This window comes from Chenopodium album, chromosome 4, assembly GCF_948465745.1.
Source record: "Chenopodium album chromosome 4, dcCheAlbu1.1, whole genome shotgun sequence".
In the NCBI taxonomy this organism is placed as follows: Eukaryota; Viridiplantae; Streptophyta; class Magnoliopsida; order Caryophyllales; family Amaranthaceae; genus Chenopodium; species Chenopodium album.
The window spans coordinates 73,024,210-73,096,298 of NC_137837.1; the positions used below are offsets into that span (position 1 = coordinate 73,024,210).

At 35.4% G+C, this 72,089-nt stretch overlaps 2 protein-coding genes across 2 annotated transcripts; one reads left to right on the forward strand and one right to left on the reverse strand.

Moving 5' to 3' along the window:
• Positions 1-29,534: 29,534 nt before the first annotated feature.
• LOC145628124 (putative nucleoredoxin 1-2) lies at positions 29,535-31,232 on the reverse strand. Its single transcript, XM_081680441.1, has one exon. It carries the CDS (start codon positions 31,230-31,232, stop codon positions 29,535-29,537), a length of 1,698 nt encoding a protein of 565 aa, XP_081536567.1.
• Positions 31,233-58,240: 27,008 nt separating this feature from the next.
• LOC145628125 (putative disease resistance protein At4g27220) lies at positions 58,241-61,952 on the forward strand. Its single transcript, XM_081680442.1, has one exon. It carries the CDS (start codon positions 58,412-58,414, stop codon positions 61,889-61,891), a length of 3,480 nt encoding a protein of 1,159 aa, XP_081536568.1. The 5' UTR covers positions 58,241-58,411; the 3' UTR covers positions 61,892-61,952.
• Positions 61,953-72,089: the final 10,137 nt, after the last annotated feature.

Genomic DNA, 72,089 nt, shown 5'->3' on the forward strand with positions numbered 1-72,089 from the left:
AATATTAGACTTTATTGACTCAAATTAATTAATTACTTAATTAGTTAATTAATTAGGCGAAGTTCTTTAAGTCATTAATTTATTTATTCTCAACACAAATCAACAAACGGTTAAGAGAAACATAGAACATATATGCACAACAAATAATGCACAATTAGTAAAGTAGGCACAATATGATGCAATGCGTTCGCAACCTAACCATGGCTCTAGTTCTCTAAAGTTCGGGATATGGTTTAGTCAATAGAGGGTCCATGGTTAATTGTCCGGATGCACCGCGCGGAAGCCTAACCGTGAAGGGTTGGCGCGAGTGGATGGGACACCGCGAGTTTTAGAAAATACTCGCTTCCATGGTTTGGTGAATTCAACAATCTCGGATGTACCCTTTGTTGCACGGAGCGTTCAATCGGGTAGATGGAGCATGAATTCCCAGAGGGTTATGTCCATATGTAGAACACATATGGGTTTCAGAAAAGTGAGAAAAAATTCAATCAGGAAGTAGGATCGAGCAAACAATACGAAAAACCGGTCGAAATTAGAACGCATATTTCTGGCTCGGTATTGGGGGAAATTGGCGCCAGCAAACAGAGACTGGCGCCAGATTTTAACTGTAGCGCCTGGCGCCAATGCTGGCATCTGGCGCTACGGCTAAAAGTCTGGCGCCAAGCTCTGGCCCCTGACGCTACTTCCCACATGCCTCAGCAGCTTTCTGTGCTCGATAAAATCTTCCAGTTTCGCGCGGTGTTATTTCAGTCCTAGTTGTGAAAGATATTTCTCAAATTTCCTATGTGTAAAATCCTATGTCTTTGACTCATTACGGATGGTCTTTCCAATGAGATCCTTTTTATGCATATGACAATAATGTTAATCAAAATTACTCACATGAAATACTTAGAACTTTTCGAGTCTCATCCACTCATTCTAAATCATTGCCGAAACAAATTCAGGAATTAAAATAGAAATCCTCCCCAGCGGAGTCGCCAAAAACTGTAGGGAATAATTTCAAGCCTTAATCCCACTAGCTCGAACCCCACTGTGATCATACACTAAAGTACGGTGGCGTCCTAAAGGGAAGAAGATAGAGCAAAAGAGTCGCCAACAAGTTTTTAAGGAACTTGTAAACCGTTCATAGGATGAAGGTTACACCCCTTAACGATCCAAGAGATTGTCAACTCCATAAGGTCTAGAACCAAATAAGGGTTCGGGGATGAAGGTACAAATCCAACCTAAAAGAGATTGAATCTGCCCTAATAATAGGCCTCTACTTTATTCTGATCGTATTCATGTGCGCTTTCTGATTAACATACAATCAATAGGATTAACCCTAAACCTGTTTATCTATGTTGGTTGAATATTAATGCACAAACAAACTATTATTGGCGATCACTTGAATTATAATCACATTAACTCTAAACAAGATTATTAATTATCTTATTAAGCGTGATTACAAGTACCAAATTCCCTTTAAGCATGCATAAAATGTGTGATCAAGCAATAAAGAATAAATAATGTATCAAGCAACATAATCAATAATAATCATGAATAATAATAATAATAATAATCATCATAATAATAATAGTAATCATGAATAAAATTAATCATTATCAAAATAATAATAATAATATTCATAAATTATCATAAATTATAACAATTATAATCATAATCATGTTCATGTTAATATTAAAGCATAATAAACATAGCAATACCCTAGGCATGATGCTAACAAGATTAATAACAAACCCTAACATGTCACTAAGCAATAAAAATCAAATCTTTAACCCTAACATGGTACTAACATGAATAAATATTAGGAAGAAAATAGGAAGCATCATAACAATCATATTAAGCATATTAAAAAAATACCCTAGACATGATACTAGGAATATCATAATAACAATCTAAACCTGATTTGTACATCATAACATCAATAAAAACCATTAAAGTACTTACTTTGATGCCTCGTACCTCTTTCTAATAACAAAATACACACGTTAGTAACTTCAAGGAAAATAATAAACAAAGCAATTAAATTAAATAATTGAAAGAGAGATTTGGGACCAAACCCTCAGAAATTAAACCTTCACGTCTAGGGCGAAGACAACTTCGAATATGGCTAGGTGTTTCTAGATCTTGTGAATGCGGAATTTTGTATGAAAAACAAAGTAAGAATCGAATCAAAGATGAATGAATTAGAGAATGCTAATTAAAACTTGTGAATGAGGAGAATTGTAAATGATGAATGATGAATGATGAACGATCAACGATGAACGATGATCGTTGAATGATGAACGATCAACGATCAACGATGAACGATCAACGATCAACGATCAACGATCAACGATCAACGATCAACGATGAACCCAAACGGAGTTTTTTTAATACGATATTTATAGAGAAAATCAGCCAAAAAAGATAATTTAACAAAACAGAGTCTGACGCTCAGGAAACAGAGTTGGCGCCAACCCTGGCTAGCTGGCGCCAGGCACCAATGGCTAGCGCCAAGCGCCAATAGCTAGCGCCTGGCGCCAAGGCCTGGGGTTGGACGCCAGTCTTGATTTTAACGCGTTTTCGAAAATCCGATAAGTTTACTGTACTGGAGGATAAAATAATATAATTTCTTCGAAAATGCTATTTGATCTTGATTAAAACTCTGAAAAGTCAACAAAGTCAACTTATCAATGCTAATTGAATTAGGAATGAAAAGAACCTTTTAGAAGATTCTAGAAGACTAAAACCATTCCTAATTGCATTAGGAACGATAAATCATATTAGGCCCTCCCCTAGATCATTGGGCCGCATACAAAGCTCAAACCAGGCCCAGTTTAGTAAATTGGCCATAACTTCCTCAATATTCATCGGAATTGGGCTTATAATATATCGTTGGAAAGGTCTTTGCAAGCCCCATCCAACTACACTATTATTGGACCCATATCATGGACCAACCAAACCGGATTGGCTGTTTTCTTTAAAATGAAGTTTTCAAAAACAGAGAGAAGAGAAAATAAAAACTTTCCGCAACACTAGACCTTTCCACACTTTCGTTTCCTTCGATTATGATTCAACGTGAAAGGTACTCATCACTGGGTTTGGTTTTGGAGAGACACAAATGGTTGTCTACAGTGATCATACACTAAAGTATGGTGGCGTCCAAAGGGAAAGAAAAGAGAGCAAAAGAGTCGCCAACAAGTTTTAGGAACTTGTAAACCAATAACGAGGTGAAGGTTTCACCCCTTAAACGATCCAGGAGATCGTCAACTCCATAAGGTCTTGAACCAAATAGGGTTCGGGGATAAGGGTACGAATCCAATCTACAAAAGAAAGGACCCGCCCTATAAAATAGGTCTTTACTTTATTCTACTCGTATTCATGTGCGCTTTTTTACTAACATGCAAGCATTATATTAACCCTAAACCTATTTATCTATGTTGGTTGAATATTAATGCACAAATAAATCTATTATTGGCGATCACTTGAATTAAAATCATATTAGCCTAAACCAAAATATTAATTATCTTATCAAGCGTGATTTCAAGTACAAATTCCCTTTAAACAAGCATAAAAGGCGTGATCAAGCAATAACAATAATATATAATATCAAGCAACATAATAATAAATAATAATTATATTAAGGCATAATAAAGCTTAAAATAATAGCAAGATCCTAGGCATGATACTAACAAGATTAATAACAAACCCTAGCATGTCACTAAACATTAAAGATCAAAGCTTTTAACCTAACATGGTACTAACATGATATTAGAAAGAATAAAAGGCACCCTAAACATGATACTAGAAAGCATTAAAAACATCCTAACATGATACTAGGAATATTAAACAATAATAAACATGCTTTCTACATTGTGAATAAAATAGGGAGTAAGCTAATCTACTTACTTTGAAGCCTCGTACCTCTTTCTAATAACAAAATACACAAGTTAGTAAACTTCAATAAAAATATAAAAATAAAGAATTAAATTAGAATTAAATTAAATAAAGTTTAAACTAGATTTGGACCAAACCCTCAGAAAATATTAAACCTTGCACGTCTAGGGCGAAGGCAACTTCGAACTTGGCTAGATGATTCTAAATCTTGTGTATGCGAAACTGTGTTTAATAAAAGTTGGTTTAGAAAGAGAGAGAGAAAGAAATCAAGTATTGCTTAAGAGAGAATAGAGAGAATTGATTGATGATTGTTAATTGTAGATTGATGATGAGAGTTGATGAATAAAAACGGAGGTCGGGGACCCTATTTATAAGGAAAATAGTCCGGAAAAGCATAGAATTTGATAAGGAATAAAACTACACGTTGTTGCCAGGAATACACTTTGTCGCGAGGCGACAGGGTCTGTCGCCAGGCGACAGACTTGTCGTTTGGCGACAGCCTGGCTTGCACGCGCTTTCCATGCGGAATCCGATCTTTAACCAGATTGATCCACGGAATCCGTACAGAAGATAAAACGTATCCTTAAAAATAATAATATAATAATAAAAAATAATAATATTTTATTCCAAATAAAAATCTATCTCAAAATAAGTATTAAATCTAATAATATTATATTAGAATTTAAAAGAACCTTCTAGAAACTTCTAGAAAGTTATAATTAATCCTAATAATTTTAGGAATAATAATTAACATTGGGCCCTCTTCTAGATCATTGGGCCGTATGTAAATAATGAACCGGGCCCAATTTAGTATTTTGGCCATAACTTCCTCAATATTCATCGGAACTGGGCTTATAATATATCGTTGGAAAGGTCTTTTCAAGCCCCATACAACTACACTATTATTGGACCCTTATTATGGACCAAACTAAACTGGATTGGCTACTTTAAATAAAATAGAGTTATTTTCAAAAACAGAGAGAAGAGAATTTTTAATAAAACTAAACCGCAACACTTGACTTTTCCACACTTTCACCTCATTCGATTATGGTTCGACGTGAAAGGCATTCATCATTAGGTTTGGTTTTGGGGAGACACAAATGGGTGTCTACAGTTTCTTTTCTCGATTTAACACTTTTTGCGTTCACGTGCAGACATTGCGGAGGAGATGCATATGAAGTTGCCCGGCCAGTCTCTTAATGGTGCGGACAGAAAGGCCATGAAAGAAGCCATGGCCAGGGTCGTTCCCGCTGCGCAGCGAGACAAGCTACGAGGGATCCACGAGGGCTTCGTCGGTCCTATGATAAATTGCAGCGCTGAGGTAACTTATCACAACTTGGCTGATTTTATACTTAGAATGTTTTCTCTATTGTTGTACTAACTTCGTTTGATTCTATACGCAGCTGTTTCTTCGCCTTAACGCCTTCCTCAAATGGAAGGAGAAGGAGAACGAGCGCTTGAATAAAGCTTGGGCTGAGGTTCAGAAGGCTCAAGATGTCGTCACTGGGACGGCCGCGCTCCAGAGGGTCCACCTGGAGACTCAAATAACCGCGCTGACCGACAAGGTGGTGCGGCAAACTGAGGACCTGGTCAAACTAGGCAAAGCTCTCGAACGGGAGACTTTGGCCAGGGAGGCCATGCGTGAAGAAAGGGATACGACCGTCCTAGAGGGGCAACAATGGAAAGCAGGCTTTGAAGCCTCTGAGAAGCTTAAGGGGGACTAAGCCATAGCGCAAGCGAACCTTCAGACGGCCTTAGGGGAGGCGGACAATCTCAGGCTCGAGGTGGAGACATTGAAGAAGTCCGTTTCGGACTTATCTGAAAAGCTTAAAGCACCTCGGCCGCCCAGCACCGAAGACATTTTCCGCATCGAGCAGACTGCTGAGGAGCGGCTGAAGGCCCATTTTTTCAAAGCCTTCGAATTGATGGTAGACGAGGGTGAACCCGCCAATTACCAAGAGCGCTTCGCCAAGTGCCGTGAGTACGTCTGCCTCAGGGAAGAGGCTAAGAAGGCCGGCCAGCCTTCTCCTGAAATCGTGGTGACTTCTCCAGAGTCCGGAGAGGACGAAGAGGAAGTTAAAGAAGAGGACGGAGAAGAAGACGGACGATGGCGGGGAGGAGCCGAAGGAAGAGACGTCTGCCGCGGAGGAGCCTGCCAAAATCGATGATTCGGCTACTTAGAGCTCAGGTCCTCCCACCGTAGTTGCCAAGCCTTAGCTTTCCTGTTTTCCAGCCTTAGTTTATTTCTTTTGTTTTTTGTTGAACAAGTTTAGTTTCGTATTTGTGCCGCCTATTTTGAGCGGTCTTGTAAGATATTTTGCCGCATACTGAGCGGTCTTATTTTAATGTTAATTTCACCGCCTTTTGAGCGGTTTTTATATCTGTTTCATACTTAGCAAATTTTTGCAATTTTTCATACTGAAGAAAAACAATGAGTTATGCCCTGGTCTCCCAACCATTCCTTGAGCTGGCGCGTTTCAAACTGAGGTCCATTGTCGAACACCATTGACTGAGGTACTCCATAACGAGTGATTATACTTTTCCATATGAAGGCTGACACATCCGTCTACTTAATGCCCCAGACGGCCTCGGCTTCGACCCATTTGGTGAAATAGTCCACGGCCACCAATACATATCGTCTTTGGCCGGACGCTGGTGTGTACGGATCCAAGATGTCCATGCCCCATTTTGCAAAGGGGAGCAGACTACTTATGGCCGACAGACTGTTAACTGGCCGATGGATTAAGGTCGCGAACTTTTGGCACTTGTCACATTTCCTTACCATCTGCATGGCATCTAAATTCAAGCTCGACCAATAGTACCCTAGATGGGTGGTCTTTTCAGCCAAGGCTCGTCCTCTAATATGGGAACCACAATGCCCCTAATGGAGATCGTCCAACACATCATGCCCTCTCTTTGGGGTTATACACTTATGGTAGGGCTTCACAAAGGCCTTTTTGAACAACTCCCCATTCTTCATCTCAAACCAGGCTGCTCTCTTTTTCATTAGCCAGCTCTCTTTAGGATTGTCTGGGAAAATTCCATCCTTTAGGTAGGAAATAATTCCATCCATCCAAGTTGAGCTTCTATCTATGATCTGAATATGCTCCGCATCAATACTCCACTTCTCTTTCACTTCCGAAAACACCGATCTGGGGGTGTCACATGATGCCGAGGACGCTAACTTGGAGAGCGCGTCCGCTTGATGATTTTTCGAACGGAATACCTGCCGCAAAGAGAAATATTCTAGGCTCTCGACCTCTTCCGTTACCATATGCATCTATTTCATCATGGCCGGCTCCCTAGCTTCGAAGCCACCATTAACCTGGCTTAATATTAGCTGGGAGTCCGAGCAAGCTTCAACTTTAGTTGCCCCGGCCGCCTTACACATTCTCAGGTCGGCCAACAGAGCTTCATACTCAGCTTCATTATTTGAGGTTTGGAATTGGAACCTCATTGCATATTCAAACTTATCTCCCTCAGGAGACTGACATATAATACCAGCTCCACACCCGGTCGCTGTTGCACTACTATCCACGTACACTTTCCAGATATGGTCTCCGGCCGGCTGTAAATCAGGCCGAGTCATCTCAGCCAAGAATCTGCAAAGGCTTGCCCCTTGATTGTTTTTCTTGGAACGAACGCAATGTCAAAGCCTCTAAGTTCCAGAGCCCACTTGCGCATGCGACCACTAGCTTCTAGAGTTGTAAACGGCTTCTTTAGAGGTTGGTCCGTGTAGACCACAATGGACTGTGCCAAGAAATACGGTCGCAGCTTCTTGGATGCCATATACAATGCTAGGCCAAATTTTTCAACAGGGGGGTACTTAAGCTCGGCGTTGTGAAGTACATGACTAATAAAATAGACTAGGGTCTGGTGGCCGTCCCTTTCAGCAAGTAGAACGACACTTAAAGAGTTTTCGAAGATGGCAAGATACATGTACAGCTTCTCATTCTTGAGTAGACTGATGAGCCGAGGTAATGTATGCAAATGACTTTTTAGCTGTACGAATGCTTCCTCGGCCTCTTTTGTCCACTCGAACATAGCTTTTTTCTTGATGGTTTGAAAGAAATAACGGCACTTATCCCCGGACCTTGACAGAAATCTACTAAGCGCTGCTAAACAGCCGGTCAGTCTTTGCACCTCTTTGATTGTTCTTGGTGACTTCATGTCCAAGATGGCTTGAATTTTTTTAGGGTTGGCCTCAATTCCACGTTGATTAATAAAAAATCCGAGAAATTTACCAGACTCAACGCCAAAGACACACTTCTTCGGGTTTAACATCATCTTCTGCTGCCCGAGTTCGGTAAAAGTTTCTCGTATATCCTTCAAATGATCGGCAGGCTCTTTTGACTTGACAATCATGTCATCAATGTACGCCTCCATATTCCGGCCGAGCTGATCTCTAAAGACTGTATTAACAAGTCGCTGAAAAGTAGCAGGGGCATTCTTGAGGCCGAATGACATAACTTTGTAACAGTACAACCCTCGCTCAGTCACGAACGCTGTTTTTTCTTGATCTTCTTCCCATAAATGAATTTGGTGGAATCCGGCGTATGCGTCCATGAAGCTCATTAGGCCATGCCCGGCCGTTGAATCAACGAGTCGGTCAATTTTTGGCAAGGGAAAGCTATCCTTAGGGTATGCCTTGTTCAAATCTGTATAGTCCACACACATTCTCCAAGTTCCATTCGGCTTCTTCACAAGAACTACATTTGCTACGACCTAGTCAGAGTAATAGCATTGCCGAATGAAACTGGCATCCAGCAGCTTTTTCACCTCTGCTGCGGCCGCCTGATTCCTTTCCTCTCCATGATTTCTTTTATTCTAGCGGACAGGTTTTATCGTTGGATTCACGGCCAGCTTATGCACGGCCAAGTTAGGACTTATTCCTGGCATCTCACCAAATACATTTTTGAATTTTCTCAGCAGCTGAACTAACTCATCCCCAAGCATACCCAAAGCTGTAGTGCCTACACTGACCGTCCGACCTGGCTGATCGTGGTCAAGCACTATATCTTGGTAACTGTCGGCCGGCTGGGGCCTTAACTCTTCTGGCCGGCCAACAACCATTAGCTGCTATGCTTGTTCTGTCATGGCCGCCTTATACTTCTGGCCGACCTGGTATGCTGGGAGTGAGGTTCCTTCTTCTTTTGGCTCGGACGATTTTGGTCCGCGTGTGGTAGGCTTAACAGCCAACTGATTACATTCCTTAGCCATTTTCTAACTTCCTTGAATTGCTCCAATTTTACCATCCGTCCTCTCAAATTTTAGCAGGATTAGATGAGGTACAATGACTGCCTTAGCTGCATTCAGCGTGGGACAGCCGAGTATAACATTATATCCAGTCAGCTCTTTAACCACCAGAAAGCGAACAACCATATCTCTGCCTTCCCCTTTTTCCCCGAAGCGGAGGGGCAAATCTATCCGCCCAACTGGGTGGATGACGTTCCCCCCAAATCCTACCAACGGGTAAGTGATGTATTATAAAGCATCCTCTGGGAAGCTTAGATTCCTATGGGCGGTCAGGCTAATAATGTCGGCCGAGCTACCCATATCAATCAATATTCGTCCGACCTTCAAGTTGGCTATTTTCATGATGAACACCATAGGATCTTTGTGCAGGGCTTTGACTTCCCCTCGGTCAGCCTCACTGATGGTTACTTTGGGAAAGGGTTCGGCCTTAACTACATCCGTTTACATCACCTTTCCCAAGTTCCAGGCGTCCTGCTTGATTCCCTTCATGGCGGGGCCGCCTGAAGCAAAGCCCCCTGATATCACGGCCACACATCCTGAATCAGTGCTATTCTCATCATCTTTTTTGTCATTCTTCTTATCATTTTTCTATTTCTTCTCGGATGTGTCCATCAGTGTGTACATGAACTTGGACTTCAATACATAAGAATTCAACATGCCCTTCTCGGCCAACTTGTCCAGCAGCCTCTTCAAGTTGTTACTATCGTTCGTGTCATGACCCACATCTTTGTGGTAGTGACAGTACTTGTTCTTGTACTGGTCCGAACCTCTCAAAGGCCGAGGCTTCTCAAAATAAAACTTATCCTTAATCTCCATCAGAATAGAATAGCAATCCTTGTTGAATTTATACTATGGCTCGTACGTCTTGACTTTCTTTTACTTAGCCTGCAAGCCGTCAGCCACCCAGACTTTTTTCTTTTTTGTTTCCTTCTTTCTTTCGGCCGACCGAGTCTTGCTGAGAAGGTTGTTTCTTCTCAGCCCCCATGGTCGGCGCCTCTGATTTTGTAAGCGAACAAAAGTCCGCTGCCTCAATATAGGCTTTGGCTTCCCGCAAAACACCTGCGTATGACCGAATCTTTTTTCTTACTAAATCAAACTTAAAACCATTATGCCTTAATCCCTGAGAAATTCAGAGTATGCCATTTTGTCCGAAAGATTATGAATCTGGGCTTTTTCTTGGTTAAATCTTTGGACGTACGAGCGTAGTCCTTCATTTTTCCCTTGTACAATTGTTGCCAAGTTGAGACTTGTTTTTCTGGGTGGAATGTTGTAAGAGAAATTCCCTAGGAATAGCAAGCTAAGGGTGGTAAAACAATTAATGCACGCGACCAGAAGGCTATTGAACCAATCTTGCTCCACACCTTTTAAGGTGGCTGGGAAGCATTTTCACCATGTAGCATCATCTACACTTTGCAAGTACATCAGATTTCTGTATGAAGTGATATGCTCCTCCGGATTGCCCGTACCATCATAGGTACCCACGAGTACACTCTTAACCTTTGCTGGTTGAGGAGATGTCAAAATATCTTGCGAAACGGAGGCGTCTTATCTTCAAGAGTCAGCAAGCGCATCTGCCAGTCAATTGGCCGGGGCTGCACGGACGGTCCAGCCAGGTAGGGAGCCTGACCGTACGTCTGACCATATGGCCTATATTGTCCGAAGACTTGGGGACTTGGCTACATCAAGCCATTGAAACCCTGAGGGGGCTGATATTGGAGCAGTTGAACTGGAATAGAGGTTGGAGTACGGATTGCTTGACTCTTGCTGGAGATAGCCATGTTGGTATGCTGGGAGATAGAGCGGTTAGAGAACTCATCCGGCATGGTTGGGGTAAAGGCCGTGTCAGAGTAGGCGGCACCCTCCCATTGTTTGTGCTGAATATAGTCCCTTGCGTCCCTAAAGCGTCGAGACGGCTCAGGCTCCTCTCTATGAGGCTATCGGCCCCTCCCCCCAGCCGACTGGGTTTTCACCAACAGAATGGACAAGTTCGTCCGTGGCATCCTAGGAGACCTTCCATGCGGCCGGCGGAAGGGAGTGTTCCCAGCATCTGTTGCATTGGTTCTGTTATGCGTCTTCTTTGGAGCACCCTCTCCCTCTTTCCTGAGCGGCTGCTTAGAGGCAGAGGCGTGATTGCTCTCAAAATCCTTGCGAAGCTTGTTGAGTTCGGCCAGCAGAGTAGCTGCAGTAACTGGGGGTTGCTCGGCCTCATGGAATGAGGCGGTCAGCGGAACGCTGGAGTGCATTGTAGTGACTATATCTTTTACATGTCCGTCCTCGCCTGAACGAGGGCCGGTATTAGGTGTCTGACCATCTATTGCCATAGCGTACGAGTATCCCCACGCACGGTGCCAAATGTTTCGGGGTATTTTTGGAATTCCTCAGATACTGGTGACGCTCTCCAGGCAACGAGACTCGGACACCTGCAAAATGAACGAATATTCCTTTATCGGAATATTCGCCTCCGACGATCAAGTTAGAGATCGGAAACGAAAAAGCTAGAGAGAGAAAGTAGAGAGAAGTTAGAGCTATTTATTGCTCTATTTAATGTTATATCACAATCCACCCCTCCCATCATAAATGATTGGGGTATTTATAGGGGTGGGAGTTTGTGCCCCTTTAGGGTTTGTACCCTAAAATTCCGTGACATGATTGGCTGCGCAATCAGAGAATGCCACGTGTTGCATGGGGGCGCCGTTTTGCGGCTTTCACTAAAATCTCTCGGGATTTAGGCCCTGATGTACTAAGGGCCTTTTTCCTTGCTGATTTCAGGTGCTCTTTAGGGCATCTGACACGCGTCATCTTCCCATAGGGACACGTGTCTCCCTTTAACTGGGTCACGTGTCACTACGGGATTGGACCACGTTTATGGGGTTATTTTTACCCTAAACAAGATTGAATCTTGGTTTTCTGAAATCTTTGAGGATTTGTGCTAAAGTCATAATGAGACATAGACATAGTTTCTAGTTTGTGAAATCAGAGCTAAAATCCAGAACTGAATCTAGAACTGACTTCAGCGCTGTATTTCAGAACTGAACTAGCTATTTTTTTCAGAATGTACTACTGTTAAGTTTTCTCATGTTCGAAAACAAGGCAATACAGGTGCTCACAATTTGGCCAAGCTCAGCAAATCATTCACTGAAATGTGGGTTTGGCTAAAAGAAGCCCCTATGGAGATCATGAGCTTTGTAATTTCTGATTTGGCTGCTTTGACTTAATAAAGAATTTTCCAGTTTGTATCAAAAAATTAATACAATTATTCTAGATACCTCTCTCTCCTTAGGCTATTTTATTTATACTACTTGAGATACAAGCATTTGGCCTAATGCCTTGATTGTTACCATTTACTACTGTTTGTCCTCTAGCTAAATTTATATTGTGTAATGTACTAATTTATACTTTGTATTTTTTTTAAGTTTTTTAAAAGGCAATGTAGGTGCAACAAGAGAATAGGCCGGGACACTTGAGCATCAAAACAAGCGACTATATCGTCTATAAGGCCATCATCTATCTATTTTTTTTTTTAGTCTTAATTATATTAGTGATGTATTTATTTAGGGACAAGCTACAACGTTTTATTATTATTATTATTATTATTATTATTATTATTATTATTATTATTATTATTATTATTATTAATTGTGTTGATGTTTCTTTTATAAAGTTGGTAATTAACTACGTACTCTTACTATTGTGTTGATTATTATTATTATTATTTTTAATCTAGTTATATAGAATATTTGTCTATTTTAATTTTAATGTTATTAATTTAATTTATGATAAATTTAAATAACTGTAAATGTGTGTATGATGATAATAATTTTATAAAAGGAAAAAAAAAGCTTAAAAAAAAAATTCTAGACACTTTTTAATGTCTACATATTTTGCATATTTTCATATTTCAAGAGTTTCCCGCTATACCATAGGCCGACACGAATAAACGCAAGATAACAAAAAGCGTCGCTAAATTTGATTATGTGGACATGTAAAAGCGTCGCTAAAAAGCTACACAAATTTGGGATAATGCGCGAAATAAGTATTTTCCGACACTTCGTATATTATTGAGACACATAAAAGCGTCGATATTCTCGACGCTTTTCTGTGCCCCTCAAATTCTCGACTCACGTATTCTCGACACTTTTTAGCAGCGTCAAGAAATATTTTTGCGACGCTTTTTAGCGTCGAAAAAAGTCCTAAAAAGCATCTTAAATACACGCTTTTTGTAGTAGTACACGTGATACAGTGATAGTAGACAAGATGTCAAGAGTTCAAATATTGCAACTAACAATTTCAATTTTTTTTTATTACTTTTTAGGAATAATTGTCATGAACTACACTCTTAACAAGGATATTTGTGAACAACTACTCACTTAAAATTTTTATCAAAAACCTAACTTTATGTTTTAAAACTTAGAGTAACACTACCCATTAAATTTTCGGGCAACAAACTTCGGCGAATGGGCCCAACTTGTTCAAATTTTATTTTTTTTTATTTTTTTCTGAATATCCCTAATTGAAAAAGTGAAAATAAGATAGGTATGCAATTCACACGTATTTCTTCTCTTTTATTCCATTAATTATGAATTTTGATATTAGGGTGTAACGATTAGCAAAATTAGGGTTCTTAGAAATTGGGGATAATTTGAATTGGTTGAATTTGTTGCTTTTAATTCAAATTGGTTATCCTTGGGTTACGAATTAACACTAGTAGAATAAATGTGATGGGAAGCGGTTATAGGCAAGCGGTTTACAAAATCCGCTTCCCATTAGATTAATAAAAAAAAAAAAAAAAAAAGGGAAGTGTAATGGCAAGCGGTTTTGGCGCGAACCGCTTGCCTTTTAACTAATGGCCAGCGGTTTGGCCTTGAACCGCTTACCATTAGTTACATTGGCAAGCAGTTCAAGGCCAAACCGCTGGCCATTTTTTAAAAAAAAAAAAACGGGATACCCTTTCTTCTCCTCCTTGCGAATTGAAATTTCAACCCATTCACTTAGCTTCTTCGTTCTCACTTCACTCCTCCTCTCTGTCTCCCGCCTTCACTCCTCCTCTCTGTCTCCCTCGTCCTCACCTCTCTTCTCACTTCTTCAGATTCCGGCCACCACGACCACCACTCCATTCATATTCAATTTTTTTTTATTTGGCTATTAATTGAAGCTGCGTTTGGGGCGTCGTGGGTCGTGGGTCGAGGCTGCTGCTGGTGGTGGGTCGAGGCTGCTGGTGGCTGGTGGTGGGTCGAGGCTGCTGCTGGTGGTTGCTCGAGGCTGTCGGTGTTTGGTGGTGGTGCATGTTCGAGGGTGTTGTTCAACCGAGCCCAAGCACGCATTCTTCAATCTTTGTCTTTCTCACTCTCAAATTAGGGTGAGTTCTTGCTAAATTTTAGTTTCATATGTATTAATTAGTATTAATTGTTTGGTATTCCAAAATTTCAAGTTAGGGTTTCAAGTAGTTAATCCAAGTTTCATATGTAGCTTTGAATGAAATTGTTTGAATTTGAGTAACTTTGAATGAAATTTATGAATAGAATATATATTAGTTAACATTTTAGTTTGTTAAATGTGGTTAGTAAATTGCAATGTATGAATATATATATATATATATATATATATATATATATATATATATATATATATATAAGTAAACTTAGTTTGATTTTGTATGTATGTTAATTTAATTATTAGCCCTAATTAAATTAATGAACTTGGTTATTGTTGAATGTCAAATAAATGCAAATAATAATTGAATGCTTGCATCATCATTTGCCTAGATACCCGTTCGAGTCTTTCTCAATAGGAGAAAGTCTTGAATAGTCCCCAGTTGGGACTGTTCTTGGACGTTTAATCTCACTTAGGTAGTGAATGTATGTCTCTTTTTCGATTTTAAGGAATATCCGGGCTTCTCATTTTCTCACCATGTTCTCTGGGTACATATGTAGGTAAGTTATTACCTACATCGTGTACTTGGAGAACTGGGGGGAAATGCTGCCGGATTTTCCTTAAAATTGAAAAGTTGACATACATTCACTAGTGAGATTAGACGTTCAAGGATGGGTTAGGTTGGAGTGATAAGGACCTTTTGGGAGCATTCATTTTTACGATTTATGGATGATATATATGCTATGTACTTTGATTACATAATATATGTTACATTTATCATTGTTTGAAATGTATTGGTATGTTTAAAGGCAATTTAAATCGTCAATGGATCGCGGTTGGATGTATGGTAGACGTGATACATTGGAATTTTTTAATGGGGTTCAAGAGTTTTGCAAGAGTGCTTCACAGTATCAGCTTAGAACGGGTGTCAATTACCTTTATTGTCCTTGTGTCAATTGTAATAATGTCATAAGGGTCAATAGTGTGGATACCATCATGGCTCATGTACAATGTCATGGGTTTAGGCCTCAATATCATGTTTGGGTTTGGCATGGGGAGAAGGGATCGTATAGGGAGAATGTTGTTGGCAATGAGACGCATGTTGAAAGTGCCGAGATTCATGTTGAAGAAGAAAATGGGAGTGATGATGGTGGTGAAGGGGATGACACCGAGAATGGTGGTGGTGATGATCACTTGGATGAGATGATGCGTGATGTTGAAGGTGAATTTGGTGACCGACCTGATGTATTTGAGTCATTATCAGAGGCTGCCAAAAAGCCTTTGTATCCCGAGTCCAAAAAATACACAAAACTCTCAGTCGTGTTTACACTATTTAACATTAAGTCTAAGCATAACTGGAGTGACACTAGTTTCACTTCTTTGTTGACTGCGTTATGTGATATGTTGCCAGATGGGAATGAACTTCCTAATTCCTATTATTATGCAAAGAAACTAATGTGTCCATTTGGTTTGGAGTATAAAAAGATACATGCATGTCCTAATGACTGTGTTCTGTATCGAAATGAATATGAAGAGTTTGAGGAGTGTCCATGTTGCGGTAAGTTGCGTTACAAGCGATCAAGCTGCAATGCTGGTAGTAAAGGACCTCCTGCCAAGGTGTTGTGGTATCTTCCTATTATTCCAAGGTTAAAGCGTCTATTTTCAATTCCAAAAGACGCCAAGAACCTGAGATGGCATGCTGAGGGAAGAAAGAAAAATGGTTTGTTGAAGCATCCTGCTGACTCTCCACAATGGAAGAACATCGATATGAAGTTTAGGGCATTTGGTGGTGAAGTTAGAAATTTAAGGCTTGGGTTGTGCACAGACGGTATGAATCCATTTGGCACTCTTAGTACTAAACACAGCACATGGCCGGTACTTTTAGTGATTTACAACTTGCCTCCGTGGTTGTGTATGAAACGGAAATATATAATGCTTTCACTTTTGATAACGGGGCCAAGGCAACCTGGAAACGACATTGATGTTTACCTTGAGCCCCTTATTGATGATTTGAGAAAGTTGTGGGACGAAGGTGTTACCGTTTATGATGCCCATAAGAACGAGATGTTTCTTTTGCGTGCTGCCCTTATGTGGACCATCAATGATTTTCCTGCATATGGCAATCTGTTCGGGTATAAGAACAAAGGGCATAAAGCATGTCCCATTTGTATTGATGACACACCGAACGTGTACCTTGACCACTATGGCAAAGATGTGTACGTGAGGACCCGAAGATTTCTTAGGCGCGATCATCCGTATCATAAGCAGAAAAAGGCCTTCGATGGGAAAGTCGAGGAGGGGGTTGCGCCTAGGCCATTGAGTGGAAAGGAGGTTTATGAGAGAGTGAAGGGTATTCCATGTGTTTTTGGTAAAACAACGAAACCAATTGACCCACACGCTCTCTTTAAAAAGGAATTAATCTTTTGGAAGCTTGAGTACCGGAAAGAACATGATGTTAGACATTGTCTCGATGTGATGCATATAGAGAAGAATGTTTGTGATGCAATTCTGGGGACAATTATGAACATTCCTGGAAAAACAAAGGATGGCAAGAATGCGCGGTTAGATTTGCAAGAGTGGGGTGTTCGTCCAGAGTTGTGGGTTCAAGATAAGGTAGGGATGGCGAAGGTTAGGGAAAAGGGAAACAAAGATGGTGGTCAAAACCGTAAGGGGAAGCGCAAGGACAAGGCCACGGGTATCGCAAAGAAGAAAGGTGATGGAAAAGGAAAAAACCAAAAGGTGTATTTACCTCCAGCTTACTACACATTATCAAAGGAAGAAAAAAGGAGGTTTTGTGCTTGTTTGTATGACATTAAGTTTCCTTCTGGGTTCTCGTCAAACATGAAAAGGTTTGTTTCCTTAAATGTAGAATTGAAGTTGACAAGTATGAAACCCCATGATTGTCACATGATGATGCAAGTTTTCCTACCGATTGCACTTCGTGGAATTTTACCAAAGCACGTGAGAGAAGTTATAACAAGCCTCTGTGGGTTTTTCAATACTATCTGCAGCAAAGTTCTTGATCCCTTTACACTTGATGCTCTCCAGGCAACTGTTGTGGTAACTTCGTGCAAATTTGAGATGTTTTTCCCACCTTCACTTTTTGACATAATGGTGCATTTGATTCTGCATTTGGTTCGTGAGATTAAGTTGTGCGGTCCAGTATTTATGAGGTGGTGCTACCCTTTTGAACGACACATGGGTACATTGCAAGATAAAGTAAGAAATCCAGCCCATCCGGAAGGCAGTATGATACAAGGAATTGTGTCCGAGGAAATTGGGAATTTCGTGGCAGAGTATGTTGCCGTTGCCGAACCTATTGGGCTTCCTACATCCCGACATGAAGGGAGACTTGATGGTCATGGCACAATCGGGTCAAAAAGGATTTGGGCTGCTCGAGATCAAATCATGCAAGCTCACTTATTTGTGCTTCATCATATTGCGGAGGTTCACCCATATTTAGAAGAGCGCATGAATAGTTTGCGTGTTGAATATCCATCAAAAGGGGAAAGAGCACTAATGCAGTTGCATAATAAGATGTTTGTGAAGTGGTTCCATGATCGTGTGATGCGTCAATTGGATGAGACTTTGTCTGATACAATAAAGTGGCTAGCTTATGGTCCAAAGGAAGATGTTCATTCATTTGAGGGATATGATATAAATGGGTACACATTTTGGACTGAAAGTCGAGATCAGAAATCCTCATCGACTCAAAATAGTGGTGTCACTCTTGTGGCTTCATCAAGAGAGTTTGCAAGTGCGAAGGATACATCACCAGTTGACGCATTTTTATCATACTATGGACGAATTCAGGAAATATGGGAACTAGATTACCGTGACTTCAAGGTTGGTCTATTCAAGTGTAAATGGGTCGATAATAATAGGCGCAACGTGAGAAATGATGGCTTCACTCTTGTAGATCTTGGCCACTTGCGGGATAGTCTTGAACCATTCATCCTTGCATATCAAGCTAAGCAAGTGTTCTATGTAACTGACTCGTCCGATCCAAGATGGTCCATCGTTCTGTCTGGCAAAAGGAGAATTTTAGGGGTTGGAGAGGTTGAGGACGAGGAAGAATATGATGCATTTGATGATTCTCCCCCTTTCACTGCTCCTACACTTAATGTAGCAACTGATGTAGATGATGATGCTACTTATATTCGATCTGACCACAATGAGGGAATACACGAATGAGGTACTTTTATTAATGCATGTTTTATTTACTAAATATCTTATGCTCCAACAACTTTGTTTATTTCGGGAAGTGTTTTATTTTTTTTGTATTTTCAACGTATAAGCATGTAATATGAACTAAATATATGAATTGTTTAGAGGATTATATATATGTGAATTTGTTATGAAACCAAAGAAGTTGAGTAAGTGTTTGTCTTTCATCGTGCCTTAGAATTGATTGCCATTACTGATGACTAACAACATGCTTTGCTTGTTTACTGTAGGTGTGCGCATATCATGGATCCTGATGAGAACCTTAATTCTGATGAGATATGGATGATGATGATGGTGACGAGTTGTATGATGTTAATAAGGAGACGGATATGGGGGAACCGGAAGACCAAGCTTATGACCAGTACCAACATAAGCTTGATGAATTTGAGCGTATAGCTGAAACTGCCCCACCTATTGATGATAATGTGGTTACCGAATTTGTAGGTGATTCACATTGTGAAACTCAAATGCAAAGGCAAGTGAAAAAAACCGGTGGCGGAGGAGGGGTAAAGCCACCGGTGAACAGAAGGAGTAGGGGTGCAACTAAAGCTTTCAAGAAACCCGGCGTTCCTATGGTGCTTGAGTTTGATGAGTTAGGTCAACCTACTGGCCAATGGCGCGACAAATTTTCTAGTCAAGTTGGCATTGTAACTCGTAAAATACCAATCACACTTGAGTTTGCCGAGATACCTCACGGGTTGCTTCAAACATTTTGGGACGATACTATGGTAAGTATTTTTTTCAATCAAACTTTTATTTTAAATTCATATATGTCAAAAAAAAATTGCAAAAACAACCCCCAGCCTAACCCGAGGGCTGCAGCCAGCAGCCTGGGTGCTGCAGCTGGCCGGGGCAGCAGCCTGGGTGCTGCAGCTGGCCTGGGCAGTAGCTTGGGTGCTACAACTGCCTGGGTGCTGCAGCTTCCTGGGCTGCTGCAGCTGCCTGGGTGCTGAAGCTGGCCTGGGCAGCAGCCTGGGTGCTGCAGCTGCCTCGGCTGCTGCCTTGCCCGATTCTCGGGTTTTATTTTTTTCCATTTTTTTTTTCATTTTTTTTTCTCTTGCCTAACGTGGATGTTTGCGCCAATTACAGAGTATGTTCCATATTCCTGATGAGCCGGCCAAGAGAAAAGTCTTTGAAGCTTTTGTACAGGGGAGATTCAAAAACTTCAAGAGTTACTTGAGGACGAGATGGATCCATAAGAGAAGAAAGAGAAGACCAAAGAAAAATGTGCCTGCAGATGGAGAAGAAGAGAAACCTGATAAGAAACCGTGGGATTTATACCCACAAATAACGGTGGATGATTGGGAGAAGTTTGTGGAAAAATCTTCCACTAGGGCCGCACTTGTATGTTTTTATTTATCAATAGAGTCGACTACTCATATTTAGTTTCTTACAATGACTGATGCTAACATATATTTCTGAATGTGTAGGAAAAAAGCGAACAAGCTAGAATCAATGCCGGAAAGAAATAGTATAACCATCATATGGGTTGTAAGACCTTTGCGGAGTCAAGACCAAAGTGGGTCAAAGCGGGTCTATACCCCAAATCCATAATGTCATCAACTGATAAACCACTTTCTTCCACGGTCACAACTTTGGTTAATCGTGCAATCGACTGGTGGTGTGCTATGCATGGGATGGACAAGGAAACAGGCAAGTATGTCATGCAACCGGATAAGAAAGTAGTAGCAGATGCACTTGTAAGCAAATTTTTCTACTTATTAATTATATTTCCTTGTCAAGTACATTGTACTAAGATCTGATAAATTTTTGTGTTGTTAAAGCTCGAGCATACTTCGGAAGTGATTGAAGGCAAGCTGACTCCAAGCATCGAACATGATCCTTTCACCTTAGCTTTGGGAAAACCATACCACCCTGGGCGAGTAATTAGTTTTGGCGGGAAACAACTAGGGTGGGAGAAGGTGATGGGTTCAGAATACACCAAATCAGCAAAAAGCAAATCAAGTGTTAATTCGCCACATCGGATTGATGAGAAGGAAAAGGAATCAATTAAGGCGAAGATACGCGCGAAGCTGCAAGAACAGATGCGAAGTCAATTCAATGCCATTCTGAAGCACATGAACTTGCCGCCTTTGCCATTTCCCACGAGTACCCCAGTAGACTCATGTAGTCACCCAGGAGGCCCCGTGGACGATCCAGTAGTTGAGAGAGAGGTAATTTTAGTACAAGGTCGAATTACGTCATATAAAGTTCATCTAATGAGGTCGTTTTCATGTTTAATTATTTTACTTTTGCAGGATCCAAGTCCCGGGGATGCAGAGTCACTGAAGAGAGCAAATCTGATGCCTGAACCTTTCCCAGATGTTAAGGTGAACTTCACTACGTAATCAGCTTTTCTTATGTTAGGCTTTCGTTTATTATTTCTTAACTTATGTCCTAACTCCTAACAAAATATGTAGGAAGAGACGCCTTGTGAGCTTCTTCACCCCAGGGAAACAACTGGTGGACAGTTGCAGTTGGTGGGGTATGGTAGTGCACAACCTTTTGACAAGGTGCATTTTAAGTCTAATACTAGCACCCATTACATCTCGGTCGGGATCGATTCTATAGTTGCTGGGTTTGAGGACTTACCACTACCGGTGCCTAGAGAGGAATATGATTTTTTTTAAGCTGCGTGACGCGACCGGGAGCTTTGTGCAATGGCCACGTGATCGGTTGAGGTTGGTAGGAGGGGTAAGTAAACAATACTTGTATGTAACTACTTGTATGTAACTAGATTAACATGTGCTTTGTGCAATGACCATGTTTTTTTATGCTACTAGATTACTATGGAAATTCATTCCGCTAAAAGGAAGAAGGCGGAGAAGCAAAAATCCAAGGAAGAAGGTCCTCCGAAGATGGAACAAGGACAAGTGTCGAAGAAGAGTTCGAGAGCTTCATGTACTCCACTAGTAGAAGCCAAAGTCCTTAGGTCGCTTTCGAAAGCTTGTACTTTTCTTCACAACCGTGTTAGTGAGTTGCCTACGGGTACACATATTCAAGTGAACTTGCCTAAGGCATTGTTCCACTATGATGAGGATTCGATCGCATACATTTCTAGAGAGGATGTGACGGAATTTCTAACCGGTTCCATGCTTAACATTTCCATCATTCAAACATTCATGAGGTAAATTAACGAGACTATTTCTAAACATATTGTATTTTTGATATTTTTCGTACCAAAACAATGCAACTAGTAATTACTTGCACACATTACTTTCTTGAAGGTCACTACAGGAGCTCCTTGCTAGTAAACCCGATGGTGAAGCAGCAGTTGGGTGGTTATGCCCCGAGCAGACCTCCGTAACCAAATGCTTGCATAACCCTCGTGATGTGATAGATTACCTTGAGCGGGGTATTAGAGAATCAATGCGTGCGGGAAACAAGTTCTTATTAGCCCCTTGTTTTGAGGAGTAAGTTTAAATATGTCACTCTTAATTTGTTTGTTAAGTATAGATGTTGACGCATAACAATTGATGGATTGATATTTGCTTTAATATACATGTAGTCTACATTGGAGCCTTATGGTGATTTGTGTTTCCAATAACACAATCTACTACTTTGACTCGGCTCGTATATGGCCACCAAGGAAGTTGCTAGTGAATAACCTATTGAGTAGGTACATACCGCTTTATATATTTTGTTTTGTATCATCACCTAAGTGATTGAGTGGCTATGTTCCTAAATCGTTTGTTTTTTATTTTTTTGAAGTGTTATGAAGAAGTTGAATTGTCGTTCGGTTGCGGGTCCCACGTGGAAATATGCGAAGGTAAAGCCTTGATATATTGATTTATTTAATAAAATTGCCTTGAGTTTTATCATAGCATGACTATTTTAACTTTGTGTCATTTTAGTGTGCGCAACAAGACAATGGCGTTGACTGTGCCCTATACGTGATGAGGTTTATGCATGACATAGTCAATAGGTGCACTGAAGCCCAACACATTGAGGAGGTACTTGTTTTTACTTTTTTGCGATTCGATTTCGGGTAAAAGTAAGTCGTCCTAAAACTAAGTATAATGATAATTTGCTATGATTCCAAACATTAGACACCTAAGACAATTTGTAATTGACATGTTATGATAAAGAAATAGCTCATTAGATAAGAAATGTAGAAATCGGGCAACGTAGTAGTGAAATAGGCGATTTCGGGTAAAAGCCGTCCTAAAACTTAGTATAATGGTAATTTGCAATGATTTCAAACATTAGACACGTAAGACTAGTTATAATTGACATGTTATGATAAAGAAATTGCTCATTAGATAAGAAATGTAGAAATCGGGTAAAGTAGTAGTGAAATAGGCGATTTTGGGTAAAAGCCGTCCTAAAACTTAGTAGAATGCTAATTTCCTATGATTTCAAACATTAGACACCTAATACTAGTTATAATTGACATGTTATGATAAAGAAATTTCTCATTAGATAAGAAATGTAGAAATCGGGCAAAGTAGTAGTGAAATAGGCGATTTTGGGTAAAAGTCGTCCTAAAACTTAGTAGAATGCTAATTTCCTATGATTTCAAACATTAGACACCTAAGACTAGTTATAATTGACATGTTATGATAAAGAAATTGCTCATTAGATAAGAAATGAAGAAACCGGGCAAAGTAGTAGTGAAATAGGCGATTTCGGGTAAAAGCTGTCCTAAAACTTAGTATAATGGTAATTTGCAATGATTTCAAACATTAGACACGTAAGACTAGTTATAATTGACATGTTATGATAATGAAATTGATCATTAGGTAAGAAATGTAGAAATTGGGAAAGTGAGCACCCGAGGCAACTACAGCACCCGAGGCAACAACCTCGGGTTATGCCAGGAAGCTGCAAGCAGCCAGCCACCAAACTGCAACAGCTGCCAGGCAGCTGCAGCAGCCACCAGGCAGCTGCCAAGGCAGCTCCTGCAGCCACCAGGAAGCTGCCAAGGCAGCTGCAGCAGCCACCAGGCATCTGCCAAGGCAGCTGAGCAGCCACCAGGCAGCTGCAGCAGTCACCAGGCAGCTCTTGCAGCCACCAGGAAGCTGCCAAGGCAGCTGCAGCAGCCACCAGGCAGCTGCAGCTGCCTCCTCCTGCAGCAGCCCAGGCAGCATCTGTTCAAGAAACCGAGCTGTTCATGCAATTTTGTGTAATTTTTAGGTACTTGCATTGTTAGTGTATTATGGGCAATGTTTGTGAAAAAAAATTCCAAACGGAAAAAAATGTAAAAAAAATGGGCAAGTAGAAGTGGAATAGGCGATTTTGGGTAATGGTCGTCCTAAAACTGAGTAAAATGATCTTTTGCTATGATTTAAAACATTAGACACCTAAGACTAGTTTTCATTGATATGTTATGATAGATAAATAGCTCATTAGATAAGAAATGTAGAAAACGGGCAAAGTAGTAGTGAAATAGGCGAATTTTGGTAAAAGCCGTCCTAAAAATTAGAAGAATGATAATTTGCTATGATTTCAAACATTAGACACCTAAGACTAGTTATAATTGACATGTTATGATAAAGAAATTGCTCATTAGATAAGAAATATAGAAAACGGGCAAAGTAGTAGTGAAATAGGCGATTTTTGGTAAAAGTCGTCCTAAAAATTAGAAGAATGCTAATTTGCTATGATTTCAAACATTAGACACCTAAGACTAGTTATAATTGACATGTTATGATAAAGAAATTGCACATTAGATAAGAAATGTAGAAATCGGGCAAGTTAGAAGTCAAATAGGCGATTTTTGGTAAAAGCCGTCCTAAAACTTAGAAGAATGCTAATTTGCTATGATTTCAAACATTAGACACCTAAGACTAGTTGTAATTGAAATGTTATTATAGATAAATAGCTCATTAGATAAGAAATGTAGAAAACGGGCAAATTGGTAAAAGCCGTCCTAAAACTTAGTTCGTTGAATGCTAAATCGGGCAAGTTAGAATGATGTTTGAAATATTTAACATATATATATTATTATTTTTTAATTATTAGTTTGAATTTTATGTAATATATGAATGATGTTTAATGTTTGGTATTTTTTTCTTTTCAAAGGTTTGTAAGATTCAAAGGGAAGGCCCTTTGACAAAGGAAGAAGTTGATGAAATTCGCGACATGTGGGCTTTTTTTGTGACATTTGATGGCATCTAGGTAGAATATATAATATATATGTGTTAGTTAGATAATGAATTTGATTGAGTTTTTATTTTTAGTATGTAGTAAATCCATATGTACATTATATTACTTATTTGTAATTAGTACTATACATTATTTATGAGTTTTATATATGTTATTATTATTATGCATTTTATTGTTATTGAATTATTATTATTCAAAAATTATTAATATTTTTAATTAATTATTATTAATTATTAATATTAATTAATAATATTAATTAATAATAATAATAATTTTTAAAAAACTGGATTAATGTGCATATCAAAACAGGTCACTAATAATATTATTATTATTATTATTAATTATTATATATATTATTAAAATAAAAAATAAAAAATAAAAAAAAATACAAATGGGAAGCGGTTTGGCGCCAAAACCGCTTGCCATTTGCACTGCACATAATCTAATGTGAAGTGCAAATGGCAAGCGGTTTTGGCGCCAAACCGCTTGCCATTCCCCCCAAATGGGAAGCGGTTCTGAACCGCTTGCCATTTACATGGCAATTGGGAAGCCCCCTAAATCCATGCGGTTCAAAACCGCTTCCCATTTGGGGTTTTGAACCGCTTCCCATAATGTTTTTTCTACTAGTGTAAATTACTAGAGTACAAATCCCCTCTCCAAGTTCTCTATCAAAAGGAACCATCTTATTCTCATATACGTGTTTTTGGGTGTTTGTGTTATCCCTTAATTCCGTCCACCACAATCAACAAGCTTCAACCTCGTTCCACACCATGTGTTTTCTTGGGGTATCCACCAAATCATAGAGGTAACAAATGTTATGACTTATCTTCTAATAGGATCATAATTAGCCGGCATGTTGTGTTTGATGAAACGATTTTTCCTTTTGCTAAATTACACACACCCACTTCACATACATATGATTTTTTGGATGATGGTTTACACTCTTATGTGATTCATCACATGGGCGTGCCTGAGCAGCCCATTTCTCCTCTTTCGTCCCAACATGGGGCTGCCTCAGCTAGCCCACACTCTATTTCTCCTCTTTCGGCCCAACATGGGTCTGCCTCAGCTAGCCCACACTCCTCTCCACCTCACCGGGCTAGCTCACACTCCTCTACACCTACACGGACTGGGCCGCGTCCACCTGCTTCTCCCAGCATCCCAGTTTCGTCACCCTCTCTTCCCAACAATGTTGCTGTTGGGCATAATAGGCCACAGCTGGACTGTGGGCCTGCGCAGTCAGCCACGGCCCAGCTGCAACCTACCCAACCAGCTAGCCCATCTGCTTCCTCTTCCCAACCAACTCCAATTCCCACCCCTCACCCAACTATTGTCACTCGTAATAGAAATGGTATCACCAAGCCCAACCCGAAATATCACAATTTCAATACCATGCTGTCCACGGTTACGAAATCACCTCTTCCTCGTAACCCAATTTCTGCTTTGCGTGACCCGAATTGGAAAATGGCAATGGATGATGATTATAATTCTCTTATTAAAAATAAGACGTGGGATTGTGCCCCGTCCGCCTAATGTGAATGTTATTCATTCTATGTGGATTTTTACTCATAAAGTGAAATCTAACAGTGATTTTGAGAGGCATAAAGCCCGTCTTGTAGGTGATGGGAAAACACAACAGGTGGGCATTGATTGTGGGGAGACTTTCAGTCCGGTGGTGAAACCGGCTACTATTCGCACTGTTCTTAGCTTGGCTTTGTCTAAATCTTGGCCAATTCATCAACTTGATGTTAAGAATGCCTTTCTACATGGTGAGCTTAATGAGACAGTCTATATGCATCAACCTCTTGGTTTCTGTGATAAGACACACCCTGATTATGTTTGTTTATTGCGGAAGTCATTATATGGTCTTAAGCAGGCACCCCGGGCATGGTACAAGAGGTTTGCAGATTTTGTTGCCTCTATTGGTTTTACTAATAGCAAAAGTGACAATTCTCTATTTATTTATCGACAGGGGTCAAATACGGATTATTTATTATTATATGTTGATGACATAATTCTTACAGCTTCTTCTCATGCTCTGCGTTGTTCTATTATGTCTCTTCTTAGCTCGAAGTTTGCTATGAAGGACTTGGGTCCTCTTAATTATTTCCTTGGCATTGCCGTGACAAGACATAAGGGTGGATTATTTTTGTCACAACGCAAGTATGCGGAGGAGATTATTGAGCGAGCCAGTATGTCTTCATGTAAGTCCTCGGCTACACCCGTTGAGGTGAAACCGAAGGACGGCTCTTCCGGTTCTCCTTTTGCCGACCCCACATTGTACCGTAGCCTTGCAGGGGCTCTATAGTACCTCACTTTTACGAGGTCGGATATCTCATATGCGGTCCAACAGGTATGCTTACACATGCATGATCCGAAGGATATTCACATGTCTGCTCTTAAGCGGATAATTAGGTACATACAGGGTACTCTTGACCATGGTTTGCACCTTTATCCTTCTTCTATTTCTACACTTATATCCTATACAGATGTTGATTGGGGTGGGTGTCCCGATACGAGACGATCTACCTCTGGATATTGTGTATATTTGGGTGATAATTTGATCTCTTGGTCATCCAAACGCCAGGCTACTCTTTCTAAGTCTAGTGCAGAGGCAGAGTACAGGGGTGTTGCAAATGTTGTTTCGGAGTCTTGTTGGCTTCGAAATTTATTACTTGAGTTACTTTGTCCGATTAAAAAGGCTACATTAGTTTATTGTGACAATGTGAGCGCTATTTACCTTTCGGGTAATCCGGTACATCATCAGCGTACCAAGCATATTGAGATGGACATCCTATTTGTTCGTGAAAAGGTGGCTAGGGCTGAGATTTGGGTTCTCCATGTTCCTTCAAGGCACCAAACTGCGGACATATTCACGAAAGGACTACCACGTGTACTCTTTGAAGATTTCAGGGATAGTCTAAGCGTCCGTCCTCCTCCCGCTAAGACTAAGGGGGTGTGTTAAGATATATTACTCCTAATATATCGTCAGTTGACTTTGTAAATATTCAATTACCTAGTTTATTGCTCTAGGATATTCTGTACATAGTTTATCCTAACTTATAGCTTAATTAGTGGCTTAATTGTAGGCTTGAGATAAGTCTTGTAATGTGTATATAATCACAATGAATAGCAATGAGAAAAACACAGAATATAATTCCTTCAAGTAGGGATAGGGATATTAAAATTGTCAATTTTCTGTCATATTATATAACTGAGTTATGACTCCATTGATGATTGATTCGTTCTATTATGATTAGTGATATCACTTTAACTAGTGTCTATTGGTAGAAATTACGATTAGTGTATATTGTAATTTTGATATCTCACTACTGAACCGGAGCAGTAAAAGCCTCAAAAATGCTCATGCTTTTCATTGTCAAGGATTTCATTATCGTACCTCCCATCTACCGATTTGAATATTTTCGGTAGGTATTCAACCTTTAAGTTATCAGGCACGTGTTAATGATCTCATATTTCTCGTCTAACTAGAGTTTAATACGAGAAATAAGAGTCTAAATTGTTTGAATTAAGTACCCTATTCTGTAATGCGTCTAAATTGTCTAAACTTACAACTTTACAAGAAAGCAAAGCATACTTCACAATAAATATGAAACTAAAGAGCTAAGTTAATAACTCTAAGAAATGAATAATTGTATTTATTAATTCATATTCCTTCGGTAAATATGAAATTAAAGAGCTAAGTAGATGGTTCCTGTCATTGTAATGTCCTGATTCTTTGGTTAGTGTGACTTGAATATGAATAACTGCTATACTTTTTGTAAACATCCATGGCTTTCGGTGTTTATGATATCAGTTTTTCAAACTCTAAACTTAAGAAATTTTACTGATAAAGATTGGTATCAGTTTTATGAACTGTGGCAAGTGAATTTTGATTAAGTGTGTAGCATTCAAATGTACAAAGGAAAACCCTGACTTTACAATATGTCTCACCGGAATCAATCATCCACACGGTTAGCATCATTGTCTTCATAAGAGAAAGAACCTTGCATCTCTGGTGAAGTCCCAAAGATTTTGTACCTCCCACCAGTCCGAGTCATACGGAGTAATATACAGATCAGTGTGGATGAAGCACCATTGTTAGTCAGTCCATAAGATGAGACAAAGTACACTAACACAATTACAGAGTAAACATAGGAAATAAGAATTGATTTCAGACCATAAGAATGCGTGTTATCATTATTAAGGTACAGTTTCGATCAGCTGAATGACCAGATACTGCAGGATCATTGCTTTTTAAGTTGCGTACTTTATCTTGAAGAGTGACATAGAGAGAGAAGCTAATAGATTGATGGATAATGGAGGGATTGTTGGATGATTTTGGGATCAGATCAAAGAACTGAACAAAGGCCATACAATATTGAATATTTGAATAAACTGATATTATGCTCATGCTTGTCGGAAAATAACTATATGTCTAATTGCTAATAATTATAGGGCCATCCCCATGATGTACAACAGATTTTGAATGAAACAATCCTTAATTAAGTAGGAAAAGCTTACTCAACACATTAAGGACACCAGCTAAGTTCACGGTTTACTTCAATGGTATTGCATAAAACTTACAAGAAAGCAAAGCATACTTTTTTCGATAAATATGAAACTAAAGAGCTAAGTTAATAATTCTAAGAAATGAATAATTGTATTTATTATTAATTTATATCCCAGAACCATTAGGATTCCTTCAAATCTGTAATGACATCTTGGCGTAGATGAAGACTGCCCAATTCTCGAAAAGCCTTGGATCCACAAGCATAAAGGTGATTATGAGCTCGAAAAGAACAAATCTTTCCATCTGATCCAAATTTAAGCAAGGTTTCAGGTGCAATGTCATAGTTATACCTGATAAATATTCTTTTCACTAAAAATTCTGAGGGCTCAGGATCATAGGGACATACACACAAAGGCTCCATGGATTCAGCTACTTCGAGATCATCATAATTTTCAAATAACACATTAGTTAACCTAACAACCACCACTTCAAGATCACCGACATCTGCCTTAATCTCATGATACCATTTTAACACTAAATGATAATAATCAGGACCGTGGTCTTCAGCAGACATATAATAAACAAGGACATTCTTTCCTTGGAGACGAGACAGAGGAAACGTCGTGTTGCCTTTATAAACATAATTTGTTGACCCAGTAACCAACAACGACTCCAAGGTGAGTTCTTCAAGTTGCTTCAGTTCCTTCTGGAGCAAGGCCTCCCTAGTGAACGGATAACACTCAACATTGCATTCTTTCAGGATTTCCCCTGCATACTTATCCACATATTCATTATCAGGTCCTACTATCATGACCTTAAAGTCATCACGATCAGAGCCCATAAGTCGGCAAAACTTTTGGCAAACATTGATATTGAAGGGCAAGCGCCACCATGACATCGATATCCCCTTCTTCTTTAACAATCTATCAATTTTATCCTTGTGAACCTGAGGGTCAAGGGGGGTGATAAAAGGCACATAGACCATCACAATCTCAAACGGCAGCTGAGCTTTCATACATTGTTGATGAATATCATGGAGAGTTGAAGCAAAACTTCCATCAACGCACAAGTAGAATGCAACAACGTTCTTGTTAAGTTCTGAGATGGTAATCTTTTTCTTGTTGTAATCTTCAAGAACATAAGAGGAATTGCACCCCAAGAGTCCTTCGAGACTCAATGTAGAAGTTTTGTCCTTGTCAATTACTTCCGAGATTTTCTCTTTAGTAAAGGGAAAGGCATCAGTTCCACAACGGTGGACAAAGCTGTTAGGAAATCCATAAAACAAAACCTTTCTGTTGACATCGGCATCCAAAATAAGACATTTAATATACCAAGAATCAACCAAGTCAAGATACTTGCATATGAAGTCGCGATGCATTGATTCCTTGTATGGTATCACAAGACAAGAGGGTAAAGAGGACAAGAAGTGATCAAAAACTACCTCATAATCTGCCATGGAACTCATCTTTACAGCCACAACCATCTCAAAATCGTTTCTTGTAGCATACAGATCGAAACACATGTTAACTAGCTCCTGCATCCATCTTGCATCAGAGGAGTCAAGAAAGATAGGCACATGAACACAGCAAAGCATGATATATTTTCCGACAAAGGTTTCCTCCTGAACTGCAACCTTGTTGCCCAGATTATTCCGATCAAGGTAGCTCAAACCCGACAACAAGGACATAATATCAAAAGAGTGACCAATTTGAATAGGGCGTGATTCCTGTGCTCCAGAAACCTTGCTGATTATATCTTGAGAATATACTGGCAACACTTTGATTGAATTGACAAAAGGACAAGTTGCTCCAAGTATAACAGGACCTTTGGCCTCAGAACTGACAACAGGCCATGTCGAAAGTAGTACAATTCTGAACATAAAGCCACCAAGTCTTGAGGAAAGAACTCATCATGGAGGCTATCCATAAGATGTACAGGCCTCATCACTCCAAAACTAGAAAAACAGGATAGCAAAGATGCAACAATGAGGTCAACTTCTTCATCATAAAATTTAGAGTCTAAACTACTTTCCATCCAAATCAAACCTGTAGTTCAATCAATTTCAACTTTTAATTAATTCCAGACAAATGTCAGTAGAATAAAAAAAAAATAAAAAATGGACGAATAAATCGGTTCACAGACTCACAAGAATCGTGCGTCAATTATGTAAATTGAACGTACAAAGAAAAAAAAAATAGACCTTAACTAGGCTCTTGAGACCAACATTTTTATAGCCTACTAATTACCAAATATACTCTCAACTAATATTTAATTATTTATAGCATATAAAATATAACCTAAACAGCATTATACCATATGTAAACTTTCTTTCTTCCCTCAAAAAAAAAAAATGTAAACTTTCTTAATCCTATTAACCAAAAAAAAACAAAAAAAAAAATTTTTTAATCCTTTGATCTCTTAGGGCCTGTTCTGTTCCGTTGAAATTCAGTTCAGTTCAATTCATTTCAGTTCAGTTCAGTTCAGTTCAGCTCAGTTCAGCTTAGCTCTTAATTTATGTCTAATGATATTGCTAATGATATAAAGCCAAATTTCATTCTTTTAAGCTCTTATTACAACGACAACAACAACAAAAACAATAATAATAATAATAATAATAATAATAATAATAATAATAATAAAAATAATAATAATAATAATAATAATAATAATAATAATAATAATAATAATAATAATAATAATATTAACAATAATAATAATAACAATAATAATTGAAATAATAATACTAATAATAATAATCAATAAATAATAATAATAATAATAATAATAATAAATAGTATATGTGTTTAAAATGTTTAGAGGTTTCAAGTTTTTAATATATTTTCCATACATTTTATAATATATTTTCCATACATTTTATAATTATAATTATATAGTATATTTTTCGTAAATATTTTAATATATACATTTGTATATACACATATGTATAGTAATAAATAATCAATAAATAATCAAAGATCACTAATCCGTAGTTAAAAATCACTAATTAATAAGTTTTGTTCAGTTCAGTTCAGTTCAGTTCAGCTCAGTTCAGCTCAGCTCAGTTCAGCTCAGCTCAGTTCAGTTCAGTTCAGTTCAGCTGAGTTCAGTCAATCGGAAGTATATTTCTAATAGGATTAGGGATAAGGGTCAATATTATAATTTATATTAAATTACCCTAGAAATATATAAGTTATTCTTATACTCTGTATTATTCGTATACTAGTAAAACTACAATTCTAAAAAAAAAAAAATTCTTATACTACAAAAATTATCATTTTCTAAATATAAATCTTACCCTTTATTAACACTTATAAATTCCCTTTCTGAGAAAGACTTTCTAATAATATTTCTTCTTACCTTTTCAAAAAAAAAAAAAAAAAAAAATTATGTAGGTAGTATTAAATCAATTTATATTACTCTTCATATGTATCCATTTGAAATTACATGTTAAAATACAATCAAACCCATTAACTATCATTAAAATAATAAAGAAAAAAATCATTACAAATTAGAAGTTACCCTACAAACAATATTACAAGACAAAATCGTGGTTTTACCTTTGTGAGGAAAATTAATACAAAGTATTAAAATTGAGGAAAATTTGCAAGGATGATCCTTTTAATTGGTTAACTTTGTGAGGAAGGTCATTTTATGAAAAGGGTGGCATAATCGGCATTTGGGTTGTGGGGAGGGTCCTCTGACCAAACTTCGACGTATTTTTTTTCTTCTTCCCCTTTCCCTCTTTTCCCTCAATTTTCATTTTCCCCCTTTCCCCAATTATGAAACCCTAATTTCATAACAAAATTAATCCCAAATCTTCAATTCTTATCCTTGAAATTACAATTGAACGCCAATCAAAGCCTTTCAACGTGAGTCGAAGAGGTGTAATTGCGGTGTTCCTGTTACTTGAAATTATGGTTTAATAATGGGGAAAAAATGAAAATTGAGGGCAAAAAGGGAAGGGAAAAAAAAGGTAATTTAAGTGGTCACGTGATTTTTTTGCCAGAAAAATTTGGTCAACGCCAAAGCTGGTCAAAGAACCCTCCCCACAACCCAATGCCAGTAAATGGATCTTTTGTGCCACCTTTTTTTAGAAAAAGATCTTTCTCACAAGGTCGACCACTTAAAAGGACCTTCATCGCAAATTTTCTTAAAATTAACTTATTTTTACCGTATTTATTGTTATTATATTCAATGTGCAACCATTTTGTCTAATACAAGAAGGATCTAAAACCATAGACTTAAATAATTTAACCTTGTAATTTAGACAAGATCAATCTTAATTGAACTTAAATTATTATACCATTACAAACTTAATTGGAACTAATTGAATGTTATCAAATTTGATAAAAACTTATGTCATGTTTAATAATATTTCTGTCACACTTTATTATTTTTATGTTACACCTGAATTTAAAATTTGATCAAATCAGAAAATCAAATCAGATCAAACCAAAATCATATTATACTAATCAAATTAGATTAAAATAAGCAAGAATAAAGTGAACAAAACAAGTCATTATTAGAATGTGATTGAAACTTCTTATACTCTGTACATAGTATTATTAAAAGTTCTTATACCTTATTTTTGCACACCTAATCAAACTCATTGAACTTATAAGAGCTCATAACACATACGTAGTATTTAAACTTATTGTACTTATTTGAAACTAGATAGTGCCCATGCGATGCCCTTATATTAGTTCTATTATTTTTTTAAAAAAAAAAAATATGTATTGTACAAACAAATTGTAGGCAATTATTGTTTACTCCCTCCTTTTTTAAATACTTGCTCCATTTCTCCATACGCGTAGTTTTAGGAGAAATTGGAGAAAGTATTAAAATATAGAGGTAGTGGGGTTAGTAGAAGGTAAATTGGAGGAGAGAAAATCTAAAACTAATTAAATTGGGTCCTGCTAGTTGAGAAAAATGAATTAAATATTATAAAAGCTTTCCAAATAAGGAAATAAAGCAAGTATTTAAAAACGGCCGCAAAAAGAAAGTGAAGCAAGTATTTAAAAACGGAGGGAGTATTTGATAAATTTTAATTGGCTTGGAGATTGTTTTCATATCATATTATTTATATACAAAGTACGTACTTAAAATAGAAATATTTACATCCAAAGTACATTACAGAAGGAAAATTTAAGGGAATATAAATGGTAGATAACTAGATTAATCTCGTGCGATGCACGTTTTGATCAAATAAAATTTTCTAAATTTTTTTAAGGGGCGGGGCGGGGCATGCGTGGAGGGTGTGTGTGGGGGGGGGTGTGCAGGTAGTGTTCCCTACTGTGGGGTGTAGGTAAAAATTTGTAAGTAGGATTGTTGTTTGGGCTTGAGTAGAATTTAAGTATTGGGCTACTAAACTTAAAAGGGGATTTTGATTTCAACCAAAAACTTAATAGTTTAGTTTAATAATAATGAAAATCTTATTACTTTTACATCAAAATAGTTCATACTTATAAAATCGAAATAAAAATATTTGTATAAATAATAAATATATTAAAAATATGGGGGATTACAATATAAATGGTAGATAACTAGATTAATCTTGTGCGATGCACGTTTTGATTAAATAAAATTTCTAAATTTGTTTATTTTTTCATACTCCATCCGTGTTTTAATAAGTGTTACACATTTCGAATACGACCGTGTTTTTTTTTTTTTGGCAAAAAACTACATTAAAATATTATATCTCTCTCCCTTCATGGTCCCCACCCAAACCCACTACTACTTTTTTTTTATTATATCTTTCCTCACACATTCATTACTTTTCAATAAAATATTAACCCTACTCGGTCAAATGTAACACTTAAAAAAATACGGAGGAGTACCAAATGTTAAACAAAAATATTCTAAAAACAAATAAAACATCCAATATTAAAAAAGAAAATAGAACTCTTAGAAAAAGCTATACGTAACTAATACTCCGTATCAATCAATCAATCAATCAATACTCCCTCCGTTTTTAAATACTTGCTCCATTATGCGCAGAGTTTTAGGAGAAATTGGAAAAAGTAATAAAATATGGAAGTAGTGGAGTTGGTGGAAGAATAAAAAATTGTAAAAAAAAAAGTAGTGGAGAAATTGGAGGTGAGAGAATATAAAATGAATAAAATATGATATTTGTTGGGTCCACTAGGTGGTAGAAATGAATTAAATATTGTAAAAACTTTCCATATAAGGAAATTGAGCAAGTATTTAAAAACGGTCAAAAAAGGAAAGTAGAGCAAGTACTTAAAAACAGAGGGAGTATATATATACAATACTAAAACAGACACCCGGAATGACACGTGTCAATTCCCGGTACTTTTTTTTCCCTCCAAAAATCCCCTTTATCTTTTTTTTTTTTTTCATTTTTTGTCAATATATACTATCAACTACTTACTATAAAATTTGCACAATTGTAATAATTTTGACAGAAAAACTTGTGTGAACCCGAAGTTCTTCACGTTTGCAACTGGCTTTGTATTAAACATAGTGATCCTTATATTAAACATAGTAACTTTAATTTTAACATAGTAACCTTCAATAAAATTTGTGTGATTTTTAATATTGTTGCAAACTTTAAGTATGACGTTATGATCTAAATTTTAATCTAGTGACCTATATTATTCATATTGACTGCTATTTTAAAAATCTAATATGAGAGGATTTTGGGTGTTGCACGGTCGCCGGCACGGCACAGCACGGCGGCCCACCTGTGGGCCGTGGGCCGTGCCGTGAACAAATTTCTGGGATTTGGCACGGGCACGGCACGTGGCACACCGGGCGGCACGGTGGCCGGCATGTGGGCCGGCACGGTGGCCGGCATGTGGGCCGGCACGCTGGCACGACCCGGCGGCACGGCACGTGGCACGACCGGGCACGGCACGGCACGGCACGAGCCCGCAAGGCACGGCCCGGCACGAACCGGCACGGCACGGCCCGTGCCAAATTACCGTTGGAAAACTAGCCGTTTTTGGCCGTTTTCCAACAGCTATAAACGGCTAGTTTTCCACCCCATTTCCCACCCAAATTCCCTATAAATACCTCATATTTTCCTCCAAAATTTTCACAATTCATCAACTCATCTCTTCTCTCTTATTTTCTAATTTTCTTACTCCCAAATTCTCAATTCTCAAATTCCTACAAATCCTACAATCTTGCTCTCTTTTGTGAAAAAAAAAAAAAAAAATTCTTACTCTCTTATAAATTTTACATTTTTACTATTATTACTTTTATTAGTCTATTACCAAAAAAAAAAATTGTTATATTTACATTCGGGAAATTATAAATTCGGGAAATTATAAGTTCGGGAAATTATAAATTTGGGAAAGCATTGAAGCGTCATTGTAAGATCTAACTCAACTTTATTTTAATTTGTTATTGTTAGTTGTTAATCTTGTTATTATTATTATTATTATTATTATTATTATTATTATTATTATTATTATTATTATTATTATTATTATTATTATTGTTATTATTATTATTATTATTATTATTATTATTATTATTATTATTATTATTGTATTCTTGGAAGTTGGAACTACTTAATTATATAAAAACTACTTTCTATTTTAATTGTGGGTTATTTGGATTGTTGAAATCTGTCTAAGGCGGGACTTGGGCTCTGGACAACGTCGCTCCTAACCTCTCCTACCTGGGATCTCATTAATCCAAGTAATCTACTATTATTATAATTATTTTTAAAAATTTAATTTATATAAAAACTACTTACTAATTCTTATTGTTATTGTTATTATTATTGTTGTGAATTGTTATTATTATTGTTATTGTTACTTTGTTATTGTTATTGTTATTTGTATTATTATTATTATTATTATTGTTACTTTTATTGTTATTATTATTAATTAATCATGGCATATCATCAAACCCGAACGCTTCCTCCTCCTCTAGAAAAGCCAAGTCAAAACGTAGGGAATCACCAAATCCAAACACTTCAATGCCTATGCCCCCCCCCCCCTAACATGCCCTTTCCCTCCCCTAACATGCCCTTTCCAAACACTTCCACCCCTTTCTTTCATCCCCAAAACACGGGAGGGCAAGAACAAATGGATGATATGGCTCCTTGGACCCAATTTCAACAAAGCCAATTTCAACAACATGAATTTCCTTTTCCTCTTCCTTCCCAAGGTAGCCAAACACAAGCCTCCGGGTCGAGTGAACCATCCACCCAAATGCCCAACACCCAAAATCCTAACATATTAGAGTGGTGTACCGAAGAGGATTTTGCTCAAACTAAAAGAAAGAGTGAAGTTTGGTCACATTATCAATTAAGTAAAAATGGACAAAAAGCCAAGTGTCGGACTTGTGGTAAAATTTTCTCGGCCGATACCAAGGGAGGGACGGGACACCTTAGTAGACATACAAAAAAATGTGGTGGACCATCTAGTGATCCAACCCAACCCAAAATTTCTCAATTCCATCCAAAGGCTTCATTTACAATTACGAGAGAGATAGGGATGAACTTGGGAGAATGATTGTACATGCGGAACAACCTTTTCTTTTCGCCGAAAATGATGCCTTCAACAACTATATTAACCGAGCACTACAACCAAAACACAATAAAATCTCCCGAAAAACCGTTCGATCTGCTGCCATGAAGAGTTATCTAGAGTACAAATTGAAATTAGTAAATGAATTAGCTAATCTTCCTAGTAGAGTTTCTTTAACCGCCGATGCATGGGATGGTGGTTACGGACTCCACTATTTATGTGTTACTTGTCATTGGTTAGATAATGAGTGGATATTACAAAAACGCATCATTCATTTCAAAATGCTTGAATACCCTCATACCGGTCTTAACATTTCACATCATTTAATGGAAGCCATTGATGCATATAGTCTTAGGGATAAAATCATGTCTATGACTTTCGATAATGCAACTTCTATGACATATAGTGCGAATTTGGTCAAAAACCAATTGACCGATGTTATATTAGATGGAGATGCACTTCATGTTAGATGTATTTGTCATGTTCTTAACTTGTGTGTGAAGGATGGAACACAAGCAATTGGTCCATTTTATCACAAAATAAGGAATGCTATTATGTCTATTAATAGCTCTAACATGAGATATCAAGAATGGAAAGGTTTTTGCAGGCAACAACGGATAAAAACCATAAAAATAGCACTGGATTGTCCAACTAGGTGGAACTCCACCTATGAAATGTTGAGTCGGGCAATCGAGTACAAGGTTCATTTAACACTTTTTTATAATATGAAATTTCCACAAAATGCTTTACTAGAAGATGATTGGGTTAATTGTGAAAAATATATGCAGTTTTTACAATTACTATATGGTATGACACATTGTTTTTCTTCTGTATATAATCCTTGTTCTCATTCTTTTCTTAGTAATGCATGTTTACTTGCACAACTTTTTGCGGAACACCGATCTCAACATGTTTTTGTCGTGGATATCTTCCATCCATGGAGGAAAAATGGCGTAAATATTACACCGATATTCCTATGATTTATATTTTTGCTTCTATTTTAGATCCTAGGCAAAAATATGATAGCACCTTTTTATTAATTGATATTTATTATAGTAACATGAATTTTGAAGATGATGTTGAAACTTTTAAAAGTAAGGTGACAAATGATTTTTTTTTCTTTATATAGAGTTTATGAAAGTAAATATGGAACCGTGTCTCGATTTGCCCCTTCTCAAACATCCAAAAATGTAAGTAAACGGGCCAAAGGTTTATTTGCACAAGCTGCTAACATGATGTCCAAGTTTTCAGGTACGGAATCATCATCAAGTAAGAGAACACAAAACGATGTTTCGGAGTTGCAAATGTACTTAAGTTACGACTTCATGAAAGGCATGGACGATGAAGAGATGTTTGGCCTCGACATCCTCGATTGGTGGAAATCACAAACCGTGAAACATCCAATTTTTGTCGGCAATGGCTCCTGATATTTTTGCAATCCAAGTCTCCTCCGTTGCCTCCGAAAGAGCTTTTAGTGCGTCGGGACGAGTTTTAGACGATAGAAGAACAAGACTAAAACCCGAAACACTTGAAATGTGTGTTTGCTTCAAGGATTGGTTGGATGCCGAAACTCGTTCTCAAGATCGTACTTATGCACAAAACGACGACGATGAAGGAACGTCGACTTCTTTTAGTTCTCATACTTCTCAATCAACTCAATTGGCGGATGAACTTGAACCTCTAGAAGACGAAGGCGAAGACGAAGATGAAGACGAAGACGAAGATGAAGACGAAGGCGAAGACGAAGACGACCAATAATAATTACATGATTACATATTTACATTATACACTATTGTATTCTTTTTGTATTATCGAACTTCGTATTCCGTATAATAAATGAAGTAATTCAATATTCATACACTATTGTACGATTTTTAATTATCATTACTTATTTTGTATTATTTAATTATCGTACATTCGTACCGGCTACCGTCATATAATAAAATAAGTTATTCTTCAATTTTTTGTGTTTTCGGATTATCGCACTCGTATTTTTTTTTTTATTATATGCATTGTTGTTTTTTGCTAAATTAATAAAATTGTTTTTATTTGTTTAAATAAACTTAAACATAATTATTAATTAGATAAATAATTTATATAACCTAAATTAAAATAAAGTTGTTCAAAAAATGAAAACAAAATATATTAACATTAACATTTAACATAAACATAAATTAATCACATATATTAAGTTGTACTAAAAAAAATATATATCGTTTAATTCGTTTTTTTTTTCATTTATTAAAAAAAAAAAAAAAAAAAACTGGCACGGTTTGGCCCGCGGCCCGGCACGGCACGGCCCGCAAGGCACGTGGGCCGTGCCGTGCCGTGGGCTGGGTGTGCCAAATTCAGGCACGGCACGGCCCCCACCCCGGCACGTAATTATTTATGGCTAGACTCTAGTTTAGCCATTTATCCCTACACCCCCCCCCTAAACGACGCGTACCACTACCCCCACACATCCCAGTAACTTCCCTCTAAAACTGCCAGTAACTTCCCACTACCCCACCCATATATATATATATATAATTAAAAAAAAAAAAAAAAACTTTTCAAATAATCACATTTACTCTGCATTTTCTTTCTCATCCTCTTTCTCCAATTTCTCACTCAACCTCCATTTTCTCTCTCTACTCCATTTTCGTACATGCAATTAGCAAGTAAAATTGTCTAAAATGTCCGACATAAGAGACGAAATTGCACAATCTCGACAAATTTCAACAACAACAAACCAAAAGTCTAATGAGTAAGTATGTTTTACATGTTTAGTGTAAAATTAATTGAAAATTGCGAAACAAAACCCTAATTTTTTGGTATTTTTTCTTTTTGATGATGCTTCGGAAAAAAAATTGAAAATGCTGGAGTTCCAGAACAATCAAAGTAAGTATTACTATTTTTTTTGGAATTATAAGCATAAATTTATTTAAATTTGCTCATATTTAAACAAGTTACTGTTTAATTTCAAAATAAACATAATTTTCCTCTATTTCTGAGACGATAATAAAAATTTAAACAAGTTACTGTTAATATTGGAATGTATGCATAATTTTGATTAAATGATCAACCAAAAACTACATAAAATATACAAAAAAACGAACTGTGGAAAAAAAATATAAAGTATAGTATTGTGAAATATAATGAACAAATACAAAACAGTATATGTTCAAATTGGATTGTGTGTATATATGTGTGCATATATATGTATACATATGTTCAAATTTGTATATTATGTGTACAACGTGCAATCTATGTTTGTTTCTAAATTGTTCATTTCTAAATTTATGTGTATACATTTACTGACATATTAATTGTTCATTTCTAAATTCCATTTTGTACAAATAGAAAACATATACTTTATTCATCTGTGTAGTAAAATGAACATTTACAAAACACTATATGGTCAAAATTCATATTATGTTATATATATCCATATATGTGTATACAAATGTTCATTGCTACAACTATATTGATCATTTATATGAACTATTCTGTACATTTGTCTAACATAGAAACATCATGTCAATTTTTATGATTTACAATATTAATTTACATTGTAGTGATGTACCATTTAAAGTGATACACTTGATGCAATTTGACAATGGAATGTTCAATCCTTATCCTATAATTCATGAGAGAAAAGAATGTTCTGAAATAGACAACAAATTGGATAGAAATGAAGTTATAAAAAAGTGGGAACCCTATTTATTAAAAGACAACCTACATCCCAAGTAAGTTGATATACTTACAAATATTCATATATGTAATATTTAATGTACAATCATTTACTTCAATACTTAATCTCATAATTGAAATAATTTGTAAAATTTTAGTGAACCAAAAAAGTTGAAAGTGAAATTTATAATGTCAAGATCAAGGCCAGAGAAAAATCAATCAATAAGGTATAAATACTTAATAAAAATTCAATAATTAATTTTTATACAGTTACATAATCATACTTTTATGTATCAACATTCGAAAAATTTCAGTGAACAAGAGAAGGAAACTTCAAAAGTAGATGATGCATCAACAAATCAAGGGTATATTCTACCTCAATGTGTTTAATGTTCATTTATTTCTTAGTTGTCATACATAATCTAATGATTTGCATTCTCAGAAAAAAAAACAACTGAAGAGGAAGCAAAAACTGATCACCTACAACAAGAAAAGGCTAGATCAGAATTAGTGAATACAGGGTATTTGATTCCCATAATGTTCATATTCATATTACTTAATAAACATTTTTAATCATTTGAAATTAATTGATTTTCAGAAATCAATCACCTAAGAAAGACACAAGAGAGGTTGAACAACTACAACCAAAAAAGGATGCAGCAGGGTATTTTCAGAAATCAACTAATGTTCATTTTCATATTAGTTGATAAACATTTTTAATCATTTTCAATTTTTAATTTTCAGAAATGAATCAACTGAAGATGAGCCTCCAAAAGAGGCTACAGCAAAGGATCAGCCTACACAACAAGTGAAGGCTATAGCAGAGGATGAGCCTCCAGCAGAGGAAGAGCCTCCAAAAGAGGATGAGCCTCCAGCAGCAGTTGAAGAAACACATTCATACATAATGCAAAAGTATGAACATATATAACTTATTAAATGTTTCTATTCCACATTTACAATATTATTGATCATAAATTATCTGTTGCCAGGAAAAAATAAAAGTGTCAACTCAAGGAATACTAAAAAAACTGACAAAAAACTGGAAAACTGCTCCTGTTAGCAAGGTCATTGCTGCTAAAAAGGCCCCTGCTACAACTGTTGATACTGCTGGAAAAGCCACTGCTGCTGAAATGGCCCCAGCTACAACTACTGAAAAGTCCTCTGCTGCAGAAAAATCCCATGCAGCAAGTTCTGCCAATGCACAACAGAAGGCTCCTGCTGAAATTAAAAAAATCCTATTAGGTAATGTACATAATTGTTAAATTAAATATTAAATTTTTTTAATCAATAACACTTATACTGAAAATGTTCATTTACCAATTTGTAAATGATCTAAATGTATAGGTGGTGAAGAAATTGAGATTGAGGATGAAACAGAAGAAGAATTGGAAAGACAAAGACAAGAAGAATTGCAAAGGGATGAGGAGTTGACAAGAATATTGAGAGGTATAAAACCTGTTGAAGAGTTAAATTTGTCTCAAAAGAGTGAAGAATCTTCACAAAATTCAAAGCAACCAAGAAGGAAAATGGTTGCAAGGAAAAATCAAAAGAAAAAAGAATTGGAAGAAAATCAGAAAAAACAGGAAGATGAACAATCACCAGCAAGAAGAACAAGAAGTAAATCACGAGGTAAATAAAATGTACAATTTCTAATATAACAATGATCATATTAAATAAAATATTACAACTATATTAATATTTATATAACAATGTTTATTTGCAGATGTTAAGTTGCCTGGCATATCAGCTATAGCAACAGCTGCTGCAGCAATTGCTGAAAACCTACCAGCAGCAACAACACCCAAAAAACCTAGGCGTCCAAGGGCTGCAACTGCAGTTGCAGAGAAACCTGCTGAGAAAACAGGGCGTACAAGGGCTGCAGTTATTGGGAAAGCAGGCCAAAAAGGTAAAAGAACATATCTAAAACAATAAATGTTCAATTACAATCTTACACTTTTAAAATGTTTATTTTACTTAATGTAATTGATCAAATAATTAGGTGGTCAGAAAAGACCTGCTGCATCAGCCAAAGGTCCTGCAAAAAAAAGAAAAGTCATAGATAAAGTGCCTTATGATGAACCATCAGAGGATGAAGAACAAGAAGAAGTCCCTGCAACAAGTTCTGCTCCTGCAGAAAAGAAAATTCTTAAAAAAGTAGAACAAAAAGGTAATGTACATATTAATAAAGTTAAATGTTCAAATACAAACTAGCAATTTACACTTTCATATATATGTTCATTTTACATATTATAATTGATCAAATGTTTAGGTGGCCAGAAGAGGCCTTCTGCATCAGCTAAAGGCCCTTTGAAGAAAACAAAAATCATTGAAGAACAATCAAAGGAGGAAAATGAAGAAGATGATAAAAGTAATACTGATAGTGGATCAGACAGTGAGGATCCAGCTTTTGATGCTGAAAAAGAAGAAGATGAAGAAAGTGAGGAGGTGGAAGTAGTTCAAGAAAAGAAAACAACATTGAAAAAACCAAAAGCTGAAGAAAAAAGAACGGTTCTGTATGAGAGGGAACCAATAAAAAAGATTGTGAAGAGGAAAACTGAATTTTCAGTGGCTAAAAAAAAGAAGAGGAGGAAGAAAAGAATGAAGAGGAAGTTGGAAGTTCGACAAGAGGAGGCCATGTCAAATTCATGCATTGGGTTAAGAAAATGAGTGATACACAGAAGAAATTAGTGCATGAAATAGGACTGGGGCCGTTGTTGGATATAGAACTTCCTTAGCTTGACAAACAATTCAGCCATTGGGTTTTAGATAGCTTTGAAGTCAGTAGTTGTAGTTTTGAGCTGCCTAAAGGTGAGAAAATTGAAATTGAGGTGGAGGATGTGAGAATTGTATATGGTTTGCCAATGGGAGACATTCCCATTGTTGAAGCCAAATCAGGCAGAGCAAGTGAAGATTTTGGTGTATTTATAAAAAATTGGAGGTCAAAATGGCAAGGCAAAACACCATCTGTAAACCAAATTATTGCTCAATATACAAGTGATAAATTCAAAAACCAAAGGCCAGCAGAAGAAGATTTTCTCACTAACTTTTTGGTAGTTGCTGTGAATTGTTTGATGAAGTGTATTTCAAACAACCAATGCCATTTCAAGTTTCTGTTTTCTATGATGGACAAAGAAAAAATAAAAAACTTGAATTGGTGTCAGTACGTGTTTGACTCTCTCATCAGTTGCCATGTGACATGGAGAAAGAGTGGAGGAAAAGGATTCTACAATGGACCACTGCAATTTCTGATGGTAAGTTTACAACACACAATAGTAAATTATAAAATGTTCATTTTAGTAACAATGAATGTTCATTAACAAAATGTTAAATATCGATTTCGTCTAAAATTTTAATCTTTTATATTAATTGTTCATTTGTATTATATTATATGTTCATTTATAGTAATGGGTTTTGGTGCAGCTGTTCTACTTTGACAGAGTTCAAAGATTGAACAAAAAACAACCAAGAACAATTCCAATAATTTCTTGTTGGAAAAGGGATATGTCACTTGAAAGGATAAAAACAGAAAATGATTTGAACTATGGATATGGAAAAGTCCTTCCAAGAATAGAAGAAAAGCCTGAAGACAATCCTAAGGTACAAAATGATCATTTATAAATTATGAAATGTTCAATATCAAAACACATAATGTCTTATATGATTTTTTTTATATGTTCTATAAATGACAGGTCTTTATGAATGAATTTGCATCAATGGTACAAGAAGTTGGTGCATCTTTGGCAAGACTTTCTACCAAATTGGTTAAGGCAAAAGAGCTCTTCCCTGGGAATCAGTTGGTCAAGAAGGTAGATGAAGTGTTGGGAAAGATGGCAAGAGAACCATCAATTCTCAGCCAAGATGAAGAAATATTTGGATCAGAGGATTTTTTGAATGCCATAGCACAAATTGAGAAGGAACTGATGGAGGCAAGTGAAGCAGAAAAAAAGAAAACAGGAAATGAGAAGGAATATGATATAAGGAAGGCATTCAGTTTGGGTTGCAACTTAACTCCCCCAACTCCAACAACTGGTAAATATGCTTAATTAAAAACTGTCATTAATTTGAATATCCTTACTTAAAGAGTATAATATAATTAAAGAATTAAAATTTAATTTATTTGTACACAGAAGCACAGATTAATGTTGCAGCCACAACTTCAACAACAACTGATGCAAATGTTTCTTCTAAGCCAGAAGAGGGTAAAGCTTTAATATCTATGTACAATTATGAAAAGTATAATGTTCATTTATAAAATAATAAGTTTGTTTAGTCTAAATATTCAAAAAAGTATATATTCAAAATAACAAATGTTCATTTACATTAACAATTTCATATATTTTAAATCAACAGAAAGAGTTGGAGGTTCAAATTCTGAAGAACCACAAGATGGAGGAAATTCAAAAAAAGGTAAAAAGTTCACTTATATAGTATTAAATGAACATTTGTGATTGTAAAATATTCTTCTTTAATGATACTAAGTCTATATATGTGTGAATGCAAATTAATACAAAACGCATTAAACAAAGGTGAAGGTTCAAAATCTGAAGCATTAGAAGAAAATGTTGAAGGAAATTCAAATAGTGGTACAATGCTCACATATTACAAATAAATGATCAAATTATTAAGTATAATGTTCATTTCTAGTTATATAAAATTTCTTTCATGTATTTTGTTTGCAGCATCTGATTCAAAAGTTGGTGATCCCAAGACACCAACTGAAAATAGGGAAGCTACTGGAGATATTTTTACAATCTTGAAATCTCCAACATGTTCAAGTATGGAAGATATCCTTGATAAATCAAACAAGAAAGGAGGAAGCATGGGGTAAACATGGAAGACCTATCTTGTTAGAAAATATAGAATTTTGAATGGACATGTAGAATAAATTTGGTTATAAAGTGTAATTATTTTGGACAGTTTTTGTTTATGAAGTTAGTAATGGATATGTATTATAAAATCAGAAGGGAATATTTTGCTTTAGGGTAGGAATGCACAATTTAAGATATGTAAATTATGTATTTTAATTTAAATGTCTTAGTAATATTTTAAGTGTTTATTGTTCAAAAAAGGAGAATAATGTTTTTTTTTATATTAATTACTCTTCATTACTAACCATGATTAATATTTCAGAGAAGACAAGAAGAAACAGATATATGCTTCAAATGTGAAGGAAAGGTAAATGATTATTCCACATATACATGTTCTTTTTCATTAAACTGAATAATCATTTATACTATATTTATATTCAGTGAGACAAAAAAGGATTCAAAAGAAATTGAAACAGAGAAGATTCAAATTTCCAAAAACACAACAGGACAAAGGTAAATGGTCTTTACATGTGTATAGATTTATAATGTTCATTATCAATATACTAAATGATCATTCATAATTCAATATTTATTCAGTGACAGAGAGAAGACTTTGGAAAGAAAAAAATCAAGAGAAGCTGAGAAGGCAAAAACTGAGATTGCAAAGGAAAAAGAGATAAGGTATTACTATTTGTTCTTTATATAAATTATTTGTTCATTATTAAAAAAATTCATATTTGTATTAATATATGGTCACATTAACTAGGCCACAAAGGGAAATCCCAAATGTTCCTCTTGCTTTCCGATCTCCATACATGGTCAAGTACAAGGATTTGTTCAAAGATGAAGACACAATGAACAAACTTGTAACAGACTATGCTTATAGTGGAAAAGATCAAAGGTATACATCACTTACTTCATTAAAACTTTAACATTATGTTTGTTGTAAACTCATAAAATTAAAAAAAATGATATTTTGCAGTGAGCTACTATACTATGATGGAGTGAATTTGATCAATAGGGCAGAGATGAAAACTCTTGAAGGGGATACATTAGTAGTTAACAATGTGATCGATTCATAGGCAGTACTTCTGAATCAAAAAAGGTCAAAGAACAAGTTATACTTTTCAACATTTCCACATGTAAGTCTTTATTGAAATTACACATGTATACATTGGTGTACTAAAATGATCAATTCACTTATACTAGATGATCATTATGAATATTAAAATGATCCTTGTGCATTATTTGCAGCAAATTATGTATGCAAATACAGTGTGTCCTGAAGGATCATCAATGGAGCTTAGAATTGCATACTTCAAAGAAAGAATAACAAATGAATTGAGGTTATACAAAATCAAGAGTGCAGTTGGATATCAACAGGTATTAATGAACAATATGGAATTATAATATGTTCATTTACATTAATGTGTATATATAATAATATTGTGTACTATGTACAGATTTTTTTTCCAGTGGCCATATATGCACATTTCTATCTTCTATGCATTGATCATATCAATGAGACAATGCATATAATTGACAACAGGAAACTGCCAAAACATCAAACAATTGCAACAAAGTATGAAAACCAACCCCAATTGGTGGTAAGTATATTGTTTAATAGATATATAAATGATCAATTTGTTTATACAAAATGATCAATATTGAAAATTAAAATGATCAATATTAATATGATCCTTTGAATTTTTTTTCTGTATATGTTGCAGTTAAAAGGATATGCAGAATATTTGAAAGGGTTGGGGTATGAAGATGCAGATTCTATTGAGAAATATAAGGTGGTTTTGCAAAAAATGAAGTGGAGGAGCAACGAAGATTACACCAACTGTGGAGTTTACATTATGAAACATATGGAAACTTTCACTGCTGATCCCAATGAAGAATGGGTTTGTGACCTAAAACCAAACAATGTAAGTAAATTTCAACAAAACAAAAAAATATACTTCATGATCACTTTATAATACATAATGATCATTTATATCCCATTAATGTTCATGTTTATAATAAATTATTTTCTTGGAACAGGTGAACCAAATCAGAAAGCTCAGAGTACAATACACTGCTGAACTAATGCTGAATGAAAGAAACAGGCAGTCACAGAACAATAGAAGAGCAGCAAGAAGATTTGCACAAGCTTAATACAATATGTTCATATATAGACATATATATGATCATACTTGCTTTCAGTATTTGTATGGACATAAGTTTTTGTTGTTGTTCAAGTAAAGACAAAATTTATTATCTTTTTAATATTTACAAATAGTAAAGTGTTACATTATAATTGCCAGTTTTAAATCATCTAATATAATTATTCCAATTTAATAATGGTTCTTACTATTTAAAATAGTATATGATCACTTCCAAAAGAAAAAATTATCATTTATAGAACATTTAAGAATAGTTTGAAAAAAAAAAAGATTCAAATTACTTAATAAATCAAAATATAAAAAACTTAAAGCACTTGAATCTCTATAAAGTTGAGACAACTAAAAATGTTGATAGTTAAACACCAAAACATAATTGCATATTGATTTACTCTCTTATTTACCATTTGTAGCCAATCTCTTAGCCACACTAGTATCAAAAAACGCTAATAACCTATCATATTTGGTTGAAATCTGTGGAGAACCGCCTTGAGTACTTCTTGAAACAGTAGGAGATCCTTGAACATTCATTGAAACACTAGGAGAAAGTAGAACATTCCTTGAAACACTAGGAGAAACTTGCACATTCCTTGAATTTCCTTGAGTACTTCTTGGAACATTAGGAACATCATGCACATTTCTTGAAATACTAGAATCAACTTGAACATTCCGAGAACAGCCTTGAGTACTTCTTGGAACATTAGAAGGAGCTTGAACTTTCTTCGGAACACTAGAACGAACTTGAACATTTCTTGGAGCTTTTGGAGGATTTTGAACAATGCTAGAAACTTTAGAAGGAGCTTGAGCATTGATTTGAGCATGCACAACTGTGGGAAATTGTACATTTCTTGGTTTCTTTGGTGGCAATTGAGAACTTGTTGGAACATTATCAACATCATGAGCAATTGCAGCGGTTTTACCCTAATGATCAAAATTAAAATAATTAATGATCAAATTCAAAATTCATAATGACCTTATATAAAATTAAAAGGTAGATGATTAATATTTCACCTTAACAATAGAAGATATGTCTGGATCAACAGTAACGTTTGATTGTATAGAGCTATATCCATATTCCTATAATAAAATGAAAATTATAAAAACATTATAATCACAACTTAAACTACTAAAATGAACAACTACAATTACATACATAATCATTTACATAATACCTGTTCAAAGTCATTTGAAACACTATCATCTGAAGGGATATCTTCTACAATGGCAGTCTTTTTATTACAAACCTTGAAAAAAAATTAAATGTAAAAATGTTTTATATTCTAAAGAATTTGATAAAAACAGATAAAAAAAAAAAGAAAATAAGTTTTTACCTGAGCACTTGGATCTTCAATCACAATTAACTCATTAGGATCAGCCAAAGAATTAGCATAAGATATAGGACACCCATTCTCGTCCAATTCCTAAGGCAAAACAAAAATGTTCAATTCTTGAACATAAATGATCAATAACAAAAACATAAATGTGCATTATTACCTGAACTACTGCTTGACCTTTAGATCTTTTATAAGGAGTGTATACTGACTTTTTCTTCAACCACTGACCCCTGGCTTTGTTATAAGCCTTCTCTAAATTACTCTTAGGCCTATAATTCCTCTCTCTAATAGGTCTTGATTTTGCCGGATTCTTAACTTCATGATCAATAATTTCAATACCTTCAACCGGTTCATTAAAATCAATAGTACCAGTAACACTCTCAATCTTTTCTTTTAAAAGATTGAAATAACATTCAACCTCTGCTCTAGCATTCAAAGAGTGTTGACAACTTGTTACCAACTTAACAAATTTCCTTAGTGTTTGTGTCCTCCAAACACTTGTAGATACTACATTGGTTTTCATTGTAGGTTCATCAAGGCCATGACTACACATAGCAGCCTTAGTCCACCTCTTACATATATAGTCATCTGGAATCTTATGAACACAATTCATATGATAAATTCGAAGAGCATGACAACAAAGCAAACCCATTTCACTAAACAACATGCATGTACAACATATTGCATGTGTTTCTTTATTAAAAACAACCTCGTGCTTGATCATATCTTTCCCAGGTCTCCACAAATGATAATAATATTCAGGAAAATTCACACCAGCATCCTTATGATCACAAGCAGTACCCTTAATGAACTCTTCCTCAAAAAGCACATAAGCTTGAATAGTATACAATGATCTAGCATGAACAAAGAATCCCAATATATGCAAAGGCCAAATGACGATTACCTCTGATTGTATTATAATCTCTCCCTTTTTCTTTGCTTCTCCACTCCTGAACCACATCGAGAAACACTTGATAGAAATCACGTAGACCTTGTGTCTTGTTAAGCCTTTGAGAAACTGATTTGTTAGTTGTCTCACTACGTTGAGATGAAAGCACACCTCCTGACCAAAATTTCTTTGAAAAAGCTGGACACCACACCTCTTTGATTTTATACAAATCATTCAACCAATCAACATTTGCACAGTCATATTTCAACAACATTCTGTAAATGAAACATGATCATTAAGCATAACAGTTATGATCATTATAAATAAACATTTATAAAAAACTAAATGTTCATTTCTGTAAAAATTATTTAAGAAGCTAAACAAGTATAAAGCAGAAGTACCTTTTCCAATAATGCTCAAATTCTGGTGGAGTTTCACAATACTTCAGTAAATAACCAAATAAATCAGTGAAACCATCCAAAGCTCTCAACGCCCCAATGTGTTTCTTAGAATTTTGTTCAATATGCCACACACATAATCTATGATGAACACCTTTGGGGAAAATATTTCTTATCCCAGCTGCAATTGCTTGAGCTTGATCAGTCATAATAGTAATAGGACTTCTCCTTCCCATAGAAGTTAGAAAAGTATCAAATAACCACTCAAATGATTCTGTTCTTTCATTAAGTATAAATCCCATGCCAAACATCACATTATTTGCATGATGATTCATACCCACAAATGGAGCACAAATCATACCATATTTGTTAGTCCTATAAGTAGTATCAAAAACTAACAAATCACCAAAGTAATGATAATCTCTCATCATCCTTCCATCTCTCCAAAAGAAATTAACCAATGCACCATTTTCATCTTGTTCAAAATCATAATAGAAATCTGCTTCATCAATTTGTCTCTTAGCAAAAAATTTGATTAGTTGATTGCTGTCACCTCCCTCAAGTTTAGCTCTCTTTTCAACAGAAATAGCATTATAAGCATCAGGAGCTGTAAAACAAAGGTTAGGAGACCCTCCAACCTCCTTCTTCAAAGCTCTCAAAGAATCAGAAACTTTAACTCCACTCAATCTAAGTGTAGAAATGAAATTAATATGTTCCTTAGAAATATCCCTTTGAGACCTTATTAAATGTCTCTTGTCAACAGGAATCATTTCATGATTATGAACCATCTCATGTCTTGTACATGTATATACACCTGAACGGTCAATACTAAACTGCACAAAAGCTAAGCAACTAGTCCTTATGTTAAGTCTCTCATACAGCCTATTATTCATGCACTTATCATCTTTAAAACCCTCATTTGTACAAATAAATCTTTTCATAGAGAATGAATCATCTCTTCGCCTCTTACTTTTTCCAATTCTAATTCCGAAGCCCTTTCTAAATGCATATTCATTAAACATTTCATAAGCCACATCTTCAGAAGGAAATTGTTTCCCATAAAATTCAGAACTAGCTGCTTCCTCAAATAAAATAGCATTCTTTTTTTCCACTGCAATATTAAAATGTAACAAATGAACACAAATAATAGCAATAATGTACAATAACCACATGTAAACTGTTAATGATCATTTATCATTACATAAATGAACATATATCAAAATGATAATAAAACATATAAATGAACATTTATGATTACATAGATAAATGTAAATTACAGTAATTACACCTATGTTAACGTAAATGTACATATAATCTAACATACATGAGCATTAATTGAATGCCAAATTTTATAAAACTATAGACAATCATTAAAATGCAGAAAACTGGAAAAAACATCAATCGAATAACAACATTACAAAGAAAAACAATAAAATCACAACAATACATCACAAACTATAAATTAAAATAATCATAAATAAAAATGAAATCAAATATTATAATCGACCATAATTTTGATTTTAATTCATACAATAAGCAAAACTACAAAACCAAAAATTATAATTGAGCATTATATAAACTATAGTTCATACAATTATCAAATTATGAAATCAAAATCGAACTATTACATGCGAAAACAGAGCATAATCAAAATCGAATGATTGAGGGAAAAATTACTCACATTGTTGCGAAAACGAGTCGACTAAACCAACTCCAGCAGGAAAAATAGAATCACAATCACGATCAAAAGCAATTAAGCTAGAATCACAGTCACGATCAAACACAATTGAGCTAGAAATTTCCATGGAAGAAGAGAGAGAAAAATTGGGGGAAAAATAAAAAATGCAGGAGAGAGAAAATGAAATAAGTAAAAAAAGAGAGAAATAAAATAGAAATTTGGTTAAGAAAATCATTATATAGTTGCTTGAATAGAAAGTTAACAAAAATGAAAAAAGATGAAGAAAAAAAAAACAAAATTGCAGAATGATTATTTATGGCTTGAATATAAAACGACGTAGTAGCATGGGGGTGTAGGAGAAGCTAGCTACCCTAGAGTCTAGGCAAAAATTTGTACCCGGCACGACCCGCGGCGGCACGGGCCCATGTTTATTTGACACTATGTTAAAATTGAACGCATGTCATGTTGTAATTAAAAATTGCTCCTCCTAAAGTATAAATTTTATTTTAATAAAATTCAATCATGAAAAATTGCCCCAAAATAACTTATCAACCTCAAATCTTTAATCAAAAGAATTGTTAATTTCTCAGCTAGTAATTGATATTACGTGGGCGAAGTTTGTAGGCCTCCGGTGAAATAGTGTTCTTGGCGCTGTTAACGGACAATCAGATTTTGGTCAATGTCATAGCTCAACAAACCTAGGTAATTCTCCCACTTTTTTCTCCTAAATTGATTTTAATATTAATGAATAATTAGTTTTACTACTATGAAAAATGTCAATTTTCTGTTTATAATACATAACTGAATTATGATTTCGTTGATGATTGATGCGTTCTATGGCATCATGATTCATGATTATTTTATTAATTATTCTATGACTAAATTATCATATAATTTAATTCACATATTTTGTCATTCAGTTTAGTTTTGAAATTAGTTTTGTGGAAATCCCAACTTAGGGCCTGTTCATATTTGCTGAACTGAACTGATTGGAGCTGAACTGAATTGAACTGATTGGAGCTGAATTGAACTGAACTGAAAAATTAAAATGCATAAAACTGAACTAAACTGATTGGAGTTGAACTGAACTGAACTGAAAATAAGTAAATATGAACAGGCCCTTAATCACTAGTATACTTAATCAAATTTTGCAACTGTTAATTCCCAACAAGAGGAAATATTAAATATATGACTTTTATGATTAATGGATGGTTACCTTGACCAAATAGTCAACCTTTGACTAATGAAGTCACCCTTCTATATTGTAGTCTTATTGGTGCTGGTTGTGAAGGTCTGTTGTTCTTGTACACAGAATTGGAGCTTTATTTCAGTAATATACTCGAGCCAATACTCGATGTTCTCGATGATGATTGTGAAGGTCGACTCTAAGTTCGTGTTGGCTGAATTACTAAACAATTTCATCAATGAGATTGCGGACTTGTCGAGTTGTGGGAGAGCAAGCACATTTTGTTTGAATTTTGATGGGGTTGTACATTTCACTTCACCCTTTCTCCTAAAGCTGCTTAATTTGTTATTGGTCTGTCGTTCTTCTCAATTAGTACCTTAGTTACCAGTATATTGTTCTGAATGTCATGATTCAGTTCTTTGTTCTGATGACTTTTCATTGAGATATTGTTGTTGCACATATGATTTTCTGTGGCTTATTATATGCCAATTCATAAGTCCTGACTCTTAAGGTCTACATACTTCTTAACAACAAACAACTGACTCGACTTCACAAAACAAATGCAGGTGAATCAATCTGTATTTATACTTCTCTTCTAGTATGCATTTGATGATAATGTGATTCATGGAGTTAATGAAGTACTGAATAGATTCCGATATCATTCATTATACCAAAGAGCAGCTCTAATTCAAAAAACTGAGAAAGTAAGTAGTACACAAGCTCTTCTTTTTTAACAACCTTGTTTAAATAAACTAGTGAAGATATTTTCACTCTCTAGTTAACTCTACCAAACTTAGAATAGTACTGATTTATACATCAAGAAACCTGAGGCATGTAGATGCTTTGACAATTCATTTGAAGTGTTCCTCCATACATAGATGTCGTGTACTCTTGTTCTCTTTTCAGCATATTTGCTATTTCCTTGATTCTGCCAGGTACATTCCTACAATTTTGTCTGGTAAGATAGGTTATGCCTTCCATTTCCTCGGTGTCATACACTCTTTACTCCCTTATATGCAACCCTTGCTGGAACATTTAGTCAGCTTCATTATCTGATAAAGATTGCAGCTCAACTGTTTCTTGGGAACTCATTCTTTGGCACACAGTTGGACACCGTGTGGTGTAGATGAGTTTGTCGCCATTAGGATGAATTGGGATACCAACATTAATTGGTTCGAAATTTTTGATCAAATAGTATTATATAAGAACAAATTGACCTTTTAGTTATAATGCTTGGTGTAAACTAGCCAAACTTCTATGTTGATCCTCCTCCACTATCTCTAAATGTCTAAGCAATATATTTAATATAATAAACCCTTATTGGAGAACATTTGTGTTGCGATTGTCAACTAGTAGCCAATTGTAGACATGCTTGGGAATTTCTGTTTTGTTCTCTTCACCTTATTTCATGCAACAAATCTATCTATTAGTCTTGATCATTATTTTTTTTCCTCTTATTGTTTGAATTTTGTATAACTTAACTGGCCGTGGAGAAGTGAAAAGTACAACCCCATCAAAATTCGAACAAAATGTGCTTGGGAATATCTTCCAGCACCTTACTTATGATTTATTCTCTTCTCCTTATTTCATGCAGTGAGTCTATGTATAATTCTTGATCATTATTTTCTCTCATTGTTTTATTTCATACAAAGTACTTTGTATAACTTAATGCATATACTTCATATATATATATATATATATATATATATATATATATATATATATATAAAACCTTAATCCTATACTTTCATGAAGAGGTTTTGAAAATTTTAAGTCATTTGATTTATTTATTTATCATGGGGATTGGAATGGAATGTACAAAGAGACGATTGCATTGTACGTATGTATTCTCAAATCATATCAATACTTCAACAGAAAACATAATATAAACACAACAAAGCTATCCTATTTGTAAGGTGCTCTTGGCTGTACCTGTACCAACTATAACTGTTATTATACACAAGTCCATCCTGTACTGAAAATGTAAAAAACTATTCAAAACAATTTATATACAAGTAAACTTTCACATTTCTTTTTGACACACTTTTACACTTTTACAAGTGAGTGCAGCACTGTCTAATAATAATGAGGGATGAATAAAATGACAAGACTAAAGTAGCACTGTCAATAAAATAAAATTTAAAAAAGACTCAAAAGTCGGAAAGCAAAGGATGAACAATTTTTCTAAGCGATTAGTCGATTACTAAGAAGTTTCATCATAAATTCAAGGAAATGCAATCACTAATCCACTTTTTGACACTAATGTTTACTGCGTTTTGCCTATTTATGTGTTAATAACATTCACTGTTACTTGTATTTACTTTCATCTTTCTAGTTCATCAGTACTAATCTTTCTAGCTCAGCAATACCCTTTGGTTAAGGTATGTTCTTCCTAATCTGTCTAGTAAAATATAGATTTTATGTTTCCGCATTTCTGTTCTCTTAAAATGGCTGAGATTCAGTTGGATAATATTTGTTAAATATTGAAAATATTTTCTGGTTTTTGCTTCTGCTTGGTTATTCACCCAGTTTTGTTTTCTACTGTATATTATGGAAGCTGTGATTGAAGCACAGCTTCATTCTGATTAAAGTCCGTCTTCTAAGACTCATTTACAGATAAATAGGATTTGCTTAAAATTGAGAAAAAGTTCAGACAACCAGAAGTAAACAATATACTCCCTTTATTCAATGTTCCCAAAATTTGATAACTTATATTATTGAAGCATCTATGATTGGTATTGCTCTGTTAAACTCCAATCGATTAGACATTTTGGTCCTATGTTGTTCTTTTGTGTCATACTTGAAATAAACATGGAATCTTTGATTTGATTATGAGGATACCCCAGTTTCTCATGATGAGAAACAAATTTCGTTTCTCACATGGCATTTTCGTAAATAAACCAACAACTTTATTCAACTTTTTTAACTGTGGAGCCCACAATACTGAAAAAGTTGTTGATTTATTCACGAAAGTGCCACCATGAGAAACAAATTTCGTTTCTCACCGTGAGAAACAGGGAATTTCCCTTTGATTATTAAGGGGTAAGCTAGAAACCTAAACTAAATCACTTGTAGCACATCATAGTTTTTACATCAAAGGTCTCCTTGTTTGATGCTACAGTGATTTTGTACATAGGCGTCTGAATGTACATCTCCATACAAAAAAAAAAATCCTAAAGCAGAGGGTGTACTTATTATATTTTAAGTGACCATTAAGTCATTGATCTAATTGTGTTATTCCCACTGTCAATTAATTCTTTGGAATGAACCAAAAAAGTTCACTTGAAACTTTTCATTGTCAAAAGCACAATATGCCAATCATGACAATATTTGTAATCATAGTTCACTAGACGATAAGGAGTGAGGAATTGTTTAATTATACTGATATAGTTAAAGAAAAGAAAAAAGGATTAGTACATTCAGAAGATTAGGCAGGGGAGATTATTTCACCCCTCTGAAGTCTTATTTGGCGGGGTTTTTAAGTTTCATTTCATGATTTCATCAGTGTGGTTTCAACTGTAAAGCAATATCTTTCAGTAATCACAGTAAAATCAATTTGTGTTTTCGCATTTCCATTTTCTTTTGCTCCATACTCAAAATGGCTGAGATATAGTTGGATAATTTTGTTTAAAACACTCAATCTATTACTTACTGATTGCCTGATTTCTCATATATAAGGCTATTCATCACGTTCCATTTTGTACTGTAATATCCAGAGCTGATCCTGAGGCATGACTTCAATGTAACTTTAGCCCGTTTTTAAAGCATGGTTACAGTAGTTTATTCGGATTTGCTTAAAAATGTAAAAAAGGTCAAGACAGCTAGAGGTACACCATTTACTAGTAATTCCTTTTTCTGTATCCTATTTTAGTCGCCATTTTCTTCTTAAAGTTGCTTCATGTCCTGAGAAATTACATTATCCTTCCTCTAAACTTTTATTTGATCTTCTCGGGGTAGCGAACTAGCGACTATGATTGGTATTTCTCTGATAAACTCCAATTGATTTGTCATTGGTCTTAATGATATTTTGTGTCATCTTGAAATATAATGGAATCTGTGAATATAATAGTAATCATAGTTCACTAGAAGTAATGACTGAGAAATTGTGCAATTATTTCCCTACAACATTATACCTACATTTACATTTCCTTCTGTGAGAATTTTTCATAAACTGTGAACCTTATGATCTTAATTAGTTGCTTTGAAGTTTTATTCTTAATGTTCAACCATCAAGTGCATGATCTGATGTGTGTTTTTAATGGTGAAACTTTCATAGTTAAAAGAGTTATAAGCCAAGTTATTACACATGGCTCTCTTTCAAAGATGTTTTGATTACTGATTTTGACTCTTTCTCACTCTAGCACTGCTAGAAAGAAGCCGAAGAAGGTAGAGAGTGCCACTGCAAGCAAATCCTCAGCAATTTCATGGGAATCAGCAAATTTATAAGTTGGGTTGTTAGTTTGCTGTTCAGTAACTCTGCTCAAGAACCTGGGGGAATTGATAAAGAGCTTGAGCATGATGACGATCAGCCAGGAAACAAGAAAAGAAAAACAACTCATGAAAGCATGGTGATTTATGATCACGAGCAAGGGTCTTCTTCAGCTTCCAGTTCCCAGCCCATATGTCACTCGGATTGGCTATTATCTAATGATTCTTCTGTCTGTCATAAGAAGTGGGCTCTGAAATTCAAAACAAATAGACTATTTTCTCGAGCCCTTGATGTTTGTAAAGAAGTTGAGCACGATGAGATTCAGCCAAAAAAAAAGCGAAGGCTGGAGGTTCAACACTGGTTAACAGCTGTAGATAAAATTAGAGACGAGGTTCAAAACATAGCAACAGATGATCAGAGCATAGAAAACTTCACTTCACAAGTTGATGAATTGTTACAGACGGGTCACTTTCCGCATGGATATGTATTGCCTGATCATAGCCCAATAAAATTTCTGCTCCCGTCAAAGAATCCAGCAGGGAAAATGTTTGCATCGAATACTGCAACTATTCTTGAATGGTTGAAAACTAATAAAAGCTGCATTGTTGGTGTGTATGGGATGGGTGGTGTAGGGAAAACTACTATGTTGAGATGGATATATAATGAGCTCCTGAAACAGGACACCTTTGGACGTCCTTATTGGGTATCTGTCACGCAAAGTTGTGATGAGCACAAACTGAGAAATGAAATTGCTAAAGAGCTTGGTGTGGACCTCTCTGGAGAAGGTGATGATAGGAAGAGAGCAGCTATTTTACACGAACGATTATCCAAAATGAGCCCGACAGTACTTTTCTTAGATGACATGTGGAAATGGAATCCATTCTTGGGAAAGGATATCGAATTTCCTCTTAAAGACAGCTGTTGCAAGATCATTTTAAGCAGTCGTTCATCTAAATTGTGTCAAGAAATGGGATGCAAAGACTTTACCATCAAGGCAAAAGTTCTGCCGGAAGGTGAGGCTTGGAACTTGTTTGTTGACAAGCTTGGACATTACAACACACTTACAGAAGAAGTAAAAGGAATCGCAAGATCAATAGCCAAAGAGTGTGGTGGTTTGCCACTTGCAATTGCTACAATGGCTCGCAGTATGACTGAGGTGGTTGATGTCCGTGTATGGAATGATGCTCTAAATGAGCTGAGACAATCTTCTTGTGAGCAGAGTGACATGGAAGAATACGTGTTTTCAGTATTGAAGTACAGTTACAATCGCCTTAATGACCAAAGGCTGCAGAATTGCTTCTTAAGTTGCATACTTTATCCTGAAGACAAGAAGATAAAAAGGGAGGAGGTAATAGATGAATGGATTATGGAAGGATTGCTGGATGATGTAGGGAGCAGATCAAAGCAGCTGAACAAGGGCCATACAATCTTGAATAAACTGATAAACTCATGCTTGTTGGAAGTATGCACTGATTATGGTGGTAATGAAGGTGTTAAGATGCATGATTTGATGAGAGATCTGGGTATTATGATCACAAAAGGATATCCTTGTTTCATGACAAAATCAGGACTTCGACTGCAGGAAGTACCAGAAGAGGAGCAGTGGAGCAAAGACTTAGTGAAAGTTTCATTAAGTTGGAATGATATCAGTGACATTCCATGTGGTGTGGCACCTCTGACACCAAATCTTACATTGCTCAAGCTCAATAGAAATCCTCTGACAGTGATCCCAAAATCATTCTTTCTGCACATGCCAGCCCTCACAGTTCTTAATTTATCTAGAACTAATATTCAGAGGTTACCAGATAGTGTTTCTGATTTGGAAAATCTAAGGGCTCTTCTACTTGATTCGTGTGACGAGCTAACATATGTTCCATCTTTAGCAAAGCTTTCAAAATTGAGGGTACTGGATCTAAAATATGATATAAAGCTTGAAGAAGCGCCAATGGGGATAGAAAGATCGAAATGTCTAGAAAAGGTAAGCTATTGGCCATGGGATATATCTGACAGCACTCGCTTTAATAAGCTTATTCAATCTTTACCTTCATCATTAAGTTGCTACAGATTCTGTCTTCATGACCCGAAATTGTTCAAAACCACTTATTTTTATGGTTGTTTGAAGGATTGGAACCATAAAAAATTTTGGGTGGATGAGAATATAGTGTTTGTAGCTGGGGCAGAAATAGTAGATGACAAAACCACTTATTTGCTCCCAACAACAATCGAAAAGCTGGAGATACTTGAATGTAATGTGAACAAAAGAAATCTGGGAGATGTTTTTCCTACCTTGGGTGTGGCAATAGACTTGAGGGTATTGTCTGTAAGTTCTTGCAAAGGGTTAAAGTACATATCATCACCATCATCATTAATTGCAGGGGATATGAATCTTTATGATCTGCCTGATTTGAGAGGGATAATAGAATTCGGAGGATGCTCTTTTTCCAAGCTTCGCCGTCTAGTAATAGAATTTTGTCCAAAAATAAAAGTCATCTTTCCCCTCATGGAGAAGCAGCTTTCTCTTCCAAATCTGGAATATTTTGTGGTGTCAAATTGTGAGGAGTTAGAGGAGATATTTGAATCCAACTCTGTTCTTGCTCTTCCTAATTTGGTTTATTTAAACATAGGTTTTCTACCAAAGTTACGAAGACTTTACATGAACCTGCATCTCTGTACTTCGCTAGAAAAGCTTTGTGTGTGGGACTGCGAAGAGTTGGAAGAGATATTCGAGAGCAGTGGCAGCAGTAGCTCATCATCTACAACTTCACAGAGTGAGACAGAGACACTAGTAGTTGATCCCATGAATGCTTGCAATCCACAACCCAACCTTATCTCTGCTCTCTTCAGATTGCAGGAAATAAGTTTGGGAAATTTACCAAAGTTGGGAAGCATTTATAAGGACCTGCACCTCTGTACTTCTTTGCAACAGCTTGAATTAGTGGATTGCCCGAAGATAGAGCAAATATTCGGAGCACCCAAATCTGTACTTGCTCTCCCTAATTTATGGAGGCTAAAATTACTGAGGCTACCGAATCTGAGCAGCATACATAGAGGGCTACTCCTCTGCACTTCTCTAAGGTATCTCATCATAGGAGGTTGTTTAAAGCTGAAGAGGGTGCCATTGTCCCACCACCTTCTTTGTGATGGCTCATCGTCTAGTTTACTTTCACTCCCCTCAAGGTCTGACAACCCGGAGTTGTGGGAGCTCTTACAGCGCAACTACTCTGAGGATGCGCGTCTCCTATCTGATTTTATACGGGATCATGCTGAACTTCAAGAATGTAATCAGAACCAGTTGAAGCTGAAAAGAAAGTGGAGCGACCCTGATGACAATGCTTGTGCTTTCACTGATTATGTCAATCAAGTTTCACTACCACCCTCCCTTCAAACTGTAGGTGATGATGATGAAGATGAACAAAATGATCAAAGGAAATGGGGTTCATCCTTATCCTTATTTCTCCCTCTTGTTAGTTTTTGACATTTAGTTTGTAAATTAACTTTGTTATATGCGTTTGGAACTTAATGTGCATTTGGAATTCTCTTCTTATAAGTGTTTGGTGATCATTTAAAAGAAACTCAGAAAATAATGACTAGTACAATCTCATATTGTTAAACAATCATATAATAACATGTTTAAGGTAAACTGTCAAGTTATTGATTTGCTTGTTCAAAAATTCTGTGAACTTTGCTCTCTACAGTCTGTGTAAAAGATTTGATCAAATCATCGTTATCTTGACTTTAGCCTTTAATAGTTCTAGTTCAAGTCTTCATTGGGTAATCATAAATTTGATAATTAATTCATATTTAATGAGCTACTACTAAAATACATACTATCGGGTAAAATTATCATATTTAAGTCTGAAGTTGCATGAGACACTCAGTATTTTCTAATGAAGAAAGTGTAAAACATAGCTGATGAAGGAACACACCTATTTCCTGATAAATTTCGTGTTTAGAAAGTGTCATTAGTTAGTACACACTTTTTGACTAATCCATAGAGGCATAAGCAACTACAACCATACATATGAGTGATATGAGTTGCATCTTACATGATCATAATTAATCGGTTTTTTTTAGACCTGTCAATTTGGGTCAACAGGTCGGGATCGGGTCAAATTTCGGGTTTTTTTGGGTCATTTGGTTCAAGTGGTTTAAATTGTTTGGATAAATACAAATTATGATAAACTAGGTTAGGTTAATTTTCAATAATTATTTTTTGTATTAATACTATATAAAAAATATTTCAAGTAATTTAGTTGTATTTATATCAATTGAAATGCTAAAGAACAAAAAAAATTGGCAGAAAAAACTACACTAAGAATATGTTCAAAATTTGTTGTTATGTTCTAAATTATTTTTTTAGCTTATGTTCTAAATTTTTTCCTATATTCTAAATTATTTTTTCGGCTTATGTTATAAATCTTTTCTAGTGCTATAATTTTTTTTTTCAACTTATGTTCTAAATTATTTTTCTTATGCCCTAAAATTTTTATTTGCTTATGTTCTAAATTTTTGCGATCTTCTAAATTCTTTTTTCTTATGTTTTTTCTGTTTATGTTCTAAATTTTTCCTACTTATGTTCTTAATCTTATCTGCTTTATGTTCTAAAACTTTTCGTATATTCTAATTTTTTTTCTATGTTCAAATTTGAACTCCTCAAAATTACAAAAATATCATTACTAAAGGATCATTTTAGATGGTTAGATTTAAACTAGTAAAAGCCTAAGATTAGTTTTTATATAAGCTTGGGTTCTTGTATAGAGGAGGGTTCTTACATGAGCCTTACTGAGTGATGCTACACATACAATACCATTGTATGTATGCCACATCAAAAAGGGAGGAAAAAAATAAGAGGGAAAAAAGGTGGGCTCTAAAATGCAAACCAATTAAAGGCTGCCAACAATGGTTGTATGTGGGTGGCCCACATACAACCATTGTATGTGTAGCATTTTCCAGCCTTACTCTATATATATATTGCATTCGATTCTTGTTACATGCAACTTTCATAGGAATTGCGGACTCCTAGGCAAAATATCCTAATCATGTTTATTGAAAGATAAGAGTATATACTTAAATATTAATCCGACTAAAAGAAAAAAAATCAACCAAATTTAAAATAAATAACCCACCACCACCAGCACCACCTAGTTGTACATAAATAAGATTGATTTAAAAAAATATAAGGGTAAAATGGTAAATTTAAACCTAAAAACTTATCATAAAAGGAAAGAAAAAAATTACAAGTAATGTTAACTAATAACTATCCAAATATGGCAAAAGTTACGAGTAACAAGAATATGAGGTAGTAAAAATACTTCGTGATAATAATAATAAACTTCGACCCATATAACATTATTAAGTCCAAACCCAATAGCCCAAATTTGCCCAAACTCCCTCAGACCCTCGTTACTATTCACTGGAAACCCTCAATCATTTCAGCCGTTCCACTCATCATTTTTACTCAACTTTCATTTTCCCTGTCAATAACATTTTCCCTCTTTTGAGTCTTTCATCTCACTGCTGCTCTGGTTCGTCTCTTTGTTGCTTCGTCTGACTGCCGTTTTCATCTCACTGAATAGTAAAATACTCGGTAAATTTATTCAACATTCTCTTTTCATTCACTTGCATTATTCATTTATTCGAATTTTATTTATTGTTAATTGACATTTTCCAAATTAATTGCAGCTTGTTAGGATGGAAGATGGAAAAATTGGTGCTCCAGACAAAGTATCCGTTGCCTCGAAAAAACCTAAAATCAAACGAAAGAGGATGATAGATCAGTCTGAGATATGGGAGCACTTTGATATGGAAATGACGGAATATAGCATTCGAGCCACTTGTAAGTATTGTAAAGTCTAGTACAACTACAAGTCTACAATTCCAATAAAAATGGAACTAGTCCTTTATCTAATACACCTAATGACTCTAAAACTAGAGAGGTTGTTATATTATATATACTCGTGTATCGTACACCCATGGGTATTTGCTCTAAAAAATTAAACTTAGATTAGTTGGGTGTACGATAACAAATTCTACTAAAACTAAGCAAGGTTTGCTATCTTTTGTAGATCCTACCAAAACTGCAGTCACAAGTGGATTGTTTTATCATAAATTTGACCCTGATGGACTTAGGAAAGCCTTGTCTTTCATGTTGATTGTTGATCAACTTCCTTATAAGTTTGTTGAGGGCGAAGGTTTTAGATTTTTTTGTAATATGATGGACCCTAGATTTCAAGTGCCTTCTTGGCAAACAGTGGCAAGAGATTGCTTTGAGATGTATTTGGTTGAGAAGAAAAGGCTTAAAAGTGTCCTTAAAAATTGTAATTCGAGGGTCTGTTTGACTACTGATGCTTGGACTTCTATACAACAAATTAATTACATGTGTTTGACTGCACATTTTATTGATAATGATTGGAAACTTCAAAAAAAAATTCTCAACTTTTGTTCCGTTACAAGTCATAAGGGTGAGGAAGTTGGTAAAATGATAGAGAAATGTTTGCTTGAGTGGGAGATTGATAATATTTTGGCTATCACTGTCGATAATGCCAGCTCCAATGACATTGCCATTGCATACATGAAAAGAAAGATTAATGAATGGAAAACTGGAGTTCTTAATTGTCGTTACTTGCATATGCGTTGTGTGGCTCAGATCATTAATCTGGTTGTTTGTGATGGCATGAAATTTGTTCATGAGTCCATCACTCGTGTAAGACACGCTGTGAGGTTTATTAAGCAGTCACCTACACGATTGTTGAAGTTCAAGAAGTGTGTTGAAGATGAAAAAATTGCTAGCAAAAAATTGTTGTGTCTAGATGTGCCTACAAGGTGGAATTCAACTTTTTTGATGTTAGATGCTGCTCTTTCTCTTGAGAATGCTTTTGAAAGATATGCAGAAGAGGACCCTCATTATGTGATTGAACTATGTGAGAGGGAGGGGAATGGGCGTCCCACATTTGATGATTGGAGTAATGTTAGAAGGTTTTCTGAATTTTTAGGAAGCTTTTATGAGCTAACTTTGCGTGTTTCTGGAACTTCATATGTGACTTCAAATTTATTTTTCCATGAACTTGTCAATGTTTCTTCCCTTTTGAAAGAGTTGTGTGCTTCTGATGATCCTGAAATGTGTTCTATGGCTCTTAAAATGAAGGACAAATATGACAAGTATTGGGGTAATCCTGAAAAAATGAACATGTTGATTTTTATTGCTGTGGTACTTGATCCTCGCTACAAACTTGATTATGTTGAGTGGATGATAAAAGAAATTTATGATGAGTATATTGCTCTTAAGTTGGTTAAGAATTTAAGGGAAACTTTAAATGCTTTGTATGAGGAGTATCGGGTCTTACCTCCAAATAATATTAATAAGGAGGAAATTTCAAGTAGTAAGGATGAAACTCAATCTCTTTCCACTCAAAAGAAAGTTGAGGCATTGAAGAGTAAGTATAGGAAACAAAAATGTGAAAGAAAAGGAGAATCTAAGATGGAGCTAGACAAGTATTTGGATGAAGAAACAGAGGAGGACTTTGAGGAATTTGATATTTTAGGGTGGTGGAAGTTGAATGGTCAAAGGTTTCCCACCATGAAAAGAATAGCTCGTGATGTGTTAGCATACCCCATCTCCACAGTTGCTTCTGAAAGTGCATTTAGTACCGATGGGAGAGTTCTCGATCCATTTAGGAGTTCACTAAGTCCCAAAGTTGTCGAGAGTTTGATTTGCACTCAAGACTGGTTACGAGCTTCACCGTATGGAGTAAATGTTGAAGAGTGTTTGGAAGAAGTGGAACAACTTGAACAAGGTTATTTACTGCAATTTTTTTTTTTTTTTTTAAACCAAATTTACTGCAATTTATTTGTACTGTATTATACTCCTTTATATTTAACAAATTCTGATCTTACATTTTTGTTTCTTATTTGTGCATATTCTTAAACACAAGACTTGCTTAATATGAAACTTCCGGAAGATGAGCCTGTGCCTGCAATTGAGATTGAAGATAAGTGAAGATTACAAGCCTGTGCCTCCAAAGTTGGCTGCTCAGTTGTTGATTTGATGCTGACTTTTTGAAGACTTTACTTTATTAAGTATTATTAATCACCTAATTACCTAATACTTTGCTTAATTTTATTTTTTTTGGTTGGTGGAGATCTTTGCTTGTAATTGTTGGAATTCTAATACTTCGTACTCAAAATTGATGGATTATTGGTCCATAATTTAAAAGATTTGATGAGTTTATGCATTTTTGTTGATGTGTTTATTGCTCATTTCAAAACGGATTAATGGTCCATAAATGAAGTGAGCTATTCCACTTTCTAATTACGGCACTACTCCATAATTTAGGCTTTCTCTTTGCACATTATAATAGGCTTCAATTTGAATATTGGAATGATAATGTTTTTTCTAATACATTAATGTACAACTAAATTCAAATATCAGTCAAATTAGACAATCACATTAGAGTAGAAAAATTCAAATCAGAATATCTTGTTTTAGAACAAAACTATAGTAATGAGATTATTTTATAATGTTCTTCATTTTGTAACAATGATTTACTAGTTGTTCTTATTTAATTTGATACCATGGAGGAAGTTTTTTTTTTTTTTTTTTTTTTTTTTTTTCAGTAACCAATTTTCAGTCATGTTGCATACATTTGGATTATTGGTCACTTTTCCTATTGATTTAAACAAAGAAAACAAAAATTATTACATTCAGAAGATAATATAAGGCAGGGGAGATTATTTCGCCTTTCTGAAGTCTAATTTGGCAGGGGATCGGAGATTATTTCACCTTTCATCTTTGTAAGGTCTAAATTCAGTTGGTTTTCTGTATGTACTTGCTGTATACTCATATGTATTTTGTTTTTTTTTTCCCCTTCTGCTAGGCTATTCATCTCGATCTGCTTGTTTAAGTAGTTTACTTGGATTTGCTTGAAGACTGCTATAGGTACACATTTTACGAGTTGATCCTTCTTTTGTTTCCTCTTTTAGTTACCATATTCTTCTTATAGTTGTCTCATGTTGTAGCTTCATGTCTTAAGAAATTACGTTGTTCTTCTTCTAATTCTTTATTTGATATTCTTTAGTCCATGAAAGGTCCAACATATTATTTTATTACAGTTTTCCCAGTTCCCAAATGCTGATATATTATGCCACAAATTCTCTTTTAAAAATATATTGTAGCAACTATGATGCATGGGTATTGCTCTGGTAAACTCCAATCGATTTGTCATCGGCCTTAATGTTCTTTTGTGTCATTCTTGAAATAAAAACAGAATTTCTGAAAATATAAATGATCTTAGTTCTCTAGAAGATATGGAGTGCTGAATTGTGAAATCATTCCCCTATGGTAGTATACATAGAGGGCTTAATAAACCAACCCATACTTGCTCTCCATAACTTATGTAAGCTGAACTTGCGAAGCCTAACGAATCTGAGCAGCATACATATAGGGCTACTCTTCTGCACTTCTCTAAATGTGTGCTTCATAGAACGCTGCTTCAAGCTGAAGAGGCTGCCATTGTCCAATCACCTAATTTGTGATAACTCACCGTCTACTTTACTTTCACTTCCCTCGGATTCTGACAACCCAGAGCTGTGGAAGATCTTACGACACGACTACTCTGCTGATGTGTGTCTCCTATCTGATTTTATACAGTATCATGTTGAACTTCAAGAACATAATCGGAACCAGTTGAAGCTGAAGAGAAAAAGGAGTGACCTTGAAGATAATGCTTGTGTTTTGAAAGATTGTATCAATCGAAATTCACTACCAGCCTCCCTTTCTACTGCAAATGATTATGATGATGAAGATGAGCGAAATAAGAAAACAAAATGGGGTGCATCCTTATCCCTATCCCTCCCTCCTTGTTAGTTTTTGACATTCTGTACTCTATGTATTTGCCAATTGGTGCAGCACCTACTTGTAAATCAACCAATATTGCAATGTTTCTTTTATTGTCGTATTTTCCCACAATTCGTTTTTTTTTTTGTTTTTGTTTTTTTTTTTTGGCAATTAGGTTACATTTGTTTTGATGGAAACATGCTCTATGAAATAGATAATCCTTGGAAAATAATCTTTAATGGAAAAACACACTTGTAAAAATAGAGAGTCAAAAAGAAGATGATGGGAGGTGAGAAAAGGGATATTAGGATTAGGAAGGAAAATGCGGCATTCCTTACTTTTTGAAATGAAAATGTCTATGGTGGATTGCAATTTGATTTATAGCTCGGTTAGTTGAAAGACCACCTAAATTTCTAGGAATATGTGGTGTTAGTAGAATTCTAATAAAATAAGCCAATTTGCCTATACCTAGCGGAAAATTGACTGTAAACAAAGATTGTTTTCAGACAAATTCGATTGATGTTTGCAGCTATATTTGACCATTTTTCTGGCTAAGTTCTTTGTTCTGTGGAATTCTGGTTGGTATTGAAAGGATTAACGAATGTGCTAGCTAATTTGATTAACGACAATTAACAATAATCGAAGAACGAAACAAAGCAAAACAAAGACAAGAATGAATTTACCGTGGGAACCCGAGTACTGGGAGGAAACCCACCAATCCACTATGGAGTAACTTGATGATGATGATTAAAAGCTCTCAAAGCACCATGAAAGCTCACACCTCACTTAATTCACTCTCTTAATCCCTAAGAAGATGAACTAATAACAAGAGGCTTTTCTCTCTCTTTTAATCTAGCATCATACCCTAATAAATGACTTACAATGAGTATATATAGTCTAAGAGTACAAGAGTAATCAATGGCTAAGATTAAATTTCAGCTTACATCGACTAAAATCGAACCGTCGAACAGAGCAGCAGAGGTTCGACCGAACCTACCTCTGGTTCGGCCGAACTTGAGGTGGTTTGGTCAGACCTCCCTTGGTTCGACCACACCCCTGCTGGAAGTGAAAACTGCTGCGCTACTGCCATGATGGTTCGGCCGAACACCAAGAACACTTTGGATTGTGTTCGGTTGAACCTCTTCCAACATCTTCCAATCTTCTCCCTTATGCCTCCATACTCTTGAACCACTCTCCACACCTTACAAAACCCAACAGGTATTGTGTCGTTCCAAATAAGAATTTCCGTGGTTTATCTTTCAAGGTAAACAAGGTATGAGTAGCAGAATTGTCTGAATTCAAACTTAGTTTTCTTGTTTAATCCACCTGAGGGACTTGAGTGCATTGTTTCAGATCCTTTCTGCAGCATACGCAACGGCGGCCAGCTGCCATAAGAACTACTTGGCTCACCATAAGATAAAAAAATGCTCATGCTTCTAACCCAATTCATGTTGCAACAGTGTCTGTATTATACCACAGCATTGATAGTTCATGTTTCGGTCTGAAATATTTTTGGGCCTATTAATTAAAATCAATCACTTACATGTAACATAAGAGGATACTTTGTTTGCTTTTTATTTGTTTAGTGCATGGATTACGAAGAAGGCGAAGATGTTGGATAAGATAATCAGTTTGTAACCTTAAGAAGTAGTCGGAAAAATCCTGCTTTTTTCTTATACATTACTTTGGAAGATACAAATCATCATTGCATTTGGAAGATTGTTATTAAGGCCAAGATATTAGAAAAATTATAACTAGGCCAGTATGAATTTAAAAGTTAACGTATAACTAAAAACTAAAACTAAAGTCAAAGTTTAGTCAAACTAGACCATCATATTAGCTAGAAAGTTAGAAACATTCAAATCAGAAGGTGAAGAGAACAAAGTTGTATAATACAATTGTTTAGATCAAATATTTGGGCTCTAAGTTTATTGTTCAAATTTCGAGTAGAATTTGAATAGCCTTAGGCCCCGTTCTTTAGAGCTGCTCTGCTCTGCTCGGCTGAAATCTGCTCTACTCTGCTCTGCTCTGCCCTGCCCTGCTCTGCTCTGTTGTGCTTTGCTTAAAATTAATATTTAATATTGAATTATAATAATAATAATTATTATTATTATTATTATTAGTATTTAATAATAATAATAAATAATAAATAATTAATATTTAATATTTAATGATAATAATTAATATTTAATAATAATAATAATAAATAATATTTAATAATAATAGTAATTAATATTTAATAATAATTATAATATTAATAATAATTAATATTTAATAATAATAATAATAATAGTAATTATAATAATGATAATAATAATAATAATACTTATAACTAATAATAATAATTATAATAATAATAATAATTGATTTTTATAATAAAAAATAATATTAAGATAATAAATAATATTTAAAGATAATACTAATTATTAATTTATAATAATAATTATAATAATAATAATAATTATTATTATTAAATAATATTTAATAATAATGATAATTATAATTATTATAATAATAATAATTAATATTTAATAATAAAATTTAATGATTAATAATAATGCGATAGTAGTAGTAGTAGTAGTAGTAGTAGTAGTAGTAGTAGTAGTAGTAGTAGTAGTAGTAGTAGTAGTAGTAGTAGTAGTAGTAGTAGTAGTAGTAGTAGTAGTAGTAGTAGTAGTAGTAGTAGTAATGAAATCTGCTCGGCTCTGCTCTGCTCTGCTTCAATCTGTTCTGCTTTACTCTGCTCTGCTGAAATCTGCTCTGCTTTGCTTTGCTCTGCTCTGCTGAAATCTGCTCTGCCCAGAAGCTCAAAAGAATAGGGCATAAGTTGGCTTAAATAAGAATAGATTTTAGAAAAGAAAGTTGGGCCAGAGTATGAGTTTGGTTTAAGATTGTGATTTTTCCGTAAAATGATCTTTTAACTCTAATTGTGATTTCGTCTTTGTTGCTGTTGGATTGCTCCTATGAATGAAACTTAGTTCCCTGTTGGGATTTGATTCAATAAAAAATAAAAAAATAAAAAAATAAACCTATCTAAACTTTCATTTCACAAAATTAGTCCATATATTAAATAGTCAAAAATATATAAATAAAAATTTAATTTAATAGTTTACCACAAAATAATTTTATTCGTATAAAACTGACAAAATATTTTATAAATTCGTTAAAAATTACGGGAGATTAAAATAATGCCCGCTCGTGTTTTGGAGCTTGTTTTGATTAATTTATCAAATTAATAGCCTTCTTTGGGTTTGAAGAAACTCTACCTTTTTTTGGTTTTTTTTAAATGACTTGTCCATTATCAAAAGAAAAAAAAATCAAATAGATTACTGAAATGTAATTATATGTTATTGAAGATACTATTTGTAACATTATAATCATAAAGTTAAATTGATAATTGAACACATGCTAATCCATAAATATAATCTATTTTTCAATCACGAAAAGATATCGTCAAAATAAAAAGAGTACTAAATTTTATTCCTTTAATTATTTGGATCTTTGTAGAGCATTAATTTGTTCCTGGAGGCGGTGGTACACAACAACAACTATTTTCCCGACAACTTGGAAGAAGTACTGGGTAGTATTCACGACATACTTCTACGCATTGATCAACTTTTGTACATGATTTTCCAGGGGGGCAAACGCTCCCTTGGTTTGGCGTAATAACTCCATTGCTACCTATTTAATTAATCCAACAAATTCACACAAGATGTTAGTCAAATGTATACACACTTAAAAATTTTAATATAAATTGATACACAAAAGTTTAAAATGGAGAATTTAAACTCACCTAGAGACATAAAGACAAGCATTAGTATTACAAAACATGGGACTATAG

Coding starts and splice junctions, on each gene's coding strand:
- LOC145628124 (XM_081680441.1), bottom strand. CDS start 31,232: ATGTTCAGAATTGTACTACTTTCGACATGGCCTGTTGTCAGTTCTGAG.
- LOC145628125 (XM_081680442.1), top strand. CDS start 58,412: ATGGGAATCAGCAAATTTATAAGTTGGGTTGTTAGTTTGCTGTTCAGT.